The 71,312-nt window shown below is 38.6% G+C and overlaps 4 protein-coding genes across 14 annotated transcripts; 1 reads left to right on the plus strand and 3 right to left on the minus strand.

Annotated features, from left to right (window-relative positions):
- Window positions 1-12,955: 12,955 nt before the first annotated feature.
- On the plus strand, window positions 12,956-15,984 carry LOC134818578 (uncharacterized). Its single transcript, XM_063828206.1, has 3 exons — window positions 12,956-13,109; window positions 13,795-13,893; window positions 14,096-15,984. Exons 1-3 carry the CDS (start codon window positions 12,990-12,992, stop codon window positions 15,446-15,448), a joined length of 1,572 nt encoding a protein of 523 aa, XP_063684276.1. The 5' UTR covers window positions 12,956-12,989; the 3' UTR covers window positions 15,449-15,984.
- Window positions 15,985-15,987: 3 nt separating this feature from the next.
- On the minus strand, window positions 15,988-17,490 carry LOC134818725 (cytochrome P450 3A29-like). Its single transcript, XM_063828369.1, has one exon. It carries the CDS (start codon window positions 17,488-17,490, stop codon window positions 15,988-15,990), a length of 1,503 nt encoding a protein of 500 aa, XP_063684439.1.
- A 704-nt stretch (window positions 17,491-18,194) lies between these two features.
- Window positions 18,195-59,872, minus strand: LOC134818576 (protein kinase C-like 1B). 11 transcript variants are annotated; one of them, XM_063828200.1, is made up of 17 exons: window positions 59,703-59,855; window positions 59,087-59,216; window positions 58,908-58,991; window positions 58,114-58,171; window positions 52,917-53,011; window positions 40,967-41,040; window positions 40,294-40,414; window positions 31,978-32,110; window positions 23,395-23,546; window positions 21,968-22,099; window positions 21,603-21,776; window positions 21,324-21,478; window positions 20,775-20,920; window positions 20,148-20,221; window positions 19,852-19,957; window positions 19,466-19,611; window positions 18,195-19,222 (listed from the first exon to the last, which is right to left on the minus strand). In XM_063828200.1, exons 1-17 carry the CDS (start codon window positions 59,807-59,809, stop codon window positions 19,070-19,072), a joined length of 2,040 nt encoding a protein of 679 aa, XP_063684270.1. In that variant the 5' UTR covers window positions 59,810-59,855; the 3' UTR covers window positions 18,195-19,069. The 11 variants fall into 11 exon arrangements, with proteins under 11 accessions (XP_063684270.1, XP_063684273.1, XP_063684271.1 ...); XM_063828203.1 differs by having other exon boundaries at window positions 18,204-19,222; window positions 23,407-23,546; XM_063828201.1 differs by having other exon boundaries at window positions 18,206-19,222; window positions 31,978-32,107; window positions 59,703-59,872.
- On the minus strand, window positions 44,554-47,600 carry LOC134818577 (uncharacterized). The gene is made up of 2 exons (XM_063828205.1): window positions 47,067-47,600; window positions 44,554-46,893 (listed from the first exon to the last, which is right to left on the minus strand). The coding sequence occupies exons 1-2, from the start codon at window positions 47,560-47,562 to the stop codon at window positions 45,749-45,751; spliced, it is 1,641 nt and encodes a 546-aa protein (XP_063684275.1). The 5' UTR covers window positions 47,563-47,600; the 3' UTR covers window positions 44,554-45,748.
- Window positions 59,873-71,312: the final 11,440 nt, after the last annotated feature.

Genomic DNA, 71,312 nt, shown 5'->3' on the forward strand with positions numbered 1-71,312 from the left:
AAATTGAAGTTGTACGTGTCTAAATTAGTCAACTTTCATTGCTCTTCCTCACTTTAATTACGTTCATGGCAACCCACATTTTTTTCGGGTACTTGGATACTTAAATCCTTATTGAATTAATTATACTCTTATTTTTATCTTCATCTTAGACGTCGCCAGCAGTACTGCTATGAATAACTCTTGTTAAACTTGACTCGACTATGCATGAAAATATCGACCATTGCAACTGTACTGCTTATCTGTGTTAAAATCACCTGATAATCGTATATAATACGCATTATCATCTTGGACCCCTTTAATGATGCTTGTAATATAATATCGAATTATAGCTTGTAATCCAATACAATAATATTACTTTTTTTTTGTTTGACTTTACTTCGTTGCATTAGTTTGTTTAGTTTATAGTATTGTGTTACTCTTGAGTTTTTCCATCTACATAATAAATTTATAATAATAAATCAGACCGCACAGAAACCATTTCAGCAGACTTTAAAACTTTCCGCACATATTCCCGCATAGTATTAAAGTTATTTATAGTATATAATAGTATATATAGTCTCTTGTAAGTTAAGTTATTAAGTTGTACCACTTAATAAAGTGTCCACAATGAACACTGAACAGTGAACTACAACAAGCTAGCAAATAACATGTCCTTTAACGGATAATATCACAAATATTACTTCCAAGTTCCAGGAAACTTTAAATTGCTCTATAAGTTATTTATTCTTATTGCATTGCTAGTCGGTTAGGGGGAATATTTTTGTATTGGTTAGTTTTACTCATTAGTACCTATACCTGCTGTTGAAAGTACGTTCAGTTGATAAATATTATTCATATTTATCATATGATATCTCATATTTTATCCTGAATTCTTCTAGTATATAGCTTTACTAATACTGTCCAAAATATTCTATTTTAGGCACGTTGCTTAACTTTGCTTATTTGGTCGTTACGATTTTATTGCTCTGAGTCTGGGTGGGGCACTGCAGATTACTGGTTATAGTTCAAGTTGTATTATACCCTTTTAATAAACCATAGTCTTTAATAGTACATTTTAAAATATTGGTATTGTAACTGCAGTGACTAACAACAAAATCATTTATGAAAACGATAAAGTAATACAAAACGAAGCAATTTTTCTACTAAAAACATATATCTTATTTTATGGAGCTAGGTGAACCGAGCAGCACTGGAAATCAATTTGGTAAACAAGGTGCAAACAAATAAAAATAGCCGTTCCACAATCTTCATATTATGTTTCAGTTAGAATACCTCATTAGTGCTTCGGAAGTGTCAAACGTCTAGGGTTGCGTGGATCCTTATACTATACTATACTTATAGTACTCATTATAGTACTGTGCTGCAGAGAAATCTACACTGAAAGCACCGTGGAGGTACTGCAAAAGAGAAGGATATCGGCACTTCGTCTACGAGCTTGCTGGGGTCGCCTCATTCAATAGAACCTGTTTTTACTTAATCTTTTGTTCGCTACCGTTCAGGTGTCTTGAAGGCTAAATGTCGCTGAACTTCTAGCAATATAGTCCTAACTATTATCTTATATCTAGCAGGTGTTATGGGACTTCAGCAGGTGTTATGGAGACTATACAGTGTATAGTGTGTGTTCCTTTTTCAAGATAGATCTCTTGTATCCAGTATTTGCACTAAGCAGGATAGGAAAGGTTAATTCTTCTGCCGCAACGCTTGATTCACAAACTCCTAGAACACTAATATAACTACCGTATAAGTAGGGAGGAAAATAAGCACCTGCCAGGTCATCCTACAGTCTGCTATAACACCTACCAGATAATAGCTTGGGCTAGACTGCTAGTTATTGCTATCAGGACAAGGGTTTGGTAAGTCACGTGACCAGTAACAAAGTCACGTGACCAGTAACATAGTCACGTGACAAGTAACAAAGTCACGTGACCATTAACAAAGTCACGTGACCAGTAACAAAGTCAAGTGACCAGTAACAAAGTCACGTGACCAGTAACAAAGTCACGTGACCAGTAACAAAGTCACGTGACCAGTAACAACGTCACGTGACCAGTAACAAAGTCACGTGACCAGTAACAAAGTCACGTGACCAGTAACAAAGCACGTGACCAGTGATGTGAGTGTGTAAAGTATGAGCGGGGTTTAGGAGGAAGCTTTTTTACCCGGAAGAGGATTTAGTGTTGTTTATTCTCCTCCGCTCTGTAATCATCCCTTTTGTGGTATATAGTGGGGCGTTGTTTACATAGCTCATTTTTTGCTCTTTTCGTCCAAATATGTACATTTAACGTTTCTTCTTGTGTTAGACAATACACATTCCTTTAACTTGTTCCATAACATTCCACTTCCAGTTGATAAAGTTATACATCTGATCAGTTTGTTTAATCATCGTTCTTAATATAAAGGAGGGGACTCGTTGTCTCCCAACATAGATAAATATTCTTAATACCTAAATAACTATAGTACCACTACCCAGAATACACTCCTATTATTTTATATGGCCCCAGTTCCTCGTGCAATTGTGTCATCCACAGACAGAGAAACGATTCATCAGATTTCTACCATAATGACACTCGGTTTGCCACTTACCTAGAACTATATGATATGCTAATTAACAGTGTTAATTAGCTAATTAGCAATTGGTAACACTAGCTATAACGAGCAAACAGGATAGACCAACTCCTGCCTGTGATGCACAACCTTATGAATGATGGATGAGGAATGGTTGTTATAGAGCCCGGTACGCTGTCAGTATTAGCCAAGTAACTATAGGGTACCCCTCGTTATACAACCCAGGTTTAGCGTGCTGGCTGGACACCACTCTGTATTATAGGGTTCATTATTATCCACCTCTCATGCTCCCCCGTTGTACACGGTATAGTATTAGTGTATACTGTCCCCCTGTCTCCATGCAGGCCCAGATAGATGATAACGAGTAGTGGTGGAGAGAGAAATTAGAGCCCTCAAATATGCACGCCAACTCTCTCCCGACTCCCATTGTCCACCAATACATCACAACCAACCACACTTCTGGTGGGACCAGCTCTCTCGACCAGTCACCACATTGACAATACGTTGAAGTAATGTGCATGTCACAAATCCATAATCCCAGCTCTCCTACCAATATATTATCCTCCTCTCCTCTCCTCTCATCACCAGTACCTCTTCTCTGCGCTCTCTAAACTTAGTTCTTATATCAAAGTATCAACAGAATCTCTCCTGAAAATATTGCTTTCTATTCTCCGCGCTCAGTAAACAATTTAATTCGTCTAGTTTTAGTTCACTCTAGACGTGTTTAGCGTGATGTGTGTGAGTCAGCGGTCCGGTAGTAAGCAAACATCATATATGTGCCATGTGCCAGATATACATGACCTCTAATGCTTAGTGTGCTGTGCTCAGGAGGATATTATCGTCTTTTTGTTTGTTTGATCCTTGTTTCATGTTCCGCCGAGATTTTGTTATAGCGTCGTCGGATGGAGTAGGCCCCAGAAAATACTGCAAATTATTTTCAATATTTGTGGGTGTTTCTCACCACCATTGAAAAAGGGGGTGGTGTGAAGTGTGAACCAAAACACGGACAACTTTAATCATCATTCAACAAAACTACAAAGTTCCTGAACCAGGAACTATAATGAACTTTTGTCGGGATTGTGCTGCAAAATTATACATATCAGCATGACATGCTTTAATTCCAGTCACGTACTGAGTCGTGCTTTATCCACCACGTACTGAGTCGTGCTTTGCGGTCACGTACTCTGTCGACGTTTGACGCATGTTCGACATATTTCACGTTCCTGGGCATATTCCGGCAGATTTCCGTAATACCCTGCGTTCCTGGGAGAGAGAGTTAAACGCGCTCAAAACATTTCCGCCAGATATTATGTCATGTTTTGATCTCTTGTTTAGCTTGTCCTCAGTCTAAATTAGCGGAAGACAGATTTAATTTGACCCAGAGTTGTACTCAAGTCAGTGTTGTGTGGGTTGACTTATTGTATTACCAGTGCTAACAGTAGCACACAGCACAGTGCTAATAGTAGCACACAGCAATGGACGCAGACATTAACCATATTATGATAGGATTGTCAATTGTCAAATTTAGATTGTTCTATATCGTTCTATATGCGGGCTTAGTTTTGATTTGTCAGTATTGTGCGATTTTATTTCTGCAGTTAAATTAGCGAGCTGATGTTTTGGGCTTTCGGAGATGTTTCATTATTTCACCATGTTGTCGGTACTTTATAATATTTCACTCTTAAAGTTCATAGTACGTCCAACTGATGCTTCAAGTTCATACTTTTCTCCCGATTATTTCAGCTTGTATTGATACAAATGCTTGTTTGAATTATTTTTACTCTGTCGACTTTTGACTTTTCGGTCCCTAGAATTAAATATTTCCCACCGTTGACCGTTTAATCGCACTTACTGAAGAGAGATTTGTGGAAGGTCATGATGGATCCGAAGTTAGTAACCCTTGAACCATGACGGTTTCGGTAATCGTATCAACACTTATTAGCCCCCACTTATTAGCCCCTTCTCCTTCAGTTAAACCCTCATTAAAAAGACCAGGCGGCTGTTTAGTAACCTGATATAATTATTGACATCAGGTCTAAACTCTAAATCTAATTAAGCCGGTGTATGAAACACCAAAGTTAAAGTTTGATAACATCTCCATATCAGGATACCCCTCTACAAAACCACTGTCATAACCACCACACTTCATCCCTCACCATCATTCCAATTCTTAAATCCCAGCTCTGACCCCCTCATTCACAACCAGTCGAATAGAAGGATAAAACCTAAAATCCTTCCTCGTAAGAAACAGGTTAGAGAGGTACGTGTTAACGTGTATCTTGATAATATCAGGACCCCGTTTACAGTGATCTGATTAATTACACAGCTCCGCTAATTGGGCTGGAATGATTGCGGAGTGTTGCTGGAATGTTTAGCACAGATTTTGGAGAGAGAGAGAGAGACAATATGAGATACATATCCTGCTATAGCGAGGAGGGTGTGAGCACTGATTTAATGTTTATAACCGTTTCCTAGCTCCGTGTATCTGGGTCACTTTCAACAAATGGTTTCCATTTTCTTACACAGTTTTACTTGTCTTATTATATCTTATCGAGTTTAAATTCGTCTACAAATGCAATTAAATTTAAAGTTATCACAGATAAACTTTATGGCTCCATTTTCCCTTGAAAAGTGATATCTCTCAATCTGTTTAATAGTGTAGTTCTGCTTTCTGTTTGCGGCAATTTTTGAAATACCGGTATCATGATTGTTATTGTCTCCTGATCGGCAGTTTGGCTTCAAAGCAAGCTTTCAAATTTATCTAAAACATATTGTTACTCATCATTGGTGGCCCGTGGCATTGGCAACTATTCAGTAATTAATGGCGTTAGCCAATAAAAGCAAAGGTTAGTGCCAATTTGGATGGCTAATGGCACTGAATTGCCATGCCTCCTTCAATCGGATCTACGATAATTACATCTGATTATAAATAACCTTTTGTCGTAAATATAATTTCTTGTTTTAACAAAGAGGTTTAACATAATTTCCTAGTTTAAAACTTTGACGTTTCTAAAATTAAAGTGCAATTCAAGTCTTTATTGCCTCCAAACCGTCTTTACTGCATGCCATACAGTGTAATACTGCTTTATGTTCATCGCGCGGGACGGTTATATAAACCAAGTAAATCACAGTAGACGAAGGTTGAATACCAATACCATTAAACGACAATAAAACGGCATAAAGCAATGCTGTTTTGCTGTTGTAATTAGGATAGGCCGACTCTTAAACTTGTCGTCAGGACTATTGTGCGAAAATATGTGGACAGAACTAAGAGCGCACGGTACAACATGTTTTTCATTCGATGACATTTTAGATACCAATTCAGTGTGTCACCTACTGTAGTGGATACCAAGCCAGTGTTGTCACATACCCAGGTAAAGCAGCTTGGAAATTGCATATTTAAACTTTGCCACCTGTCACAGGGTGAGCCAGTTTGTTTTGTAACCGTAAGTGTTTTATCCCACCCTCGGAGATACATGACCCTTGAGCAGACATGCCTTGTAGCTTCTCACATATACAAAATGAAACATTCTTTCGAAAACGTGCAGGAATTTTCAACTTTTTTATGGGTTTAAGCGCAGCTTTGCTGTGTCTCTTTTTCGAACATTGTGGTAGTTTTAGTGATATTACTAATTGATTCATAGTTTCCAGGCTTCAGAACCAGCATGCTGATACTATGATGCTGATGAAATAAGTGTACATTGCATGGGATGCAGACCGCAACCCTCCAACTTACTAGTCACTATATATATATCAACTGTAAGCAAGCTCCTCAATTGCTCTCTCTAATTTAAGATGTGTGGTTATTTTTGGGATTCTTGAAAACCTGAAGCTTGTCCGCTTGTAGGATTTCTTTTAATATGACACTTGGCAGTCTTGACTTTTGACTAGCTTTGACATGCATGGAATTTGAGACACGAATTCAAGTATTGAGTAGAAGAGCTGTAAGATGACTCATGCTAAGGTCCTAGCTACTTTAAACGAGTGTAAGGCTTGCTGACTCTAATTATGAACTTCTGTTTTAATTTAGACAGCATTAACAGTTTTATACCAAGTATAGCTCAGGAGGGTGTCGCCTCCCCGGAATAGCTCCGGAACGGCTCCGTTTCCGTGGCTCTGGTGTTTGGACCAGTATTCAAGACCATGCTGTGTTGACAGCATTAAAATATACACTGGCTAGCAACTACACCTGTCCGGGTCCCCGCAAAGTTATCATCACACATATCGTGTTGTATCCACCTCTCCGCAAAGTTATTTCCAGTGTTAACATATGTGGAGCTGTGTAATGAAGTTATCTCCTATCTGGTGGGGTTTGTCACGAGGTGGTATACACAAGTATTCTCGAGTTGTCTGGACCATATCATCTTCCATTGTTGTGTTCCTGTATATAGGTGATGCCGCATAAATGCTGGCAGTATGTTCTGCTAGTGTGCCCGTTTTTACAACTCTGTTTCTCGAGTTGTCCACTCAAGTTGTTTAAGCGCCGTTTTAAGACACCTAGTGGAATATAACTCCCCTCAAGACGCCGTGTCCTATCTTTATCATTATAAGTCCTTGTTGAAGGTTGATACTTGATCATGGTTGAGAGACTGAAATACGCGTTATTATTATCCTTGCGGGGTTTAAGGTCTCCCCTGAAATTGGATTCCACATACTTTGCTTCCCCTAGCCGGCACGGTTGAAGGTATTCCATGTGTTACCCAACTATTCATTCCGACATGTTTACAGTTTAACATTTTTAACCGATAGTTGTTCTAATGTTCATCTTGTGTACCTTTCTCCGCAAAAGACCCGAATAGGGATGGGGTTATAAAGTCATAATGAGGTTGTTCTGGTATTTATAGTTATATGGTGTAGGTGTTGTTGTAGCGGGTTATGCGATTTTGATTGATGATTATTGATTACATCCTGTGCATACTGCAGGTTGTCACTTGTCAAAGCTAGCTTAACCGTCACTTCCTCTCGTGTAGCAAAGTCTAAAATATTGTAACAGTTATCTCCTCGAATATAATTCCGTCATAATCTGTAATTTTCGCTTGTTACTGTTAAACCTCTGGAGTTTTGTTGGAGGTGTCAGCTATGTAGGTGCTCTCCGCACAGCATGTCCTCTTTATTTTGTTACTCTTTCAGACTTTCAAGTCTTTTCTTCATCGCTCCCATGCTTTAGAATACTACGCTACGATAGTCTATATCTTGCGTCAAAGTAGTAGGTGTCTCCCCGGCTGCTGTCTGAGCGGTATTGTAATCAGACAGCCGGGTATAGGACGCAGCGGCGGAAGTCACTGCGGCGGTGTACAGTCCGGCGGAGGACGGTACAGCGGAGGACGGTACGGCGGTAGTTTTCAAAAAGGTTGGACGGTACGGCGGATCACATGACACCCACTTTACTTTGGACAGTACGGCGGTACTACTTCTACTAGAAACTGTACCTATAAGATAGACCTAGCACTGCTAATATAACAAAATCGATTAGCTTTAAAAAGTTCTATTTTCCTCTTTGTTACTTCGAAATTAATTTTGATTAAAATTAAATTGGATAAAGTTTAACATATACATTGTGATTACTAAAAGCAGTTCTTGTTCCACTTTCTGGTTCGTATCATATCGCGTCCGGTCTGCACAACGGTGGTTAAGCGATTGCATGATGAGCTTGTTACGGTGAGATCTCATATCACTGCGCCGAGATGCAATGGGTAATAACAAGGGCATGAGAACACGAAGTGTTATGTGAATTATTGATTGCTGTAACTTCTTGATAATGATTTGTGGGATTTAGATATTATTGCTATTGAGTGTGTCAAGTTATATTAACTTTTTGATTTTCAACAACTCAATATTCTCGATTTACATTGTCTGCAAAGCCCTGAATAAAAAAAATGAACAACTAAACTAACAAGAATTATACAAAATGATAAAGAGAAAAGAAAAAATAAAACTTATAATGCGAATCTAGAACAAAACTTAGAAACAAGTTGAATGTGTAAGTTCTGTCTTAGGTACAGTTTCTAGTAGTAGTAGTACCGCCGTACTGTCCAAAGTAAAGTGGGTGTCATGTGATCCGCCGTACCGTCCAACCTTTTTGAAAACTACCGCCGTACCGTCCTCCGCTGTACCGTCCTCCGCTGTACCGTCCACCGCTGCAGTGACTTCCGCCGCAGTGACCGGTTCCCCAGACAGCCACGACACTGGAGTTGCTGCAGGATCCTGATCTTAAGAGCCGTCAAAGCAGAGCTGAAATCTCCTCTTCTGCATCCCACACTTACAACCTAGTGTTGTCGTTACACGGGAGTTAGCGGAGAGAGAGGAGAGGACTGTAATTTGGCGCCGTCTTTAGTCACCCAGCTACTGATCCTTGGAGTTTATAAAGTTGTACATTGTTGTGTAATGTGTATATTGTTGTACAGTTTATGTTTCTACAGTTTATATGCTACTACAACAGTTTATGTTATACTGTACTTTTACTTTAAATACTTGTACTGCTACTAGGCACTTAGACGGTTGTGGCTGTACACTTGTACATTTGTACATGCACTAATTTTATTAGAAGTTCTACAAAATATGTCATGTACTTAGGACTTGGTAACCATGCGCTTAGTACTTGATCGCAGCCGTTAGTGCCCTTCTTTCTCTGCATGTATTTTATAATACTACACTATAAAGCACCTGGATCACAAGGTGCTGCATTGTTTGCCAACACTAAATTATCACAATTTAGATCACAAAGATACAGACTGAAGGTCACTTCAGATCGCTTCTAGATGCTTTGTATTACAAGTATGGTATAATCTTCGAGCTCAGCGTGCATCTAGTCTTGTATATTATAATACGTATTATAGATCTTATTTCCTTATTTCCTCGCTGCATTGCGTATAACATATACTCTATATAAGCTCATCATTCTTAACGTAAATCATCTCTTTTAATTGTTAATGTTTTGTTCCATGATCGGACAGTAGACGATGAATATTGTGGTAAGATCCAGAATTTGTGAATCCGTTGATTTTTCGCCAAAGTTTCCGCTCCGCTCAGTGTAAGATATCATATTTGTTGTTACTAATCTTAGTGACTGAGCGGAATCTAAGAATAGACTGCCCAATTTGCCAGTCCTAAGTTTTCTTTGTTCATTTTTGGAAAAACACATTTTCACGCTACGACTGCCGCTCGATCCACAGCTTCATGTTAAGTCCTCTGTTACTTACTTCGCAAGTATTATTATATACATGTACGGAACGAAAGTACAAACTTCTTTGACTTCTTCTGTAGTCGGAAGCGGGCCTACACTTACGGGTTAGGGTTCATTTCACACCACACTGCTGGTCCGAAACATTCTCCAACAGGCCAGATAGTATGTAGCAGTTAGGTTGGAATGTTGTAGTCACTATAACAGCTGTTATACAAATGTTGACGCTGTTTTCGTGAAAATTCCGCTAATTAGTAGCTCTAAAGACGGGATTGTGTTCTCTCGTTTGAGTGAAATCTCACGTTGTACTTGTTAGCCACACACTTTACCACGTACCACGCGAAAAGTGGCAAACGATTGAAGCTGCTGCGGTAAACGAACATTAAATTATTAAAGTTAAGTTACTAAAGTTAAGTTATTAAATATTGCTGCGATTGTATCACGGATGCAGACTGGATTTTGGAACACTGACCAGAGCTATTATAAGTGTGGTCCCGATCAGAGAGTGAGCAGTAGTATTCCGAGTGATCTGTCTATTGTGCTCCTTTGTAATATGCTTTGTAACGTGTTATGTCTCCTACACACCCGGCCGTGTATCATGTGTAACACCGACTAAACGATGCCCCAAGCTCGACCCCCCTGAAGGGGTGCCGCTAATAGTCAGGCGGCGTGTAAAAACAGATTTGTTCGTTCTGCTACTTACACTATGTTTAACCTTGAAGTTGCTGATGGTGGAGTTTGAGACAGTGTTTTAGAGTTTTAACGTTTTTCTAGTGTTCCGTCAGTTACCGTTATAATAAGCGCTGGAAAGTGTCAGAGTAGTACGTGTTTATTTTTAAAACGACGCCAAAGGAGCCAGGCACCATAATTGATATCCTCCTTTACACTATTGATTTTCTTCTTTGAGCCATACTTTTTACTTTGACGCACGTTTTTTTCCTGTACCTACAAGAAAGTTTTAGAGCAAACTCTTCCATCGACAAGACACTGACATCCCTCCAGAAAAAAAGCTCTATTTTGGGACGCTCATTGTACGTGATCATGTCTCCATCGTGTATCAATCATCAGTTTGTAGTGAAGTATTAGGTCGTGCCCGGTACGTCCCCAAGTTCCGCTTCATTTCTGGCGTCATTATCATCACGATATATACAACTCAACTGTGTATCTCATAACTGCAGACATACTAGAAAACTGGCATACCTTTACAGCGAGATGTTAAAATATCGCCTTTTAATCCAACATATGTATAATTTCAACTATCGGTAAAGGTATTATATCTACCTCCATCTTATTATGTTCACTACTTTTTCTTTAGAACTAATTATTCGGTGTTTTGTTTGTTTTTTGTTGGCTCCGTTCAGTCATTTAGAAAAATAGAGGGTAGTATTTTATTTCACATTTATCATTATCACAAGCTGTCACATTAGATAATAAATATTTGCTAAGCAGTTCCTCGATTAATATGAGTGTCATATAATCGCTCTTTTATCTGTCAAATGTCACTAATCCTTCCTTATTGAAATGACTGCAGTTCGGGCAAGAAGCCAGCCAGTTGTAACGTGAAGGGATCTCGTGAATATGGCTTTGCAGCTGATCTCAAGCAGCTCGTGTAGCACACTCGCCGTACCTAAAGCACGCTGATTTTATCGTGCATAACATCCCTCCATTGTCACATGGATTGCGTAATTCATGCTCAGCCGCTGGGACTCCCGTCAAAATTAATGTGGATCATTAAGATTAACTTAACTCTCTCGTATGCTGCTTGTGTAATCTGTACGCTCAACCACCCAGCTAAATATCATCCTGCCCCCAAATTAGCTCCCAGAGACTACCTCATTTCCCGTCTGACATGCACCAAACCTCTCTGCTAAATTAGATAATCTTACCCCTCTTTGTACACATCACTTCGTCTCCATTTTCCTGCAGCCTTGAGAAGCCTGATTTAGAGTTCAGCGGTACTTTTCTTCGCAAATAGACGAGCTCGAGGCATACAGCTCGCACGAAATCCGTCATAAATTAGCTCTCGACGAAGGCTATATTTGTGTTCTACTCGGTAGATGGTAATCATAATTCATCTTGCTGGAATATTGCTGGATATAGAAAATTTGATTACCATCTGTCATGGTTTTCCTTTTTATGATTGGAAAACTGCGTTGTATTTTTCGGTACGGTTTGTGCAACCACAGCCCATGTTGGATTAGCATATTTACAGTTCACTTATATGTTTAAATAATATTCGGTGGCTTATTCTTACCGCTCACGTATTGTGTGGTCACAATTACATTCACTTTTCTAATCAAATTTTGCCTGTGATCGTACAAATCAGTGAAAGAGGAGACCCCGAAGCCCCGGTGTTGATTTGATAAGGTTATAAATTAATAAATATTTCCACGTCTTTGATATTGATCCTCGGAATTAGGATCGATCTGTCCTTTCGATGATCGCTGTTCAACTCTGTTGAAGTGAAATTTCTAACGATCTGGCAGAATGGCAAATGTTGATTCTCATTAAATTAGCTGGCACAAAAAATCTTGGGTGTTATAATATGAGCAATTTTTAATGTAAATTACACTTTAACGAGATATTACACTTTAACGAGAAATTACACTTTAACGAGATAAGAGCTTTGTTTTGAATTCGACATATTTTCATCTTATTATAACTAGACCGCAGACAAGATCTTTAGTTACTCATTTGCATAATATGATCTGTATATTTACCATATTAATCCTGTACCTGACCATTTTAGTTTGGTCGATATAAGATAACTTTGCTTGCGTTTACTTTCATTATTTCTGCAGTCTATGATTCTCGTGACGCATTTGTAATTAAGTTTATTATATCGCTGAATATTTAAGCCAGTCATAATCATGCAATTAGAAATTATCCTCCATCAACATCTAGACTAGTATTCGTATGTTATATATTTATTATCTTTGATAGTATCTCAATGAAGAGTAATTCAATTAAATTCTGTTTAATAAAAGGATTGGTAGGGCGGTCTCGTGCGACTTGTAGTAAGGCGTAATTAAACACAATTTTTACTGACGTAAAGTTTCAAAGATATTACCAATCGTTGTAAACATGTAAAGATCGAATTTAATTATTTAGTGTCACAAGGAGTACATGGCAGTTCTATTAGTCATTTTAATCACCATATTCATAAATCATAATCATTAAACATTATGATTAAACATTCATAATCACTAAACATTTTACACTCCGATTATTGTAGTGGTAGTACATGCTGTCCGACGAAGAAGAGGCCAATGAGGTGATCAAAGTCTCTAACTTGGTTGCTAAGTTTGAGAGTGAGATTAGACGACAAAATGCTAATGAGCGTCTGATCAGCACTGTTCGCCAGGTTTGTTCAGAATTTTGGTTGTTTTTACAGGGAGCAAACTTGCCACATAGGTCCAGGATCAAGATAAAAATATACAGGGCTGCCCAGAGTAAATTACCGTACCCTGTTATATACCGAACTTACTCCAAAGTCTTAACTAACATAAATATAGATAAAATGAAGTAGAATGATCTTAAAACTGTCCACTGAAAAGTCGAAATTAATTGAATAAAAACATTGTGCTGTGGATGAGGAGGGACCTGTTAGAGACGTGTCACTTTGCAGTTACTGTGACTACTCATTGAGTACTCATTCGAGGATCCTTTCGCCAAAATTTATTAATTCGGTTGTTTTAGACCACACCCATTCAACATTAAATTGCTTATACTGAGTGATGATAGCAAGTCATTTCAGAAGGAATTATTTAAATCTGACAGGCAGTGACTGAGAAATAAGCCCACATGTTTGCGCTCTAACATTAGACCCCCCTGTAACACTATTATTTCTATCTTGTAATTGCTTCCTTCAAACAAAGTCTCAAAGTTACAAATTCTATTGTCAATATTCTTAGCTACCTTCGTTTTTTGACAACTAGGGGCATTCACCAGTTTAAACTTAAAAACTTTGCTGACAGATCAGTTAAACACCAAACAATTCTCCAATTTCTGGGTAAGGTGCGGCTCACTTTAAGGCTCGTACTGTTCAGGTGTTGAGAGAGTCGAGGAAGGTACACAAACACCCTCTCCAGCAGCAGGAGGGTGAGGAGCGTCCTGAGTATATCATATCCACTGCTGATGTTAAACCGGTTAGTATTTATAGGTGGAACTATATTTTAGATGAGGGTGATTTTGAATAATGTTCTGCAAACACTGTTGGCCGCTGTTAGTTTTACCTGGGGAGTGGGGACCCCAGGCTTAGTGTTTATAAAACGATCGAGGATGTGGCGGCTCGACAGGCTGAGCGCCGTCTAGTAACCGCTAGTTAGTTCTAAAACGCGTTTTCATCAGGGACCGGATCAAGATCTCTCTGCGTGTACTGACCAACCTCGTGTGAAGACCAGAGTGTTACAGCACAACCGATTCTCTCAACTCAAAGAAAAATGTAGTGAAATCATCACCAAAAATGTCCGTAACAAATCAAAACCAAATCCGACATTGTCAATGTCCCAGAGGCCTAATTCGTTTAGCCATAACACTGGTAAAACCAACAAAAACTGTAAAACTGGGTCTCTTCCTGATAGGCGAGCAACGTATAATTGCAATCGAACGCCCAAGACTTATGAACTTGAAGACGTTGGTGATATCGGGGAAGGTTTCGAAATCATAAACATCGGAGACTGTTTAAGTGGCGATGAAGAAGTTCACCGCCGTAGTCCAAAAGTGGAACTTCTTGATCTTTCTGAGAGGAATTCGAGAAACAGATCTGTTGAATCATTGGATAGTGGATGTGACATAGACACTCCCCGAGCCAACCACATTGACAAACAGGTTGGAGTGTTTCAGAAGTTGTGTCTCGATGACAGTGATGCGAAAAATTTAGAGGAGCAAAATCTAAGTAATGCGAAAAATTTAGAGGAGCAAAACCTCAGTGATGCGACAAATTTGGAGGAGAAAATGTTTAGCGAAAGTTCGGTTATAGAGACAAAAGTTATCTCCAGAGAAATCTCAAGACAGGATTCAGAATCTGGAATAGCAATCAGTGTGGTCTGTAATATTCAGGTCGTTTCAGGGCTGCCGATTGAAAATCAATCCAGTTTGAATCCTGAGCCTTCCCAGCAATGTTGCAAGGAACAAGAAAATTCGAACCCAGACTCGCCACAACACAATCCTCACGACAGTGAAACTTCTGAACTAAATGAAATGAGAACTTCAGAGGAGGACGAAGACGACGACTTGCCTCTTCGATTCAACGAAATATTCAAGCTATTCGAACCAAATACCAATTTAGACGGGGATGTTTCTCAATACGCCCAACATCTCCGTACAGAGTTAGCGTGGAAAATAGCCTCAGAAAGAGTGCTGAACAGTACCGCGGAGTCGGCAGAAAATTCCACAGAAATGTCTCCTGCCAAATGTTCAGATCCTAAAAAACAACCCAAAGTGAGGTCCGAGTGTCCCGTATATCATGACCCTGAGTTGGAAGATTTTATTGCTCGCTGTTTAAGGATAACGTGTTCCGTTCAAGAGAAACTGTCACAGCTTGAGGATAATCAGGAAGCAGAAGAATCGCTTTTGAACTGTTTTGTTCCCAAGGAATTACAGATTCCAGATATTTCAGAGAATGACTTGAATTCTATCGATTCCACTTCTATGGATTCATTATGTTGGAGTGATGGAGAGTACCTGGACATCAATGATTGAAAACGGTTCATTTTATTCCTGTTATTTCGTTTCTTGCTATGATTTTCTTTACCAGTTTTTATGTTTCATTGATAATGATATGGTTTATGCCTTGATTAAAATAGATCCAGGTCAGGAATTAGTTTCTGATAGATATACATGATGATTTGTCAACTATGAGTCTACAGTATTTGTCAAGCTTCAGTTATTATCGATTGAATTTTTGCAGTCTAGTTAATTGTAATTCAGTGGCTAATAAACTATAATTATGATTAATAACTGATGAGGTAAGTTGGATCTTCATTTTTCAATTTTCATTTGTCTCAGATTTGAATTGATTTAAACTGTGTAAATATTGATCAATTCATTATTTTGAAAATAAATTAGCTTATTCAGTTTACTCAGCACAGAGCGAAGCATAAGTCTGATTACGTTTAACCATGATAAAAGCAACAATTGATAAAATGGTGATGCTTCTGACATCTTAATCATGTTAATGTTAATATTAATAATTATGCATATTAATATTGATATGCATCTGACATATTAATAATATTTCTTTAACAGAATGGTACCAGCTCATAGTCGACATTATTCCTGATTCTCATAACAGCCATACCTTGATCAATAGTTGGCTTCTTTTCTTTACTAAGCCTAGGAGTGAAATCAAACTTCTGAAGTAGAGAAACAAGAGTGAGTTTCATGGTCATCATTGCAAAATGTTTACCAAGACACCCTCTTGGGCCTGCCAGGAAGGGCATGTAAGTGTAAGGTTCCGGATTGAAACCACCGGACCAGCGTTCCGGATCTAGAACATCCGGAGCTTTCCAGACGTCCTCATTGTGATGAATAAGATACTGACTGAAGTGTATCTGGGTGTTACTGGGGAGAATGTAGTGACCTATCTTGGTGGGTCCCCCACCTGCTGTTTTGAGCAGTCTTGTCCCTCTAAGAAGTGCAGGAGCCATCCTCAGTGACTCCAACAGGACCTTCTCTGTGTACCTCAGCTGGGACAAGGAGGTGCAGTCTGTCAGGGTGAACTGGCGTATCTCCTCCACCATTTTGTGGTACACCTGCTGATGTGATTCTAGGAAGATGAAGAGGGATGCGAGCTGTTTCACCATGTTGTCCATCACCAGGTAAACAGTCAGGATGTCATCCACCACGTATTCGTCCAGAAGGTCTCTCTGAAAATCGCAACGTTCGTTTGCTTGGATCAGAAGTCCAAAGATATCAGTTGGCTGTGTCTCGGAGTCAGAACTTTTCATCTCTTGAGATTTTTCCAAAGACATGGCTTTGAGTCGCGTCCTCATGGCAATGACCATATCAACAGTTTCGTTTTTTTCTTTGCCCATTGCAAAAAGAATTTTAGTCAAACTCATTTTCCCGAGTTGCTTGGGAATCATTTCCAAAATTTTGGTAATATTTTTACCAATGGTGCTAGGATCATCAAAGCCGTTTAATCCAACAGCAGCTGGATATGCAGAAAAGATTGTAGAAAACTCTTCGTGCAGCTCAAGAACTTGACCTTTTCCAACTTTTTGAGCAAGAGTTGACCTGACGTAGTTTTGCATCAAAGGTTTACAGAACTCAAAAGCTTCGCTCATATTTGCTTTGGCGAAGAACTTGCTCATGATCTTCCGCTTAATAGCCCAGTTATGGCCACCACCAGTCAACACACTGTTCCATCCGGCAATTCTCTGACCAAACAGCGACCGGTTTGGCAGATCATCCAACTTACTAAAACTGTTCAAATCACTGGTAACGACTTTGAACATATCAGGATCTACGGTAAAGAGGATGTTTCTGAAGCCAGCAAACACCATGATAGAACTCCCGTATTCCTTGCACCAGGCCCCAAACAAATCAAGGAAAGTATTGCTCTTTTTAGCAGCCACCATGGTTAGTTGGTGTCCGTTCAAGAAGTTGTCTAGGGGTGGGGAGGGGATGCCGTTGTAGAGGGAGCGAGTGTAAGCTATGGTTAACACGGTGTAGATCTGGTAAACTACGAAAATGATGAAGACTGAGATGAGCAGTGAGCATCCTCCCAGTATCTCAATCATACCCTGTAATTTTTATAATAACTTAATTCAAACACATGCACAGTTTTTCATCGACATCAGTAAATAGTAATACCTATGTGCAGACTGCGGCCACATATACCGTCATGGGTTTTAATAAGTTTTGAAAAAAAGTTTAATGTTCTAAGGCGCAGCTCCACCTAATAATTACAAATATAACTTGATTCAGTTAGGAATTTTACTAAATCGTCCTGCATAATACTGAAAGTATGAAAAAAGACAGGATGGAAACGCATTTATTTGACCGACATTTGCATTTCAGGCCGTGCATTTCGACCGCGGATGTGAACACATACGGGTCACACAAATTACGTTAACAAAAACAATTTTAAAATATGACCAATGCCAAACGTGGAGCTGGGAAGCTTGTGGAATGTTTACAGGAGTATCTTCTCGTGGGCAGTAGAGTTTGTAAATGTGGGCGAAAAAGCAGATTATTACATTTGTTTACGGATGTTGAGCAATTAAATAGCACGCAAATCTTAAGACTCACATGTTGTTGTTAGCCAACTATTTCAAACCAACATAATTAAAATGACCAATACACAGTATGAACGAGGCTATAGCTATAATAGTAATACTAATACATATAACTATTATAGGGGGTAAATAGTATGGTGAGTATAATGGCAGCGGTCGTGCTTGCCAGCACTGTGATTTAATTATTTATACTCTATACAATTGATACACTTTACTTCATGTTCAGATATATAAATGTAAATGAATAACCATATTAGTAAACCATTGAATTAGTATTGGAATCAAATATTTTGTAAATCCATATTATTTATATCGTCAGCATTGAATTTCTGATTCATAATTGCAACAAAAATGTATTCTTGCCAGCAGTTTAAGCGACAGTATCATCATGGTTTATGCTGCACAGCATAAGCAAAAGCATTTGCACAATCAAATTAAAAATTAAATTGCCAGCATTTTTTGAGATCTGAATGTGATAACTGATAACAAAAGCTTTTAAGTCAAGTATTCCAGTTTTATATTTTAAAATCTAATAGTAATAAATATTAACCGCGGACATATAAATGGTAAATGTCCACGAAAAAGAGAACAATATTCGTTTTCACCATAAATAGGTGGTACCAGCGCATTTCATACTTATTCTAACTCATTAACATTAGCTGATCATCATTAAATATCATGTATTCAAAATGAAGCATGTTCGTCTGACTTTAGATGTTGTACTAAAATCTCAATTCAAACTGACATTGACAGCTCAACAATTACATATCGAACATTAGATATAACACGAAATCACTTTAAATAATAACCTGATTAAATATCATTACATAACTTAAATTTAAATAAAAGGCAACATTAAATTAGCAACATCGAAAAAAAGAACAATAAATGAAATCTTAATTTATAATAACTGAAGAAAACATTGGTCATGCAAAAATTAAGCGCTTTTGGATGGTTTCAGCCATGAAACCCTCCAGAACCCCAGACAATTAATCAAAAAAGAGACGTATTCTATAATCTTCCAACCCACGATAAGACTAACATCCTGATATCTTATCTACTGTCATTAAACCGATTGTTTTTATCTTTCTGGTTTGTATCCAACATTAACGAAGGAGAAGCCGGCGAACTCTTCCTGGGGTATGGTGTCGAGAACGCTTTGGGGTGTGGGGCTCAGGGTAGGTTTCTCCGCTATGAACATGCTGTCGAAATTATCAAAATCTCGGGAACCTCGCTGAAAGTAAAAATGTCGTCGTTAATTTTTATTTAGTCAAAGGCATATCATAATTCATAATCATGATCATAAAACCTTTTTTAAAGCTTGTAAAACTCGTAAAACTTGTATTTGTAAAACTTGTAAATATATAAAATATTGTAAAACTTGTATAGCTAATATTGAAAATATTAATTTACTTACTTATCTTTATTTAATAGAAGTAATTTACGTATAGTTTTTGTTGTAATTCCCACCACTTACCACTCTGGGACGGAAAGGAGGAGGAATTTGTTTAGCCTCTAAAGCATTCCAGTCTATAGATTTGAAGAAGGCATGTGACTTGACCTGACTCTCTGCTTTGCTCGAATCTCTACAAAGTCGTTTCAGAGGATCTTTAATCAGTAAACCTACGGGATATTGCTGATCGTCAAATATATATTGATTGATTCTCGTGGAAATTATTGGAAATTTGCAGTACCTAATACATAGTGAACAGCAGCAAATAGGTCGTTATCCATTTAAAATTAAACAGGTGAGCAAGAACTAAATAGCCAACTAACACGGCTATAAATAAATGTCTATTAATAAATGTAATGATTTAAACCAGTATAATAACCATACTATTTACATATTAAAATTAAATATACCTTTACATATTGAAACACTGTCTTTGTTAAGCCAGGCTGGGTAAAACACTTCGTCGTTCATAATGCTATCAAATAGTTCTTCTTCGGTGTCGGCTTCGAATGGCGGCTGAAAAATTGATTTTGTAGATCATGAAGTGAATAGTCTAAGAGCAAACAGACGATATAAAATTTACTGTTTGGCAAATCTGTTATAGTCACACGTCAGAGGAGATTAACTCGTAAAGGACAGTAAGACTAAGATGTTGTGACTTGTGTTGCTAACACTTAAGCCAAAATGTCCAGAAATAACCAGTTACCTGTCCACTGAGCATTTCAAACACCAGAACACCTAGACTCCACCAGTCCACTGTGAACCCGTACGGTATCTCTCCTGAAGATAAAACAAGTCATAATCTTAGTTTTAAACTAATTACAACACTACAAATCTATTACATTTATTGAGAAAATTATGTAATGTAACGCGATGGAAGTTCTTTAAGCGGGCAATTCCAGTCCAAACCCTGGAAAAATGACATAAAAGATTCGTTTTCACTTGTTTGCATGAAAAGCATTAATAATAACACACATCATCTCACACACATCATCTCAGGTCGTTCACATATTACGTAATCACTTTTGAACAATTTTTACACCCCCCTCCGTATAAATCAGTTTTATACACAGCTATTGTGTCAAAATTACACTAGCGTAATCATTTGGAAACCCCCCACCTCTCGGCTGATTATGTTTGAACGACCCCCAACTTCAATTTAAATAATAATCAACTGTGAGTCAGACACCTTGACGGTGTCTAACTGGTTCAAATTACACCAAACTGAACGAGTTATTTTCTGCTAATGTTTGAAAAAACAACAAAGATTTGTCTGTCGAGATAGCAGTGGTTCTCCCAACCAAACACTGCAATATAAAGAACAACAACTAACTGAGAATCTCAGGGGCAATGTAGTCGGGGGTACCACAGAAGGTAGACGCCAGATGCTCGTCATCAATACCTTCCTTACACATCCCAAAATCTGTAATCCTCACGTGCCCCTCCGCGTCTAGCAACACGTTGTCCAGCTTCAGATCCCTGGTGGTTATTGTGGTGAAATAGCAACACATTGTCCAGCTTCAGATCCCTGGTGGTTATTGTGGTGAAATAGCAACACGTTGTCCAGCTTCAGATCCCTGGTGGTTATTGTGGTGAAATAGCAACACATTGTCCAGCTTCAGATCCCTGGTGGTTATTGTGGTGAAATCAAACGAGGTGTTTAAACCCAGATATCTCTTAGATTTCTTATACAGAGGGACCATATTGAGTATCTCATGCGGAGAGGGGAACCCTAAAAAGGGGAACAATTGATAAAGCCTACTCTAGAAGATATGCTTCCTGTATATTGTATAATCAAACTTATCTAAACAACGTAACCTTCAAACAACCACGGTTCCGTTGTTTTATCACGAGAATTACAAAGATGCACTGTAAAACTTACCTGTAAACGATGCGTCTATGGTGAAGGAAAAGAAGAGCACAGATAATCTCAGCCGCGTAGAAGCGCGATCTACTGAGCTCAAACTTTCTTGACCTCTGTATTTGAAACATCAGGTCCCCGCCGTTAATGTACTCCATCACAAAGAACAGTCTGTCCTGCAGAAATATTTCGGTGATATAAAGGGGTTTGAGAAAGTTTACGTGTGTTCAAAATTGAAAAAATTGAAAATGGTCACTGTTCAAAATGAGCGAATTCGAATTGAAACCCGGCCCCCAGTACCTCGGTTTGAAAAGAGCAATAAAGTTGGCTCATAAAAGGATGCAGACATCCCATAGCAAGGACTCTCTTCTCTGACATTACACACTCAACATCATCATCAGCAATCACTGTATCCTTTTTCAGGATTTTTACTGCGTACACGTTCTTTGATGCTTTCTCTTCGGCTAATAACACCTGAAGGCAGCGAGGTTTCACTAATTTTAGCAGAAATTTTATGTTTAGAAAAATTTTCTTCGAATCACTGCTTTGGACGCTAAAATTTATATTTCGATTCAATTTTAAAAGATGATTTAGATATGAACCATTTCGGCCGCATAGACCCTTTTCTTATTGCAAATTGATTAAAACAAATAAAAGTTACTCACACTGCCAAAACTACCCATACCAAGGACTTTCAGAAACGTAAAATCTTCGAGCTGTTTCTTCTTGCAAGTGTCACTTTTTAACGTCAATTGTTCTAATTCTTTGTCTAGGTTTCTTGGGACTTTCAGAACAGACTGAAATGTTAAAAGTATAAGAGATACTTAGTAAGAGCTAATTAGATACTTAGTAAGAGTGTCGAATTCTGTAAAATGTAGAAGATGTAGTAAATAAAGATATATGTGCAGCTGGTAATGAATCATAGCTCTTTTAGTTATTTATTGTAAAATAAAATGTATTAACTAACTATTTGATGGGGAGTGTTCAAAGTGCAAGATGAGAAAATTGACAAATAGCAAGTAGTTAATTGACAATCGACTAAGGGGCCATCTACTTAGGACGTCCGGCAAGTAGGGAGGGGGTGGTTTTGGAATTTTAGACAGGGGGAGGGGGGGATTTTCGAATTTTATTAACAATAAATTTGAGTTGGTTTTATTAGCTGGAAATCCGGACGTCCGGAGGCGAGGGTGGTTTTGAAAATTCGGACACACCCGGACAGGGGGAGGGGGTTGGTCTGAAAATCTGTGATTTTGGCGGACGTCCTAAGTAGATGGCCCCTAGCAGGTTTACTGAAAATGTTCACAAAACAGTAATTGCCAAATAAGTAAACAACTGAATCCTCCAGTTGTGGGTATGATAATCTTAAGATAAAGTAAATTTTTGAGCAACCAGCAGTAAAAAGCTATTTTATAAAAAAGTGAGGTATCAAATTTTGACAACAGCTGAGTCAACGTCCATAAAATGCAAAGCATGAAGTCAACGAACCAAACTCACATTCGCTTCCAACTGTATCACACCGCATCTATAGAACACCTTTCCTTCATATATTGCAACGAACATCACAAATAAAGTAAATATACAAATAATAAACACTTCCAGAACATTCCTCGTATACTGGGAATAGTAACTAACATATGACTGTAACAATTACAGTTAACAACTCGTCAAAATCAAAGATTGCGGTATATGACAGGTAATGCTCTCTATAACTCACTAACTCTTATCAGTGCGATAAAACAGACTATTTACTGTGCAAAGCTTTCCTGTTACTTTGTAGCACGTGAAACCATATTAATCACAGCAATAGTTGATCAGGGGAGTACAGAAGATCCGGTAAAGGATGTTAACAACTGTACAGAGTAGCAATATGTGTGAAACTTGCGGAGATAAGCTTTTCCCTCCCACTGTCCCGTCTTAGTGACCACGACTATTGTTATAGACGTGAGTAATGGTGGGGAGGCGGTTTATACTTTCGATAACATTTCTTATCATTAACGTACGTCAAAGCAACATAATCTTAAATTCAGAGACTTACACTAAAAATTACATTAAAACTTACACTAAAAAGAGAAAAGACATCAATAATACATACTGGAGTACACACCATCTTCTTATTGCTGTGGTTGGAGAGGTTGTGACTGCTGGTGCCCAGCTTACCCAGTAACTCCCCCAGCTCCCTGGCGTTTACTCCGCACAGCGGGGGCACGAACCTCTCACATCTCTTGTGAACGTTCATCTCACACGCTGCGAATACTGATCACGTGACTAAGGGTTTTAACGTGGGGTAAGTTTATACTTTTATAATCATAACTCAAATTTACTGATTGAGAGAATTGATATCTAAAAAAATACAAAATTGCTGTTATCTTTGAATTTTACTCTAGTATAAGTTCAAGAAGTGTATGTATTATGTTTCATTTCAGAGAGATATCTTGGAGTGCATAACCGGACCGGACGTAAAATACAATATAATATGGTTACCATGTACAGTAAAACCCCGATTTAGTTTGGGGGAAAGAAAACATCCGCGGTAAATCGGGGTTCGCGGTAAATCGGGGTTTTGTTTGTTTACATTATACATGTTAATTGTTAAGCCCTATTTGGGGGAAGAGATGGCCGCGGTGAATCGGGGTTTGCGGTGAATCGTGGCGCGGTAATTCGGGGTTTTACTGTAGTTGGATCGCCCTGAATTTGGGTGGAACTGATTCAGTGATAGTGCTACCTTTAAGAAGTAAGGATAACATTTAATACCGAACAGCGCTAGTCGGAGTCACCAAAGGTCTGTTCTCCAAATATGCAATTTTTACATCGCTACATTTCATGTCTAAAGGGTCATTTGTTGAACAAATTCGAAATTGTATAAAAATCTTGACAAACAGGTTTATAAAAAGCTATTGTTTATTTTCAGTCCGCTCTCTCCGTGAAAACGTGCGTGAACCACGTTAATTGACAGTCTAATCCACGATATACATGTGCGAACGTACGTGTTGCGCGGATTTGTCAATTAAATTTGTTTTCGCGCGTGCCAACGAGCGGATATGAAATATTCAGTAGATGAATCCATAAATTTGGAACATGGGTACATCGCAGTATTGGCCGTATTTTAGTGCTCGGAATGCGCAGTTCGGTTTTCTAAGATGGATATAGCCGTAAGCTATGCCTAGGAGCCATCAAAAGTCGCATAAAATTACCCATGGAATAACCAGAAATGAACGAAAATGAACATTCTTCTCAAAGTGCTCCGAATGGTTTAAAATGGGTCGGAAAGTGTTAACATTGGTCCTAGGACCACTCAAACCTAGTTTGGGAATCACTGCATGTCTAGAACCGATGTTACCTAAGTTCCAAAATGTTCCAATTTTGGGACAATAATCCTCCTGAGAATCCAGATTTTTGGATCATGGGCACATCGAAGTATTGGCTGTATTTAAGTGCTGGGAAGCCTCAATTCGGTTTTCTAAGATGGATATAGGTAAAAACTAGGCCTAAGAGCCATCAAAACTCAAATAACATTACCCAGGTTCATGTAATGAACGAAAATGAACAAAATTGAACATTGTCCTAAAAATGCTCAGAACGGTTTAAAATTGGTCGGAAAGTGTTTATATTGGTCCTGCGACCACTCAAACCAAGTTTGGGAATCACTGCATGTCTAGAACCGATGTTACCTATGTTCCAAAATGTTCCAATTTTGGGACAATAATCCTCCTGAGAATCCAGATTTTTGGAACATGGGCACATCGAAGTATTGGCTGTATTTAAGTGCTGGGAAGCCTCAATTCGGTTTTCTAAGATGGATATAGGTAAAAACTAGACCTAAGAGCCATCAAAACTCAAATAACATTACCCAGGTTCATGTAATGAACGAAAATGAACAAAATTGAACATTGTCCTAAAAATGCTCAGAACGGTTTAAAATTGGTCGGAAAGTGTTTATATTGGTCCTGCGACCACTCAAACCAAGTTTGGGAATCACTGCATGTCTAGAACCGATGTTACCTATGTTCCAAAATGTTCCAATTTTGGGACAATAATCCTCCTGAGAATCCAGATTTTTGGAACATGGGCACATCGAAGTATTGGCTGTATTTAAGTGCTGGGAAGCCTCAATTCGGTTTCTAAGATGGATATAGGTAAATACTAGGCCTAAGAGCCATCAAAACTCAGATAACATTACCCAGGTTCATGGAATGAACGAAAATGAACAAAAATGAATATTGTCCTAAAAATGCTCAGAACGGTTTAAAATTGGTCGGAAAGTGTTTATATTGGTCCTATGACCACTCAAACCAAGTTTGGGAATCACTGCATGTCTAGAACCGATGTGACCTATGTTCCAAAATGTTCCAATTTTGGGACAATAATCCTCCTGAGAATCCAGATTTTTGGAACATGGGCACATCGAAGTATTGGCTGTATTTAAGTGCTGGGAAGCCTCAATTCGGTTTTCTAAGATGGATATAGGTAAAAACTAGACCTAAGAGCCATCAAAACTCAAATAACATTACCCAGGTTCATGTAATGAACGAAAATGAACAAAATTGAACATTGTCCTAAAAATGCTCAGAACGGTTTAAAATTGGTCGGAAAGTGTTTATATTGGTCCTGCGACCACTCAAACCAAGTTTGGGAATCACTGCATGTCTAGAACCGATGTTACCTATGTTCCAAAATGTTCCAATTTTGGGACAATAATCCTCCTGAGAATCCAGATTTTTGGAACATGGGCACATCGAAGTATTGGCTGTATTTAAGTGCTGGGAAGCCTCAATTCGGTTTTCTAAGATGGATATAGGTAAAAACTAGGCCTAAGAGCCATCAAAACTCAAATAACATTACCCAGGTTCATGTAATGAACGAAAATGAACAAAAATGAACATTGTCCTAAAAATGCTCAGAACAGTTTAAAATTGGTCGGAAAGTGTTTATATTGGTCCTGCGACCACTCAAACCAAGTTTGGGAATCACTGCATGTTTAGAACCGATGTTACCTATGTTCCAAAATGTTCCAATTTTGGGACAATAATCCTCCTGAGAATCCAGATTTTTGGAACATGGGCACATCGAAGTATTGGCTGTATTTAAGTGCTGGGAAGCCTCAATTCGGTTTTCTAAGATGGATATAGGTAAAAACTAGACCTAAGAGCCATCAAAACTCAAATAACATTACCCAGGTTCATGTAATGAACGAAAATGAACAAAATTGAACATTGTCCTAAAAATGCTCAGAACGGTTTAAAATTGGTCGGAAAGTGTTTATATTGGTCCTGCGACCACTCAAACCAAGTTTGGGAATCACTGCATGTCTAGAACCGATGTTACCTATGTTCCAAAATGTTCCAATTTTGGGACAATAATCCTCCTGAGAATCCAGATTTTTGGAACATGGGCACATCGAAGTATTGGCTGTATTTAAGTGCTGGGAAGCATTTATATCAAAATATTGGAGGATTATTAAAACAAAAATATTTGCCCAATAAAATAATTTCTGTTTAATTGTACATAATTCTGAATGCAACTTTAAGACCCTGTTGGACGAAAATATTGACTCTTTGCCACCATTTTTTAACCATTCTGAGTGCTTTGAGGAAAATATTCATGTTCGTTGTTCATTCCATAAACTTGGGTAATATTATTCGACTTTTGATGGCTCCTCTATAAGGCCTAGTTTTTTATATCCATCTTAGAAAACCGAATTGAGGCTTCCCAGCACTTCGATGTCCCCATGTTCCAAAAATCTGGATGCTCAGGAGGATTATTGTGACAACATTGGTAACATCGGGTCTAGACATGATTCCCAAACTTTCCGACCAATTTTGAACCGTTCTGAGCATTTTTAGGACAATATTCATTTTTTGTTCATTTTCGTTCATTCCATGAACCTGGGTAATGTTATTTGAGTTTTGATGGCTCATAGGCTTAGTTTTTACCTATATCCATCTTAGAAAACCGAATTGAGGCTTCCCAGCACTTAAATACAGCCAATACTTCGATGTGCCCATGTTCCAAAAATCTGGATTCTCAGGAGGATTATTGTCCCAAAATTGGAACATTTTGGAACATAGGTCACATCGGTTCTAGACATGCAGTGATTCCCAAACTTGGTTTGAGTGGTCATAGGACCAATATAAACACTTTCCGACCAATTTTAAACCGTTCTGAGCATTTTTAGGACAATATTCATTTTTGTTCATTTTCGTTCATTCCATGAACCTGGGTAATGTTATTTGAGTTTTGATGGCTCTTAGGCCTAGTATTTACCTATATCCATCTTAGAAACCGAATTGAGGCTTCCCAGCACTTAAATACAGCCAATACTTCGATGTGCCCATGTTCCAAAAATCTGGATTCTCAGGAGGATTATTGTCCCAAAATTGGAACATTTTGGAACATAGGTCACATCGGTTCTAGACATGCAGTGATTCCCAAACTTGGTTTGAGTGGTCATAGGACCAATATAAACACTTTCCGACCAATTTTAAACCGTTCTGAGCATTTTTAGGACAATATTCATTTTTGTTCATTTTCGTTCATTCCATGAACCTGGGTAATGTTATCTGAGTTTTGATGGCTCTTAGGCCTAGTATTTACCTATATCCATCTTAGAAACCGAATTGAGGCTTCCCAGCACTTAAATACAGCCAATACTTCGATGTGCCCATGTTCCAAAAATCTGGATTCTCAGGAGGATTATTGTCCCAAAATTGGAACATTTTGGAACATAGGTAACATCGGTTCTAGACATGCAGTGATTCCCAAACTTGGTTTGAGTGGTCATAGGACCAATATAAACACTTTCCGACCAATTTTAATCCGTTCTAAGCATTTTTAGGACAATATTCATTTTTGTTCATTTTCGTTCATTACATGAACCTGGGTAATGTTATTTGAGTTTTGATGGCTCTTAGGCCTAGTCTTTACCTATATCCATCTTAGAAACCGAATTGAGGCTTCCCAGCACTTAAATACAGCCAATACTTCGATGTGCCCATGTTCCAAAAATCTGGATTCTCAGGAGGATTATTGTCCCAAAATTGGAACATTTTGGAACATAGGTAACATCGGTTCTAGACATGCAGTGATTCCCAAACTTGGTTTGAGTGGTCCAGGACCAATATAAACACTTTCCGACCAATTTTAAACCGTTCTGAGCATTTTTAGGACAATATTCATTTTTGTTCATTTTCGTTCATTCCATGAACCTGGGTAATGTTATTTGAGTTTTGATGGCTCTTAGGCCTAGTTTTTACCTATATCCATCTTAGAAAACCGAATTGAGGCTTCCCAGCACTTAAATACAGCCAATACTTCGATGTGCCCATGTTCCAAAAATCTGGATTCTCAGGAGGATTATTGTCCCAAAATTGGAACATTTTGGAACATAGGTAACATCGGTTCTAGACATGCAGTGATTCCCAAACTTGGTTTGAGTGGTCGCAGGACCAATATAAACACTTTCCGACCAATTTTAAACCGTTCTGAGCATTTTTAGGACAATGTTCATTTTTGTTCATTTTCGTTCATTCCATGAACCTGGGTAATGTTATTTGAGTTTTGATGGCTCTTAGGCCTAGTTTTTACCTATATCCATCTTAGAAAACCGAATTGAGGCTTCCCAGCACTTAAATACAGCCAATACTTCGATGTGCCCATGATCCAAAAATCTGGATTCTCAGGAGGATTATTGTCCCAAAATTGGAACATTTTGGAACATAGGTAACATCGGTTCTAGACATGCAGTGATTCCCAAACTTGGTTTGAGTGGTCCCAGGACCAATATAAACACTTTCCGACCAATTTTAAACCGTTCTGAGCATTTTTAGGACAATATTCATTTTTGTTCATTTTCGTTCATTCCATGAACCTCGGTAATGTTATTTGAGTTTTGATGGCTCTTAGGCCTAGTTTTTACCTATATCCATCATTTACAATTATGTTTGGCACTATTCAGAGCTTATTAGGGCAAATAAATGCATGGGACACTTTTGGGACAATTTTGGGACATGTTCCAAAAATGTTCCAAAAATGTTCCAAAAATCTGGATTCATCAACTCGAAATATTGGGACTTTGATTTAACCATAGGGTGTTTTCTCAGATTTTGTGGCGGATATGAATCTTGCCCCCATCATGTATTTTGCCACTCTAAGCCGGAAAAAATAGGATGGGGTCAAAACCCGCCACAAATGGGGGCAAGAATATGGGGGCCACCACAAATCCGCCGCAAATTTTGAGAAAACATCGCCTCGATTTAACTAACTTCATCAGTAATTTTCTATAGTATTTTCTTTTGTCCATAATATAATCTAATCTCACTAATTAATCTTACAATATATTGTAAATTTGAACCACATCAACTTTATGTGTAGATACTTTATTCAATTTTACAGTCACAATTGGAATATAACAACGACTTCAAATACTGCTACAGCCTGACCAAAGATATTTAAGATTTATCCACATTTATCGCTAGTTTATGAGTTTATAACCATTACGTTACAGTTACGATGATCAATAAATGGGTTTTCGTCTGAGAAATGAATTGGTTGCTAACTGTTAAGTGTAATCAGTAATGAACTGAAATCACGAAATTTGACTGCCTGATGACGTAATTAATGAAGTAGTTCCAACCGGCATCAGCATATACTCTCATTTTATTAATATTAGGCGACCCTGGTTCATAAAAGTGTACATATATTAACTTGTATAGAATTTAACATTCTGCAAGAGTAGCAGATAACCTTTAGCTCTCAGTAAATCTTACATAAAGTATCAAAACACTGTTAGACAGACAATAGTGATCATAGTACCAGCTACTGCAATTAATACACCATGCCTATCATCATCTATTGACACAATAACATAGCTTCCAGAGAAAGGACTATCTTGGGAATCCAAGAATTGCACTTTGTAAGTGTAAATTCAAGACTTTAAGTGCACCTGCGTTTCTGAACTGGTATGTGGTAATAGGTTTTAGAGCTAGGATGGTTTGAACAGGTCTGAAATTTGAGATTGGACGTACTGGCACTCCGGAAACATTTTAGTAATAGGCACTCTTCCTTCTCACCCAATCAGTGAACAGTGGAGTGTCACGAGACTTGGGGTCAGCCAATGAAATGCTAGGGATTTTCACATGACTCACAGAATCTTTCAACTGTCATTATAAGACATTGAACGAAAACATCTCGACCGGCGACAGTATTAGCAGGCCACTGTAACCATTGAGTCGTAAGAACCAGAGTGAAACTGAGCCTGACACCCCGTTCTGACATCTAACTGTGTACCTGCTACCTGCTACCTGCTACCTGGCAGGGCTGTTAATCCAATCACTTCTGAACAATTTCAGTACAGCCGTCAAGTTTACATATCATCTATCATTCTTGTTACTTAATGTATATACCTGTATACAATTTACCAAGTGGTAGCGATTAGGCCAAATAAGGCAGCTAGACAGCCTAGCTCATGAGAAAGAGAGAGAGAGAGAGAGAGAGAGAGAGAGAGAGAGAGAGAGAGAGAGAGAGAGAGAGAGAGAGAGAGAGAGAGAGAGAGAGAGAGAGAGAGAGAGAGAGAGAGAGAGAGAGAGAGATGGTGAGGGTGAGGGTGAGGGCGATTGTGAGGGTGAGGGTGAGGGTGATGGGGAGGGTGAGGGTGAGGGTGATGGTAAGGGTGAGAGTGAGGGTGAGGTTGAGGGTGAGGGTGAGGGTGAGGGTGAGGGTGAGGGTGAGGGTGAGGGTGATGGGAGGTGAGGGTGATGAGGGTGAGAGTGAGGGTGAGGGTGAGGGTGAGGGTGAGGTGAGGGTGAGGGTGAGGGTGAGGTTGAGGGTGAGGGTGAGGGTGAGGGTGAGGGTGAGGGTGAGGGTGAGGGTGAGGGTGAGGGGGAGGGTGAGGGTGAGGGTGAGGGTGAGGGTGAGGGTGAGGGTGAGGGTGAGGGTGAGGGTGAGGGTGAGGGTGAGGGTGAGGGTGAGGGTGAGGGTGAGGGTGAGGGTGAGGGTGAGGGTGAGGGTGAGGGTGAGGGTGAGGGTGAGGGTGAGGGTGAGGGTGATTTCATATCGGTCGCCTGTATAATTGATCGCAAAGAGACTATCAACTATTTACTTACTATCACACCAATAATTTCTCAGTGGAAAGAATGCGGGTAGGTGTGATGTACTGATGTACCAATGTCTGTTCCAAGATATTTTGTAACATAGCAAACATCCGACATATTGTCCACTAAGTCTCATTATACCTCCTCTTACAATATTGACACTTGGCAGTCTGCCACAAATTATCACTTTTATACTTAGATTCATATTTGAATTTAAAATATCATGAAATTGTCAACGAATCGTTGACAACGATATGAATAATATGTTACTGGCGGTGGCAAAATATTGACAAGTTAAAAAGGATGTTGACGTACAGATGTCGAACAGATGTTATTTCATTTTCAATGGTTATCATTTAAAAAGTGACAACCATACTACGCATAAGGCTTCTAAGTTCCTTTAAATATCGAATTAAATTGTTTCGCCCTCATTTTGATTTTAATAAATGGCATAAAATTTAAATTTTTGCTTGACTGAATTAATGTACGCGACTCGCGAGTCTAAATACTGTTTTAGTACTTTTTAGAGGCGAAATAAGATTAATTTAACAACAATATATCCAATAAAATAATTCTTAACTACAACATACCTTCGCACTTAACGCCCTGTCTAAACAGACCATACAGTAAGCTCCCGCAGTGGTCACAGAATGTGAAGATCTTGTAGTTGTAAACTGAGAAGCGGTGAGGAATGTTGATACTGAACCGCTGGCCAGGAACCTGCTGCGGGGTAAGGGGTTTTGTTAAATGCTAGGTGAGGAACCTGCTGCGGGGTAAGGGGTTTTGTTAAATGCTAGGTGAGGAACCTGCTGCGGGGTAAGGGGTTTTGTTAAATGCTAGGTGAGGAACCTGCTGCGGGGTAAGGGGTTTTGTTAAATGCTAGGTGAGGAACCTGCTGCGGGGTAAGGGGTTTCGTTAAATGCTAGGTGAGGAACCTGCTGCGGGGTAAGGGGATTTGTTAAATGCTAGGTGGGGAACCTGATGCAGGGTAAGGGGTTTTGTTAAATGGTAGGTGAGGAACCTGCTGCGGGGTAAGGGGTTTTTGTTAAATGCTAGGTGAGGAACCTGCTGCGGGGTAAGGGGTCTTGTTAAATGCTAAGTGAGGAACCTGCTACGGGGTAAGGGGTTTTGTTAAATGTTAGGTGAGGAACCTGCTGCGGGGTAAGAGGTTTTGTTAAATGCTAAGTGAGGAACCTGCTGCGGGGTAAGGGGTTTTGTTAAATGCTAAGTGAGGAGCCTGCTGCGGGGTAAGGGGTTTTGTTAAATGCTAGGTGGGGAACCTGATGCAGGGTAAGGGGTTTTGTTAAATGGTAGGTGAGGAACCTGCTGCGGGGTAAGGGTTTTTGTTAAATGCTAGGTGAGGAACCTGCTGCGGGGTAAGGGGTTTTGTTAAATGCTAGGTGAGGAACTTGCTGCGGGGTAAGGGGTTTTGTTAAATGCTAGGTGAGGAACCTGCTGTGGGGTAAGGGGTTTTATTAAATGCTAGGTGGAAATTCCGGTAAGATTGTGTTTATATTTTGAGTCTGTAACAGTAGTATGATACGGATCTTATTACGGACCTTCAAACACTTTCAACCCTGGTTCAGCAATAGTTGTTTTCTAATCTACAGAGGATTCACATAGCGTTTATTCTGGGCCATCATGTTATACATGGTGGTTCGTTCACTCCTTATACATATCTTTATTCTCTGTACCTAACCACATTAAAGGTGTTTCTAGCAGTGATATTGTTGGCACAATGCCCATCATTCCAATTTCACCCAATTCCCATGTTGGTCGCAGTGCATCTTGGCCCATGAAGCAAAAATCCGATTTCTTCGGAGTACAATATTTGAAATTAATACACTATAGAACCACCATGTATCAGGCACCATTTGGTTTTTGCAATGGTTCGTTTACAGGTTTTGTTAGTAAAAATGTAATAAAAGGAATGTTTCAATTTCTGAGGAAAGTATACAGTTCTGGTTACTCAATCAGTGATAGTAGTACTGACGAAAGAACACCACCTCGCAAAGGGAGATTCGACAGTATTAGTTTTGTGTTACAGAAAGTTCTTAAATAAAAAAGGCATTAAAGTTAAAGGCATAAGTTGTATTATCATAAAAAGTGAATTGAAAAGGAGTACAATTGAAAAGGAGTACTATGTCACCACATTACTCTTTCTTACTGAATACCAGCATGTCATGTTAAAGCTGATAATACATTCCAAGTATAGAGTTGTTATATCGGAGTTTTGAGTATTTTACGTCTCCCGATAGTAGCATACAACTAATGTAGGATTACTTTTAGTAGCAAGTGATGTAGGATGTGATTAAGTGCACCTAGGTGGCGGCATTTTCCCAAATTTTAGGCATTTTTCTGTTAACATTAACATGCTGGTGCCCATCTCCGGAAAGGTTGTAAGGTAAAGTTCCAGCACCCTCCTCAAGAGAGCAATGTCAACAGCATTAAGCTCACATCCAAGTAAACTGCCTCTTTTTTATCACACTACTACTAGAAGAGGCTTGATACTGCTTCTTGGGAACCGGACACGAGGGCGGAAGACGCAAGGGCGGTATACACAAGAGTGGAGGACACGAGGGCGTAAGACACAAGGGCGGTACTTTCCTAAAAGGGTGGACACGAGGGCGGATCACCTGATGTTCACTTTAACATTAAATATGGCTATATTAACAGCTAAATTCTAAAAGATATTAATTAATGTGTATAAAAGTAAGTTGACGCTTATAAACAAAGGTTAAAATGAAATTGTCTGATGTTACTAGTTTTTGTTCTACACTCTGTTTCTTGACTCACGTGAGAATAGAGAGAAACAAAACCACTAATCAATCTGCTAATAGTCTAAGAGATTTTGCTTTACATTTTACTGTATCGTAGTAAAATTTTCGGTAAAATTTATGTATCTAGTGAATTTTATACCGATACGGATAAAACAGACTTCATCTAAACGAAACGAAACACTGTATTTACTACCCCGGTACTATGCGATATTGTATAAAATATAACTAAATGATTTACACAATACGATGCCCATGTCTGAGCGGCTCTCCTCATAAAACTTTTTCTCCTCATCGGAACAGAAAGTTAAAAACAAAACACTGGTCTCATAAAATCAAAAAATACTAAATAATGTTAAAGAGATAATATCAGATTATCTGTCGCAAAAATGGTAATAGTATACTATAATACATAACACCTTGGCAATTTCGTGCCCGCGCGTTCCCTCCAGCAAGCTGTCGGGAATTATCGCGCTCAGCACTCATTAGCCAAGGTATTATTATATTATAACTATTGACGATTCCGCTTGGAAAAATCTGCAAATTATCAGCTCTCAGTGTCCACGAGTTTTAGTGCATATAATTCCCGGAAATAGTTATAAACAGTAACTTACTTACTTACTTACTTACTTCGTTACTTCGTTACTTTACTAAACGAATTATCGGTTACGATTATCGGAGCAGGTACAGGATAGCTAAGATTGAACGTTTAGTGTACTCATAATGTTGAGGAAACAAAATAAGGAACTGTCATCCGAGTGAGGTTTGAACTCAAAAACACAATATTATTTTTAATTTTCTCATGGTTCTCTGATTACCACGTGTGTTAGACAAGGAAAATACATTTTTGTGTTGTTTATTTCCACTGTGTACATACGACACTGATCATGATGTGTACTATTATAGGTACACTGTATACAAATTCCTAACAGCAGTCACTCTCGCTGCTTCATCTCTATTTAATAACTCTCATGTAATATACACTATAGCACGAGCAATAAAGAAATATTGATGAGAAGCCTACTAACGTGAAATCTTCACTCTAGATCTAGCAATTAGTTAATGAAATATTACGTGTAAGACAGCAGGATGGGACCTGATGTTACGATAAACTGTCAGTGACGTCACGACAAACTGTCAGTGACGTCACGACAAACTGTCAGTGACGTCACTACAACATCTTATGACGCAAGTTTGCATGACTCGATGAACTTTTGTAACTTTACAATGTGTGTACAATATTACTATTTATTATTTACTAGCGTTATTATTAGCGTTTATCCACTAATCTACACAGTGGAAAGTAAGTGACTGTACCATTATAGCTTACTAAGCTAGCAAACTAAGCTAGCAAACTAAGCTAATTAAGCTTATTAAACAAGAGCTTATTAAACAAGCTTGATACATTGTCACCTGGACACCTGCCAGCGACATCTTGTCACGTGACAGCTCTAGTTTGACCTGTTGTCTAGGTTTACAGGTGTTAAGTAAGTAGTTGGTCGGATTAAAGATGGTTGAGAGGACGTGGGGGTGGTGTAGTAAGTGTCAGGATGCTGTCAAACCAAGGAAACACGTAAAACCTTTAAAGGAACTAACTTGACTGCCACTGCCACAAATCAATTATCTAGACTGAGCTTACAGCGTTATGTTTTTAGTGGGTTGCAACTTGCAGGTAAGTCGCAAGGCGGTATGGGACCGTTGTGGTTCATTCCAACTTTTAAACTTAGAGTGACGTGGGCTTGTCTTAGTCTTAATAGACCTTTATTAATTAATGATATAATGTCTCAACATTTTAAAACCAGAGTGACTTATTAGGCTTATTTTATTCTTAAGACATTTATTAATTATATAATGTCTCAAAATTAAGCAAATGGGAGAGCTGTGCAGGCCGTGGTCTTATTAAGATAGAAATATAAAATCTTACTTCCAGACTCTACCCTAAAAGAAGCAAAATTCCAAGTTAATAGCCCAGCAAACCATTCTACCTTGATTAATAATTGACCATCTCTTTTTGAAAGTGAATCGAAGATTCTACCAATAATAAAATACAAGTCCTTATAACTCCATACCTTTAAATAATATACTAAACGTCCAACTCCACACAAAAGACGATTGTTCAATTGTACACCATCGATATCATTTTGTATATTGAATTTCCAAAACTCAAAATTTACGTCTCAAATTCGGGTCACACATCTGGATCCCGACGGCACTATGGCGGCACTCTCGTGGCACTATGGCGGCACTGTCGCAGAAAATTCGATATTAACGTAATGAATAATTTCTAGTGTTTAACCATCTATCTATACGAGCTAAATTTAGTGATCAATCTCATGATTAAATTTTAAACTTTTAAAAGTATAGAATTCATTTTGATTAAGATATACATCGTTGTTAAATACGTCAAAAAATCGGCTTAAAATACGGCGTATTCAATGTTCGAGAGAAATACGTAAGAATACGTGAAGTTTCCAATCAATAAGCCCGAAAAAAATTAAATTTAGACCCTGTTAAATTTTGTCCGGAATACGTCTAAAATTTGTTCGAAATACGCGCGCAGATCAAAATTTATTGTAAAAAATCGTTCTTACTCCACAGTGGAAATCGAAATACGCGAATTTTCGGCGACAAATACGTTTGCTTGAAACGCTACGTATTTAACAGCATTGAAAATATAGGTATTAAATACTTTAGTGCACTGATTTTGGCTTGAAATTGTCGATAGGTCATACCAATCAACAATCAACATGAAAATCAATCCAATCATGACCGGACCACTTTTAATCGATTCTACGGCAAACATACGTTTAGTAAAGTTGAAAGTTCCTAGCGTTGTGAGTAGAAATACCGTGAGGAGCTCTATTGTAATTATCACAGATCTTAACCACCAATTATAAATACTAAGTATTCATTGCTATTTTGCTAACCACCAATTATAAATACTAAGTATTCATTGCTATTTTGCTGATAACACTTCCGGAACATGATATTATATGAACTGCAATGTTGCAAAAAGATTATTCAATTATAACACTGATTGAACACGTATAATATCTTCATATTTATTTCGACAATTTATTGCAATATCATTAGTAGCTGTCGTCGTATTAAGATCAAAATATTAAATCTTGCTTTCCACTAGATTTGAAGAAGTGAGCCATTCTACCTCGATTAATAATTCCCCATCTCTTTTCACACCAGAGAACGCTGAGAGTGAACCGAAGAAAACAAAATACAGCTCTTTATCACTAGCCACCAATTTGACTGTTTATTATTTACTCCGTGCAGGATTGTGGTAATTTACTAAACGTCCAATTCCAAAACAATATTGTACAATTGTACATCACCAAGATGATATTTGTAGCTATTTTGTATATTGTATGCCTTACCCAAAACCCAAAATTTACGGGCAAAATTTACGGGTAAAATTCAATATTAACGTATTGGTAATTTCTAGTGTTTAACCATCATTCATCTATCTAGACAAGCTAAATTCTGAGAGCAATCTTATGATTAAACTTTAAAGGTGAAAATATTGGAAATCGATCATTCATTGGAAGTAGGTTGTGTCATCCCCAATTTATGTTTAATGCTACTTATTACGAATATTAATTAAAATATAGGTACTAAATAGTAAGTGTTTGTTCTAAATCGTTACACTGTAATACTAAGTATCCATTGCTATTTTGCTGATAACAGTCCCGGGACATAATATTATTTTAACTGCAATGTTGCCATTAAATAGATTATTCAATTATAACACTGATTGAGCATGCATAATATCTTCATATTTACTTCGAATATGTATCATAATATCATTAATTAACAAGACAATGAACTGAATATTAATATATTGTTCATGATAATTATGCTTTTTGATAATTTGTCGTGTTATCTACATAAATCAAGTCAATCACTTCTCAAGCCGTTTATTACAATAAATTGATTGGGTCCAATTAACCAATTAACACAGGAAAGACTGACCAAGTAGAAGAATTATCTCGTTTACAAGGGAAATAACACTGACATACTGCGCACGGAGCACAAAGTTTATTTGGGTTAGAAACGACATCTGGGTCCCTACCCTCGCACAAGATTATTCTCAATTTTCTTGTTGTGTCCACAACTAAACCGTTGATCAGAGTCACATCTGATGACTTCAGTGAAAGGGCTGATGACTTCAGTGAAAGAGCTGGTGACCTAGTGAAAGTGCTGGTGACGATGAGAAAGACCATAAACCAGGGATTCCTTCGGGAGCATGTAAGATTATATCCAAAGTTTGTTCGCCAATGGGGTGTGTCTGGGTGTCAAAGAACTTCAAGGTGGGTGCTACTTGTGATGAACTCTAGAAGGATGGGGTGGTAATACTCGGTCTGGCCGTCTGGAAGCCCATAGAATTCCAGTTCAGAAACCGAGTAAGGAGGTGCGGCTACTGATGAGAAGCCTCCTTAAAGTTTATTTGGGTTAGAAACGACATCTGGGTCCCTACCCTCGCACAAGATTATTCTCAATTTTCTTGTTGTGTCCACAACTATACCAAGTAGAAGAATTATCTCGTTTACAAGGGAAATAACACTGACATACTGCGCACGGAGCACAGAAAACTAAATACGTGATAAAGAGGCAGAGCAGACACGTCGAGAGTGAGACAATGAGTAGAGAAACCGCCGACTCTCTTAGTACGCTGATTTTCTTACTACGCTTAACGATAATTGTGGTTAAGTGATCGCCACCAAACCCCAAAGTTGACTAAGTTCAAGGGTAAAAGGAGATCCTAAAGGATAGTTCCTAGTCAAAGGTTCAAACAGGATTTAAACTTCTACAATTTTTATCTTAGTGCATATTTAACTTGCTATTTGAACTTTGTTTCATTTGTTCTATAATTTGCTCCTTCAAGTTGAGTGCAACTCATTGTAGTGCATATAAAGGAAATAGCACCATATTATAATACCCATATCTATAATTTCTCACGACACTTTTCACTCGTCAAATTCATAAGTATTTATGTTAGTTTGAATGTGATAGCTTAACTAAAGCTTTACTGCCCATAAAGACCTAATATAGGTGTAGGGCGTAGGCCGTTACACATCAGGTCATGTTATCCAGATCAGAGACATCTGTTGATAAATGAGTTCTGATCAGGAGGTGACCGGGACATGATTTCAGGCCTGACCGGGACCGGGACCGGGATACAAAATGTGACTTGACCGGGACCGGGACCGGGATAGCTCAAAATTGAGATTATCAATTTACCGGGACCGGGACCGGGATGAAAAATGTGACTTGACCGGGACCGGGACCGGGATAGCTCAAAATTGCCAATCCCGGTACCGGGATTCCCGGTACCGGAAATTCCGGTCGATTACTGGTTAATTCATGATCATAATTTATTACTCAAACTTGTTTAGCAATTTAAACATTGTTGTATTTGGCTCAAAGGATGTTTAAAGATGAAATTCAAAATGAATGAAAGGAAAAACTTAAAATCACAGTGAATGAAATTATGTAAAAGATCCCGGTCAAAATCCCGGCAAATTTGAGTGATTGACCGGGTCCGGGACCGGGACCGGGACGGGAACCAAGAATCCCGAATTAACCGGGACCGGGACCGGGACCGGGATCATAAATAAATAAATCAGCATTTGACCGGGATCGGGACCGGGATAGCTCAAAATTGCCAATCCGGGTCACCTCCTGGTTCTGATGTGCACAAAGATAATGTGGTACTTGTGATTGGTGAGCACCAGACAAGCTCAGTATACAATTTATATCGTATTTCTGTCCAAGTTTTTGAAATAAATCAAATATTGATATATTTCAGGTATTTAAAATATATATTGTTTATAAATAAAATGAAATCACAAAAACTTGATGATTTCTAATGCTACAAATTTTCATATTTTAGATTACAACAACATTATTCCACACTTACCTCAGGTAGGGCAGTTGCCTCAGATTTTCATATTTTAGATTGAAATGAAATGAGGTATTTATATCCCGCTCATATGATTTACCAACAACACAAGGAAGGTGGTTAACCATGTCAGAGCGGCTGACTGTGAGTGATGTGAGAAAATGTGTGAAAATGAACAAGAGTATAACTCAACAACCGCATTATTCCACACTTACCTCAGGTAGGGCAGTTGCCTCGGATATTCCCGTGCATGTGCTCACAATGTGTGAGTGACAGCGCTTGTGCACCACACACGTGCACACTTGGCACTGGTAGCCCTGCTTCCCTACTACACCCCTGGAAATATAAAACGTGAGGATGATCCCTCACTCCTGCGTCATAATACATTTGATCAGGTAAATAATTGTGGTTTATAATATCAAAGTGTTGATCAAAGAAATCAGTTTAGACATTTCCCATATAATAAACCTATGCGATGTGGACTGTGTGGAGTCTACATTCTCTTAACAGTATGGTTCCCACAATGCTGTATTTTATTTAAAATATAAGATGATATTTAACACGCCCCAATCAAAGTCTTTGAAGTGTTCTCAGGGTGTACTGAGTACTGACGTAAATATTTACTGTCGCTGTCGCTAGACTCATATTTCAGTATATTATTGATAATAGTGATAATAATGAGGAGATATTATCCAACATGGATCCCAGACATTACGTATTTACTTTAACTGAAACATATAAATGATACGAAGGGTTTTATTTGCAGGAGCTTTCAAAATACATGTGTATATCGTCTACATTACGTTACCACCGACACGGTGAAGTTACCACCTATTACCACCTATTACCACTAACCACATTAGGTTACCACATTAGGTTACCACCTACCATATAAACTCCCTGCAGTGAGAGCAGTATGTTGGTTGTGGAAAGTAGCGAGCCATGAACTTGTGCCCGTTAACCTGAAATATATTGGATGTAATATTATGTAACATATTATGTAACGTTTCCGACCCTGTTATTTAACTATCGTCAACCTTAATGACAATTAAATAATTAAATGTCAACTTAAATGATTATTAAATTGTTTAATGTCATATAATCTCGACCGGGATCCACCACAGCAGACATTTTCAGGACTAAAGACCATTATGTCTACTACGCTAGGCTAGCCGTGCATTCAATATTTAATTCTTTCCGGGAATTATATCCCAGAAAAGTCGTGAACACTGGTAACCGATAATTTCCCGCAAGGGTTGCCAGCGTATTATCAGGACAGACTGCGAGTCACCTCAGACTGGCTGGCGGGAAGTTTCAAAACAAATACCAGTTGCGCACTATATTAGCGACAAGAGAAACGCCATTTTCGGACGTGAGGAGAGTGAGGACTCCTCAAACTACATTATATTACTATATTACACACTATATTTAAAGTCACTATTGTGACGGTACATTATACATTGTATCTATACTAATAATCCCAAAATGTCTGTCTGTGCGTGCGCGTGTAATTTCTGAGCGGCTTAATCAAGAAAATGGTTAAAGTTATGGGACTGAGGTTTCGGTATAGTTTAGACACAACTCTGACGAAGCCAATAAGCAAAGCTTTTCTAAATCGGCCGGTGGTAAGTGGTTTAATTGATGGTTTTGTACTCCAAATGTGGTACTAAAGTGTCTCACTCTCTCTCTCTCTCTCTCTCTCTCTCTCTCTCTCTCTCTCTCTCTCTCTCTCTCTCTCTCTCTCTCTCTCTCTCTCTCTCTCTCTCTCTCTCTCTCTCTCTCTCTCTCTCTCTCTCTCTCTCTCTCTCTCTCTCTCACACTATCTCTCCCCATTTACAGCTCCCCTAATCACAGCTCTGGTATATAATTCAGGGACGTAGCCAGGAGCGAAGCGAGCCGCGCGTCCAATCAAGCTGTGGCAGGGGTCTGGGGGCGCAGCCCCCAACGGGGTCCAGGGGCGGAGCCCCTTGGCGGGGGCTAGGGGGGCGCAGCCCCCCGGAAATTTTTTGCGAAACAGGGTGTTTTAGACGACATTTGGCATTAAAGAAATTTGTAGGACAGCAATAAACTGGGATTGAAAAGAATCAAGTACTCACGTAAATTTGGTACCTCATCGTCTTAAGATTTTTACATTTCCTACGGTCTAGGGGACACTATTGACTATAATTATAGAAGTCTTTTAGAATGTTTGCTTGGATTTAATGACATATATTTACTAATCCACAGTTCAAATCTTTGACTGACTGCAGTCATAAACACAGCCCAGTTACCAGGCGACCATGAGGACTAGGGGCTTATCTTTTTTCTGGGGTTCGATTTTTTCCCTGGCTACGTTCCTGATATAATTAGGTAATTTGGCAGTAGAGCCAGGAGCCGCAAGATTGCCTATTAAGTATTACTATTGGATACGTGTTGGGTGCTCAGAATTAAATTGACCATAATGCGGCCGGTTTCCACTGGGCGACTTCATATTTTTGCACTGTTTATACTTTTGCAATTCAACTACGATAGTGAATTCCAGGCCGAAGGCACGGGTTACACTAGTTGTATTATAACGCACTGTAGCGTATCTCTGCCCAATGTTGCATGGACTACACCTCAACTCCGCCTCAACTACACCTCAACTACACCTCAACTACACCTCAACTCCGCCCACCAGACTTCATTAGTCACGTATAAATGAATAATGTTGGATAATCACCATCTCCACTTTAATATCCACCCACTTTCTGTAGTTTCTGTGACGAATGACGGTGACCACCTCCCTTTCCCTCCACATTAATGGAGCAAGAAAGTACAGTAATGTTTTGCTAAAGAGCCTAGCGGAGAGTCAATAGGACTCTGGACAAGCTGACATTACACCTGATAAACATTAGTACAATGTTTATGTACCGCACCATTAATAGGGTCAGGGTGCCCCCAAATATAGATTACATAATACTAATACCATAATAAGGACTATAATGTCATAATCTCTTCAACTCACAAAGGACCCCCGTTAGCAATGTTAGTGGTATAATGAGATGTTGTTTACTGAGTTGTAGTACAAACAGGCCCTTATTATCCACATTTCTTGGCCAGGCTCCACATTCTTGGTCAGTGAGGTGGTACTTTGTGTCACGTGGGCGGTTTTTATGTCACATGGGCGGTTTTTATGTCACATGGGCGGTTGACATTGTTGTTAGGGCTCACGTTATATAACATTCAGTGCAATAAACTCAGACCCTTGGTGAGCGGAATTGCGGGCCCATGCTAACTATAGCAGGCTCTTATTATAATGGTCGGGACTCTGTGCGAATTAAAGTCTTCATCTCCGAGAGATGTGGGTGTTTAGCCCCATCTACACACGTGTGTAATAGTATTACACGTACAGGTATTACTAATACAGGTGTTAGTACGTCTGGTGGTAGAGATATTAGCTCCCCACAGGGGTCAGTGATACAGTGGTGCAAAACTGTGATACAATCTGCAAACTTAGTGGGACAAACTATATTAATGATACAACTGTGACTATAATGGACATATTTTATAGTCACAACTATTATAGTTAGTTAAGTAGTATCGAGGTTACATTCTGAAGGTCGAGACTTCCCATTTAAATGGTTTTTGTTGTTGGTTAAACTTATAGTTTTTGTTGTTAGTTATACTTATAGTACACGTAACAATGAGAACAGTATTAATTTCAGATATCTTAACTGATTGTCACAAAACATGGCTTCTATAATATAACTCTGTGACGAAGCTGTATTACCTTGTACTGCAGCAGGAGCCACCCTTACTTTCCCTTTACTTTCAGGCGGCCAGTGACCACCCACGGCGAATTTAAAGGTGCCATTATATGACCAACCTTTGCCACTATTTGCAGAAGTTTTCTGTATTGTATAACTATACGTCTAAGTTGCAATTACGATTACACAAGGTACAACTATTAGACAGTTGAAATTTAATAGATAATTTTGGAACCCCTCCCCTTCCCTTCCGGTATAATGTTGTAATGACTGCTTGACTGCATTTACAAATTGAAAATCCGGACAGTATACGATGTAAAGGTGTCTGTTTAAGTGTTTAAGTAACTACGTGGCTAAACAGGTAAGTTTACTGTAATCAATTTGGAGAGGCTTTAAAACCAATAGTTGGAATTTAACCGCTAATTTTCGAGCCCCACCCCCGCCACCCTCGCCAGCCCCTAACTTATTCCATCATTCAACCTTGTGCAGTGTGCACGTATATTAAATTTTCACAATGAAGTTTGGTTTTAACATTGGTAATTACAGGGCTAATTGTGCTGAAATATGAAAAGAAAAGATTTGGAAGAAAGTGGTGTTGCGGAATGTGGCGTCATGGAATGTGGTGTACATAATTGTACACATTCCCATGAGGATATAGTGTGTCCTAGTGATATCAATCACTACAATGGAGGTGACATTAATATGGGGTGTTTTATACGGCAGGGACCAAACGAGCAACCAATCTTTGTAACTTATTTACTTGTACTTACTTATATTCACACATTTAAATAGGGTATATTCACAAAAATAACCATAAAAACTAATAGACCAAGGTTTGTATTCTGATTAATGAGTACAGAAATGATATATTGTCGGTCAGCCGTATCTCGACACGCACGTTATATCGCCATTTGATCCACAAAATAGTACACTGTATCTCGACATAAGTCGCCATAAGTCGCCAATGCACAATCTAAAGTTTGTGGACCTCAGTTAAGCCTTTCACTTGTTAATATACTGTTAGTGTAATATGGTCTCGACAATATACAACTGAGGTAATCTGTCACTGCTGAGTAATCATGGAAGCTGGTATTGATCCTCTGGAGTCTTTCATCTTATCTCCTCCATTAAGCAAGTCTTGGCTCAGCTTCTTCTCATCATCTTCGTCATCTTCACTTCAATCAGACCCTGCCCTTTCCTCAGAAACCCCAGGAACTTCCAGATAGATGGGTTAGAACAGGACAGCATACTTTTGAAACCGTGGTGCCATCCCTCTGTTATGTTGCTGGATCGTGGAAGGAGAAGGGCTGTAGCATCGTGTTGATTCCATCTGATGTGTGCGAAAGTAAGATTTCGGTAGGAGGACCCAACCCAGGTGTACTCGTAATACTCGACAAAGGAGGACATGTCACTAGGGATGAGAGGCTTGAGTTGTCTCCAAGGTAGAAGGGCTGTAACAAGCTGTCTCCACTAGGGTTACTGTAATAAAGAAACGATAAAACTATTATGTCATATACCCTGTCAGAACTCCAAAAATTGACTCGGCAGGTTTTATTATGGCGGGTAAAAATAATGACGGGTAAAATTATGGCGGAATTTCTGAAACACCGCCAAATTTAACCCGCCATAAGTAAATGAACTAAGGTATACGATAAGTCTACTCTAAAGAAAAAGGTCGTCTACTGAATACGAGTAAGTTTCCGACTATTCCGCTCTCAAAAAATGTTATAGATCACTGTCAGCACCACCATAAAGACGAACTGGTGACAATAACCGGAGCTAGGGTTGTATCCATTTTCATTGGGTGTGCAAGATGCACCCTCCTTTGCTGACCCAGATAATTCACAACCCATCAGCTGGGACATCTTCTCTGCTGTGATGTGTTTCTTCTCCACCAAACACATGGCTAGTTTCATCAGAGGGTTAGAGACAGGGGTGATGGTTATTGTGGTCGGGTAGGGGTATTTCTGTCTTGAATGGGGTATTCATCAGTCAGATGTATGTCATCTTCAGGTCGAGAGTTGGTTGGTACAGGCTTGTAGGATAGCAAAGAGGAAGCACAACCGCTAAACTGTTGGATTGTACTTTCTTGTGGGATACAGTCTACAACTGCTTTAATTTCTTTATCATCAAGATCAGCTCTTATCAGCTCGTCCAAAGGGGCTAGGATTTGTTTCATTTCTGAAACTGTGGGTCTGATTGTGTCCAGTGTTGTCCCACGATAAGGAAACTGCCAGCCCCCTGCACTGTGCTTTTTTTCAGACCACCCTCCGTTAAAGTAAGCATGCTCTCCGATGAAAAAGCTAGTGGAAACTGTGTTTTTCTGCCAGTACGGCTTTGCTTGCAGCGAAAGGATAGTCCCCCATAGATTAGAGCATGCTCTTGAAGTATCCACCGAATTTTCACAGAATTTGGTGAATTCATCTTCTGTTATTTCAAGGTCCACATTCTTGTCAGCTGATAGAATCGTAGTATCTGATGATAAAATTGATGATAATATTGATAAAATATTATCATTATTTTTATAGTCATTTCTCAGTTCGGTGCACTGGGCCATCTTCTGTGTTTGCTCTGGGCTCAGCACCGCAAACAAGTCAATCTTCTTTGTTCCAACTTCCATCTCATTTGGAAATTCTTTGTTGCTTAGAACCACATTCAAGGGCTCGTTCAGATCGTATGTATTGTCTGTTGGTTTCGACCAAGCACAGTCACCTTCGTCAAATGAGTGTCCGAAAGCATTTTCCATTGTACCTCCATGACTATAAGAAAACCTTACCCCTCCTTCAGTCACCTGTTCCCAATTTTGTTGTAGCCAATTCCTCATACGAACTCGCATGATTTTCTTGATATCTGAACCCCGATCAGAATCAGTCTTTGGTTCATATCCAGCTTTCTGCTCGTAATCCTTGGCGCCGTGTATACCGTTGTCCAAAGGAAGTGGATCCTCTTTAACCTCAGTGATCCCATACCAGTATCCTACTTGCTTAGCAGAATTCTTAGCACGCTCGTAAGAGGAGGATACCAGGCTGTCTATTTGTACTCCAGCTTTTAGAAGAGATTGTCCTTGAACGCTAGATCGGCGTAGGCCTGGTGGAGGTTGATTTCAGATAGTATAGTAAACTTTGATGATGCAAGTGATAGGATAAACAACAATAGATTGTATGGTGTCAAAACATTTCATCCTGAACCCCGTGAACAATGTTGGGATAAGATGGAAAGTTTCGTCCGCAACTTGAAGACTTAAAAACCGATCTACTAACCTGCTGGAGAAAGTCTCCTCTGAAGAAAGATGCTGTAATCAGGATCAGTACATACTCCATCAGCACCACAACCTTGTTTTTCTGGAGGGTTCACATTCCAGTTGGTAAGATCGTGACGGCATGTGGCCGTGTATCCACCGCTGGTTATTTCATCTCTGATCCTCAGCAGTTCGGTGCAGGTTGCTGCTTGAAGACTGCTCCCAAGTTTAGAGAGCTTACATTCGCTCGGAAAGGCGCAATGTTTTCCAGCTGCTTTGGTTACGTCACTAGAGAGGACAGCTCCAGAGGAGTAGGAACGGAAAATTCTCTCTGTGGGTGTGCAAGAAGTGCTCTTTTGTTCAAACACCTTTTCCATGTTTTCTTCTAGTTCTTCTATCGTGTATGCAGGCTCACTAACAGAGCCATAGTTGTCATCCAGGGGTTCAAAGGGGCATTCGATTGCGGCCGTCATCATAAAAGATACAAGTAGGAGAAAGGGTTTTAGGGAACCAGCCATTATCAAGATAGAGTAGATTTAAATCTTCGGGAAATACTAAGAATAAGAATATTGTGTTATAATCTCTAAAAAAGACAGTTTCTGTATAATGAAATGTATTTATTTAATTGGTTGTCTCTCTATCTAGTAAAGATGGTAGCACAAGCAAATAAATTATGGTCTGACAGTCTATCATCGTTACAAGCGATCTCTGCGCTTTCAACGCGGAGTAGAACTACAAGAGACTGTTACGACACGCTTAATGCACTCGGATCCAACAACACGCTAGAGATACGATGGATTGCAGCACACATCGGATTGTGGGGGAACAAAAAGCAGATGAGCTGGCCAAGCTTGGTACTATCAGTGAATCCACTTTGAAGTGTCCAATTCCACAATCCTACATCAAACGACAAATCGACAACAAAGTCAACAGACTAAATCAGGAAACTTGGTTAACTGATGGTCCTAGACACACCAAACTGACACTCGCCCACAAGCACGCCAACATCATAAAAAACCACAACACTACACTCAGCAACAACAGACAAGACAACAGAACTGCAGTTCAACTCATCACGGGCCACTGCGGCTTAAACAAACACCTTCAAACCATTAGCAAATCAAACACCAGCGCTTGTCCTATGTGCGGTGACGGAGAGGAAACTGTCTCTCACTACCTTGGACAGTGTCCGCCGTCCAAGCAAATAAATTATCAAAAATAGGCTGTATTTATTTATTATTGTTTGTTATTGTTTGTTATTGTTTGTTATTGTTTGTTATTGTTTGTTATTTTTGTTACTTTGTTAATGTTATATTATTTCCTTTAGTCGCAGTGTCAATTGTCATTGGTGTACAGAAAATTCGAGACAATATGAAAACAACAACGTCAAAACGTTCATCGAGAGTGTGCCTCCACACCATATTCAATACTATTAAAACGAAAGACTGGGAAAGAGAGGAACCTCTGGATCACAATAACAATTCGGAGATTTAATTACTTGCCTGTAATCATAACCTGATGGAATGTTTACCCAATAAATAGTCCACCGTCCCGTATCATATTATTTACCGTAGTACTTATTTGTCTTCTACTGTAGGTCGTAGCTCCCATATACACAATACACCCGGCCCAACTCATTAAGTTACATACTGTTTAACTCACAACTGTCTCCATAATATCACATCTTGGCAGGAACCAGGACTGGCATCCATTTTTATAAAAATCAACTCAAATAAAATCAAGAATCATGACATGAAGGGGGGGGGGGGGGGGGGTGACTTCTCCGTCTATGTCCGCTTGTCTCATAGAATCAAAAAAGGACAGGACAGGATATAAGCGGACATTAGGGATGAGAGGCTTGAGTTGTCTCCAAGGTAGAAGGGCTGTAACAAGCTGTCTTTCCACTAGGGTTATTTGTGCTCTGCAACCTTGATTGTAAAGGAAACATTCTCTTTTCCGGATCTTCTTCCAGGAACGAAGTCAAGGTGAGTTGAGAAGTAGCAGCCATGGTATCGAATGCAACATTCTGGTACGGACCATCACGTGAACCCTTGTTTTCACACGCTTGTTATTGATGATATGATCCTCTTTGCCGATCAGGCGATCCTCTTTGCCGAAGATCCACCGTATTAGCACGCTTGTTATAGTCAATGTGATCCCCTCTTGATAGCAGGTGAAGAGCAAAAGCAGTACAATGACAAGAGCGCATGTGGTGCATAATATTGATAATAACAAAGATCACATGTCGATATACAGTATATATCGTCAGACACTGTATATTGAATTGCGATACTGTGTTTGTCGAGATATGGTGTTTGTCGAGATATGGTGTTTGTCGAATGTCGAGATACGTTGTTTGTTGAATGTCGAGATACGGTGTTTGTCGAGATACAGTGATGGAATCAAAAATGTGTTCTAAACTCGTTACTATCGTTATAAATGCGACTAATCGGATAAACATAAATTCTGTTTAAGAGTTATCGAATATCAGACATTACGTAAGTGAAGCGGTAATAAGCTTTTTTGGGGGAATGGATGTAGAACTATGTCTATTTCCCTGAAATTTATTTAGTTGTTCTTACCAGGGGAGGATTAGGGCTACAAGGAGAATATCGAATTCTGAACCATTTCGACCGGTTTAGTGGTTTTAACAGTTTTAATGGTTTTAATGGTTTTAATGGTTTTAATGGTTTTAATGGTTTTAATGGTTTTAATGGGTTTAATGGTTCAAACTATTTATGTCGTTTTTTCCGGTCCTTTCTTAGGACCTCCCAGGTATTCAATAGAATATTTACATGGTTATTGGTTAAATGGATCAGTGGACATGCCGCACTACTCAACATTCCAACCATGAAATTTACAAAATATGTTAAATTTAATCAAGTTTTTTTGTTATAATTTGTCGAATAAAAGTTGTAAAGCTTGATTTCAAATGTTTTATTTGCAACTTGGTTGGCTCATGAATTAACGGTAGCTCCTTAGTCGTTTTAACTTTACCTAGTTTTATTTAACTAGCTACATAATTTACATAGCCTTTAAGGGTTTAAATAACCGGTTGACCGGTTAAACATAATTATTTTTGTCTAAAGAATATAATTTAAGTTCACGGCTAACCAAACATTAGCAGTAGCTTTATGCACCAGCCAGCATATTTATAGAATTCATGTAGGATTTATAACTCCGAGTCACTATTTCAATTATCTAAAGAAGGGAAATAAATTATTACTTTTAATCAGAATTTGAATAATCAAATTGATTAGCAAATCTGTAATCTTTATTGGCTATCATCGTGTGTAATATTTTATGAATTCCCAATTCTTGTTCGCAGAAATCATATAAATTGTAAAGCTTAAATTGCATGGCCTTTTAAAGGGCGTTACTATTAGGTTCACCTGAGTTAATTAATTTAATTAACCAATTAATTTAAATACAATAACCGGGACCGAGATGAATGCTAAATCTCAGCACTTATCGATTCCGGGACCCCAATCGAGCGCTGATTTAAACTCCAAACGGTCGTCCTCCATAGACTTCATAATTACCCATGAACCAGCTAATCCAGAAATATGCCAGCTTAATTTGGACATTTAATGTCTGGCGACAATACAATGATATTACGGGGCTAACTTTCGATAAACTTCTTCTTCGTAGGGGGCTACTATCTACATGGTGACCATGGTCCATGCCCACGCAAAATATGGAACGCTACACGAATTTATATTTCATCAAGATTCCAGGCACATGGGTCATGCTAATCTTCTCTGTAATATCCTAATTCTATTATACACTTCGTATAATCACTTCGACGAACTTGTAAAATTAACATTCGAACTCGTACCAATCATGAGTCAATCTGTACAAGTAACTTTTCAATTTGTACCAACCGTGGAGCTATTGAACTTGTTTGGGATTACGAGTTTCACAGTATCGACTAATCATTTGGCTCAAACTTTCGCTAAAACCGATCTCATAACAGTGATCACGTGGTTAGAGCTTTAGAGGTATTACCTAATCCCTTTCCTGCCAGAATATGAAACATCTCACAGTTAATATATTATTATAAAACTGACAAGTTAACCAGAGAATATACGGGTAATTGTTCGCTGCTCTGATTTTGTGTGTATCACGGATACAGGACCGATTATAGGCAATCCTACTTCATTGGTTTACCATTATTGGGGGTTGCGTCATCTCCACTTGATATCTTAGTTAGGTAACTATTTAGTAAATATTTACATTAGTAAATATTTACATTAGTAAATATTTACTACGGTATAAAATTACTAATTTTCAGTTACAACTAGACTATAGATAGAATTACTAATTTTCAGTTACAACTAGACTCTAGATAGTAAAACCATACCTGACGGTAATAACTAATAGGCTAAACGTACAGACCTGGGCATGATAGTTCTCAATTCTTGAAAGGAGTATAAGTAGATTGCATCAGCTCGTTAATATTAAGAGAACAAACTCTCTCAGCAAAGTTATTTGTTCTCCCCGCAAAGTAACCTACAGTCTACAAAGATTACCTGCAGTCTACAATTATAGAAACTTGCACTTTTGGAGGCTCGAAATTATAATTATATACACGGTCATTGCCTGAAAAGAGCTACAACCCCACATTGAAACTCTCTAGCTTAACCAAGCCCCCCATTTGTCGGGGGCAGGAACCCTTCATATCAAAGTTATCATTATCTCCAGGAACCATTGCAATCATGAGTATTGGAGAGCTAATATTCGGCGTTTAGCATGGTCAATACCAATAACGATAACGTATGCAGCTTGCGAACATCTAATACCAGGATTGGATACATGAAATCTAATTCGGCCCGGGACAAATGAGTCACGTGGAGACATATTGTAGCTTAATGAACCGGGGGTCACGTGACAGGTGTCACGTGTGACCCTCATATTCAGATATGATATCCACATTATTGTTCAATCTACACTGTATGTTTTCAGTCAGAGTTGAGCTGGTTAATAACAATGACATTTAGCAATTAGCAAGTTAGTGTCATGTATCCCGATTAATATTAACTAAACATAAACAGTAAACATAAAGTAAGTAATAAGTTTATTAATTAATTAGGAAGTGACGAGCACGAGCAGTTGTTTTCAACATTGATAATGATAGACTGTCTTATTTAAATTTAAGTTTTAAGTTTAGCTTGCGGCTTGTACGTAAATAAATAGATAAATCAAAGCTATTTAATTCTGATAACCCTAATACTCTAATAGTACTGATTGACTATTATATTGAGTCAGGAGCCAAGCCTCAACCAACCAAATTACCAGTAAAATGGCTGCTGTGAAGGGACACACAATTCTAATTTTATAGTGTCCTTACTTTATTAGTACCCCATAAACTTCAATTGACCACCACATCACAACCATGGAAGCATGGATGAGTTCAATGATAGTGAGAGATGATCCAATTCTTGCACAGTTCAATCTCAAACATCAATATTACTTAAGTCTAGTTATACATTACTTTATCATATTTTATCGAACTAAGGTGTAGTATTGCCAGATCCCAGTTCATTTTGTAACGGAGTTTTATATTAACAGGAAACGATGTAACAGAGTCGATATATTTTAATGTTGCCATGGGGTGGAAAGTCCCCATACATCGTGGTCCGGTAGTTTCATTGCGTCCTAATATACAGTACGAGCACCTTGAAAAAGTATACTTCGGACTATGGAGTCTACAGCTTGTGCGTTGTGTTGACGCTGCTATCATCTACATGGCAAGTCATTTCATATTTTTATCAAAAACAGACTACACTCTGTAATCTTGATACTTGAAATTTGTTAGTATAATGTTTTGATTGATTACAGATCTAGTCTTCTAGCCTCATATAGAAGTTACCTGATGTATCCGTCTCCTGACGGCCCCTCGTCTCTGGTGTTGGTTGAACCCTCCAGACTGTCGAATCTTGAAGGATTTAGCTGGATAGTTTTTCTCTGAGGATAGCAAGGAGTCAAACTCAACGTTAGGAAGAAACACGTACTCTAGTTCGGCAATTTAAGTTCGCCTGAACTACAGTACGTGTCGAACTAGAGTACGTGTACCCGTTAGGAAATATTGTTAAGTTTTATATAATTTAAGTTTAACATGATGTTCAACTTCAATTTATTAATTTTTTATTGCATTTACAGAGTTGAAAATCCGTACAAGAAACTATACAATTGTCTGTTTAACTGTTAAAGCAACTTAGTGAATAAATAAGTAAGTAAGTCATAGAAATGTTTATTTTAATCAATTTGGAGAGTGCAAAACTGATAACGTCTCGAATAAAACAAGTATTCAAGTCACGTGAATTTAAACTCCTAAATGGATATAATTGCCGTCACTAATTATTGAATCTTGTTTTTATACATAGCTGATAAGATTCTCAATGCACGTAAAACTGTGCACTTACTGCAGTACAATATTGTTTCGACTCCAAAGTAGTGTGCTGCTCTTTGCACATGGGGGTCAATTGAAACAAAAATACGATTTAGAACTGGCAGATGCTGCTGCCACTGGCGGAACCGCTGCCCAAATTTCTGATTGTTATTTGAAATAAGTTTGTTTTGGATTTTTATTTGAAATTTCAACATTTGGAAATGCTGTCTTTAAATTTGACCCAACAAAATTACAAAATGAAAACGTGGTATCAGTAAAATTATGTAAAAGTAAAGAATTTTTGTCGCCAGAGGAAGGGTACCCTGCTAGTATAGGTAATTCATCTAAATTAAATCAATAATATTGAACTCCTGCACGTTTGATATCCACTGATGGCGATGTAGGATTATGTAGGATTATGTAGGATTATGTAGGATTATGTAGGATTATGTAGGATTATGTAGGATTATGTAGGATAGTGTAGGATTGTGTAAGATAGTGTAGGATTGAACCTCTAGACACGTCTAACAACGCCTGGCCTGATAAGCACCAACCAGAGAAGGTCACCCTGATAATGAGTCTGAATGATTGCTACATCTAGCACACAGCTTAGAGAGAGGTGGGACCTGCGTCACTGGTGTCCTCCCAATGATTATCAGGATAAATCCTGTACCAATCACAGCTTGGTACACTCCCCACTTCCCCAGCTTGCAAACAAATATCTCTCCCAGGGCTCTGACTTTAATTTATTGCAGGGTCCTTCTGGTTTAGAGCTGATTTAGAAAGTTTCATTTCCGATCAACAAAGATAACCTGAATTAAATACCCCACCCACGACGAATTAAATTTGTTTCCTTTTTTAAATTAAACTCTTTAACTTAACTTTCACTTCCCACAAATCTCCAGGAGTCAGGTTCACTTATAATAAAGTAAATATATAATAAAGTAAAACCTGAAATTTACAATTTAGCGCTGTGTTTTGACACACCAGAACACACCACAATTCACGGCTTTACTCGCTGTAACACAAACGACACATTAAATACAATTTGTCGAATGTGCCCGCACATTTTTCTCGGTATACGGTATAATTCTTCTCAAGAGCAGCCATTTAGAGATTAATGAGATTGCGCTGTTTCGGGGGAGGCAGCTGACTTAAAAACAGTTCCTCTGATCATCACAATCTGATCAATGTTTGGCTGATCAGCACAATTTCATTCTTTACAGCTTACTTTCCTAATCCCTACCCCATGAGTGGCACTAAGCAATAGCTAGTGTTACATTAATTCACAAAATGCTCCACGAATGGTCATATAAACGAGATTGACCTGAATTTATAAGTCTCCACTCTCCAGATAATCTATAAATTGACAAAGCGGGTTTAAGTGCTCGATATCGATCAACTTATTGGCTTTTTGTGGACCAGAATTCGGACCATCAGTATTCGGAACGCCTATAATTTTACTAAAGATTCTGTCGTGGTTAACTACATAAGATTTATCAAGAAGTAAAGTTACCATTTTACTGATTATGCAACATGCAGGATGGAATTGTAAAGTGTAAATTATTGTCAATAATTGATAATATGAAAGTCAGTTCTATTGTGGAATTTGTGATCATATTTAGGTTTCTCTAGCACGGAATTTAAATAAAAACTGATATGTCTATAAAGTTGCTGTAAAATACATGAACTGCCAGAAGTTATAACTCTAAAACTAGTATTGTGTGTTGCTTGGGTTTTATATTAATATAATGTATGTTACTTTATAAGTTGCATGGCGACAAAGGCAGTTGCGAACATTTCGCACGCGCCCAAAAGTAAGGCGGATCCTTCTAACGGATTCTTCTATAACCCAATACCCAATACACCACATGAATTACTGCTCCATTCGCAAGTCTATTTGTTGTTAATTTGGCTGTTAAAGAAATTGAAAAGAAGAGAATTCGAAATCAAGGACCGAAAGTAGAAAGTAAAAATTAGAATGTGCATCGCTCCCCAAATGCAGAAGCCTGGACCTTGACACACCTGCTAAGCACTACTACATACCTGGTAACCTGGTACATACGCGGGCTCGTATAACATGACACTCACAGTCACTCCGTAGTCCGTCCTCTCTTATTTACTATATATAATAGTATAGTATATATACTTATATATACGTACAGAGAATCGTCAGGTGGGAGTGATTGCTTGCCGACCTAGACTAGCGACTGTCATCGGCTATGTGGTTTAGTCTTCAAGGGCAGGGTCTCAATATTTTACAATGTAATGAAATTTGTTGACTTTGTAATAACCAAACAGTTAGTGGTTGTTTCGCAATAATAGTCTCACATATTATTGTAATGATCAACGACACAGGCGAAATCTATTATACATATTACTCATTTGTGATGGATTTTATCCACAGTCAATATAATTGTATCTACCACTATTACTAATTACATTAGTATACAGTTCACACAGTGCATAGAGAACAATGCAACTATTAAGCTATTGTCAGATGTTTTATAACTCTACAGGAAATTGTACTTTATGAACACTAGATATGTGTTGTAGGCCCACGGAGAATTAGTATTCGTTATAATTACCATAATTATTAACTATAACTGAGCGCCAATGAACACTGCACCGATAACACTGAAAACTTGTCGTTATACGGATAAAATGTAGTCTGCAGAAAAATGAGGAAGTAATGAACTTTTACAGCCTGTAGTTCTATATTGTTATGTAGTCTGCAGAAAGTTATGAACTTTTACTGTCCTGTAGTTCCATACCTTTCTGCATAAAAACGTGTTATCACTTTTCAGCACATCAAATAGTCAAACAGTCCTATAGTATTTGATGCTGTACTGATGTACTGCTGTACTGCACATTATATTATAGCACGGCCGCGAAAAGATGGCCGCTAAAAGATCAAAATTGCAAGATCAAAATTGACATTTAGAGGCCAGAAATTGGCAACTGTTGAGAAATGAACCACCAAAACACCAGTGAGAGCTGGAAGATCTGAATTTATCTTAGCAAGCTAGTCCTGAACTCAAAACTGAGTTATTATCATTTATCTCAATAAACGATGAACTTGCTCGTAACTACATCGTTTAGTTGGTCTTATTTCAAATAAGCTTCCATGTAAAACTAAGCATCTTGCCTACAGTAACCAGTAAGTGTGTATCTATAAGTTAAGGTAAAATGAACAGCCAGCCTGATGAACTGTCAGGCTGCTGAAGATGAACCCCTAGTAAAATGAACTGTCAGGCTGCTGAAGATGAACCCCTCGTAAAATGAACTGTCAGGCTGCTGAAGATGAACCCCTCGTAAAATGAACTGTCGGGCTGCTGAAGATGAACCCCTCGTAAAATGAACTGTCAGGCTGCTGAAGATGAACCCCTCGTAAAATGAACTGTCAGGCTGCTGAAGATGAACCCCTCGTAAAATGAACTGTCAGGCTGCTGAAGATGAACCCCTCGTAAAATGAACTGTCAGGCTGCTGAAGATGAACCCCTCGTAAAATGAACTGTCAGGCTGCTGAAGATGCACCCCTCCTCATACATTATAATTTGGCAGCGGATGGTATGCAAAGTATCTCTAGCGATTACCGCTTAACGTTTAACGTTTTAATTACAACCCTTTGAAGGATTTTCATGGCCTGTCAAAGCTGGGTCAGGAATCTGTTCATATGAAGTGAAGCCAGAATTTGAGCTAACGTACTACAGTTATCAGTATTCTAAATTTTTTCAAGTGAGTGATAGAGTCGAGTGTCGATATGGGCATTTTTCATCGCACATTATTCGAACAGAAGCATGACCACTACTTGCAAGTACATATATTTAATCTATTACACAACAGGCAACATTTCCAACATTTGATGTAATTTTGTAAAAATTTCGAGATTTTAGCAGCCAGATTTTCGCGGCCAGGCTGCACTGCGGTTCCCCCTTTTTACCGGTTTTACCACAGAGTAAATTAGGCTGTGAGATTCAGCCAATTAATGGGGCTCAGATTAAGATCCACATTCCACATGTTCACGCATGTTCAAATAATATGTTCAGTTTCAAAGTTCAGTTATTGTTCACTGTTCTGGGCAAGGTAGGTGTTAAAAGCAATCAGCTGCTCAACAAGCGAGGACTTAGTATTGAATACTAATTTATTCAGAACACACATACTTGAGCTATGGTGTGAACTGCGAAAACCTACTTAAAGTGATAATACAATACAGGTATAATAGTAACACACTGCAAGTAAATAACGCAGAAGTTGGTTATACTAAATTTAAATTTACACGCGAGCCTCTGAAGTTTACACACGTAAAAGTATTAATGTCAGGTGCTTCACACACGTTGTTCCTAAGTGCACTTAAATACTCCAAAATTGGAAACTGTAAACTTTGAGCGGCATTGAATAATTGAATTGAAAGTAAAACGCGTCGCAATTGTGACAGTCAAAGAATTCATATCCAGTGCCAGGTACAGTGGAAACCACTTGCTGCTATATTATATGCTGCTATATTGCTGCTATATTACTATATCTTTGATGTCAATAGCAATAAGCTGAAAGATCTGTTGTGAAGTTGGCAGCAACTGTGACTAAATATTGAAATGTACTGATACTATCAGTGTTTACAGAGCAATAAACAACAATACTATACTAAACAGAATAAGAAATAAGTTAAATAACTGACCCTCTCCGAGGACAAGGTCCAGGAACATGTGGAGTTTTCCGCCAGGTTCCAACGGCAACTGAAATTAAATGATTTATTAATTAATTAATTAATATGTTCATTAAATATAAACCAAAATTAAACACTCACTTGTTCCTTCTCCCACCATTATACACATTTTCTCAGCTACTAAAGAGTACGACTCAACAACTGAGCCTGATGATGATTCCATGACACTCATTTAATAGGGGTTACTTTTTTCCGAGTGTATAAAGCAAATGACAAGTTGATATATTAGCTAGCACTTAGGGACATGTGCCCTTGCTCCAGTGTCCCAGCGTGACACCTATTAATGGGTTTTCAATAAACGGCCAATAGGGTATTAGTACAGGGCCCGAAATAAGCTAGCTCTGTACATTGTCTCTACTCTCCCTCTCTCTCTCTCTAGCCAGCATTTAATATAATATGTACGGTGACATTATTAATATTAAAACAAATGCCTAGAGCCTGTGCTCTCTGTGTATTACATGCGTCCAACTTGCTCGGGTTAAACGAATTTAAAACTATCCTTAAATGAGTTCCTTTCTGATTGGATAGGATCAGCATGTTTTAGTCAATGTTTGATACCGAACCACTTACGATACATAAGTGGTGTAACATTAGCGATATACAATATTTAATATAGATTACTGTACTAGTATCCACCCAACTAAGCATGTATTTACTCAGCATAATATTCGAGACTTTTTTGCAACCATGATGGTCGCTACTTTATTTAAGACGTCACATTAATAGCTTTGAATAGTGTCACTTACCCATATTTCGTTAGGGGGCATTCCACTCAGCTCGTCCAAGTCTATGTCAATGTGTGCAATAAAAGGGTCCGGAGGAACGAGGGCCTGAGCAAGGGAGGGAGTCTGGGGTTAAGGAGAGAATTTACCACTTTTTTTAACGATCATAATTTGTTTCTCTTATCAAAAATAATTGTACTAACCTTATGGAAGATCGTCATGCCTAACTTTGTTCCGGCTAAGATGTATAAGGTGAATATTTCGTTCCATACGGGGTTCGTAGTTTTAGGCTTTGCAGCTGTCTTACCAAGTACTTCCCCATCGACACTTACCCTGATAAGAATGATAAGAATGATAAGAATGATAAGAATGATAAGAATGATAAGAATGATAAGAATGATAAGAATGATAAGAATGATAAGAATGATAAGAATGATAAGAATGATAAGAATGATAAGAATGATAAGAATGATAAGAATGATAAGAATGATAAGAATGATAAGAATGATAAGAATGATAAGAATGAGAAGAATGAGAAGAATGATAAGAATGATAAGAATGATAAGAATGATAAGAATGATAAGAATGATAAGAATCAATTAAAAATTTGATATTGCATCAATCTATAGATCTCATACTGTTCAGATTATCATAATGTAAAACATACTGTTCTTGCTGAAACTTTCTGGGTGAAACCAAAAATAAACCAGAGAGTAAAAAAGGACAGACTTCAAATGCACAAGCTAATAAAAACAAAGCTAAAGTAGTTCATTTATTGACTTGAACAGTTAAAATGACATTCAAAAAACGCTAACTCACCTCAAATACGGCTCTAGTGTTGTCAGCGATTTACCACCAGGGAGTGTAGGAAATAATAAGGAAGTTGCAGATAATATCTTTATCTTAATTCTACCCGTAAAAGGCATTTCCTGCTTCTCGTCATCTCACAAACACTGATCTTTCTAGCATCCTTATGGTTATTGGTAACTACAGTCGAAAATATGATCAGAGAAATAGATACATATTACATATATGGCATAACAAGTTACTACGTGCAGGGTACATCAGCTTCCATAACCTTAACCTTGAACGATTCTGATATGAATGGTAAAATCCCTTCTACCGTGACAAAATAAGTTTATTAAAAACCAAACTTATGTCATAATAAACTGTTTGTTTTATCCTGTTATAGTCGAGGACAATGTAGATACATTCTGAATACATCAGTGACATCTGTGACTGCTGGTGAATCTGCAACTTAAAACAGCTCTAGCTTGTTGATCTTTCAGTTCCTTGGTTAGGGAGCCAGCAACTCCCTGATTTTAAGGTTTGGTGCGGTGGGTCCTTGGACAATTGTCTAGAAATCTGATGTGTTGTCTGTGAGATCACTGTGCCGGGCCTCGGGATCACGGAGTAGCTGGTTTTCTCAACAGTGGAACCCTCTGGTAAAACAGTAAACCAAGACGGACAATTGGGGTAGGCAGGTAGCCCGGGCTAGCCCCACTCAGTAAACCTTATAACTGAATCTCTAAAACTTAAGCATCATGTCTTAGGCATATTCATAGACCTTAGCAAAGCTTTTGATACAATAGATCATGGTACATTACTTGTCAAATAACAGGGCTATGGGATACGTGGGGTGGCAAATGATCTTATAAAAAGTTACTTAACAAATAGATCACAATATACTGAAGTTGTTGGTGAGAAATCTGACGCCTTGAAAATACAGTTTGGAGTCCCTCAGGGTTCGATTCTTGGACCTCTCTTATTTCTCCTATATATTAATGATATCGCCAACAGCTCCAGTTTGGGATCATTTGTCACCTTCGCTGATGACACCAATATATTTGTGACTGGGAAATCTAAAAAAGTAAAAAGGAGGCATACATATATGTATATGCGTGGTAATTCTCTTTTAGCTAGTTTATATTCCTACATGCGAGCAAACAAACTTCATGTCAACTTGACTAAATGCTGTTTCATTCACTTTAAACCAGCATCGTCCTCCCAGACTGACAATAATTCTGAATATACTCTAACCATTGATAACTTTCCAATAAAACAAGTTGCATCTGCTAAGTTTCTGGGAGTCGTCATCGATGAAAAGCTAACCTGGGAAGAACATATAAAATCACTTAGGCGTTCTCTCAGCCATGCAACATCAACTCTCTGCCGCCTACGCTGCTCCCTCCCAGATTTCTTACACCGCCAGTTGTATTACTTTCTATTTGAATCACACCTCTCCTATTGTATCACGGTTTGGGGTGGGGCAGCCAAAACTCGTATAAGTTCTGTATTCAAAGCACAAAAATATTGTCTCAGGGTACTGTTTGGCGACAGGGAGGCATACCTAGATAAATTTAAGACCTGTGCTCGTGCTCGACCGTTTGGCAACCAAAATCTGAACAAAAAATTTTTCTTGAAAGAGCACACGAAACCTTTGTTCAAGGAACACGGAATACTTGCCGTCCAAAACCTGTACACTTACCATTGTTTCCTTGAGCTCTATAAAATCATGAAATTCCGTGCTCCGATTTCCCTCCATGAAAATTTCACCTGCTCAAGTAGGAAACCCACCCTTATACTAAGCCAAGCAGACCCCCCTGACAACTTCAATAGCAGAACGACTCGTATTTGGAACGTAATTGTGCCTAAGCTTGGTATACGTGACCACTGTCTAAGTGTGGCCTGCCTGAAGTCTAGGATGAAGCAATCACTGCTCGTCAACCAGCATAACCATGCTGATCTTGATTGGACAAACAAAGATTTCGAATGCTCTAATCTAAATTTTGACATTAAGTCTACCCTAGGGTCCACACATCCAAAATGATTATCTTGAAATTGAAAATTAGCTGGGTGTGCATTTTCCTTTGTCTTACTAACGTGTGTGAGCGCAGTGTAGTGAGAAAGTGTTTTTAACGGATTTATTATTAGACTTAGGATTATGATTTTTAATATATTACATTGATATAAGATTTATTTTTGATAGGTACTTAATAAAGTTGATGAATTTCCCTCCCTATTAAAATTTTAAACCCATTTAGTGAAAATTGATAAACGAAGATCTAGATATTGATACATATTATAACCAACATTGCTTATATTCTGCCTTGTAAACAAAGAGCAAATCTTCTTAATGCCTTCTTCCTGTCCTAAAACTAAAACTTCATCCTATTAAAGTAAAGGCCAGTTGTTACCACAAGCTATTATACCGTCCCTCTCAAAAACATGCCTCAGCCTCCATCAAAAACAATTTTAGTTTTCAGTCCTTCTAGTTTCCAAAAATCTACCGAGCTAGTGTTCTGGTGTGCACAAAAGCCCCTAAGCCCGTGCATTCCTTGCCCCGCTAGCTGCCAGTCCTTGACAAACTTCCAATAGCAAAGATCAACTAGTCATTTACAAATTGAGCACTATACAATTTTAATTGTTTTAAATATTTGACTTTGTAAAATGAGCTAAAACATTGATTTATTAGTTTCATATTAGTTTCATTGAGTTGGTGCATGATTCAGTCTGCTCTCTCCAATATCAGCCTGCTTATCCATTGTACCCTGTAGCTTAATTTATAGTTTCTATAGATACAGACTGGGTGTTCCAGTCTAATAATGAGTTACTGCATGCTGTCATGTAACCCGGAGTGTAGCAGGCAGCAGAGTGTAGCAGCCAGCAGGGACTTTGTCAACATACACTCTAGCTGCTTAAAATGCGTTAAGATCCGTTACAGTGTTTAAGGTCTTGGGCAGAAGCTTGTACAAAGAAGGAGTTCTCATAGGGGTCTAGACGGCTGATGGACAGATTTTTGAAAGCGGGGGACCTTTTTTCTCATCCCAAGGTGGTCAACCTATAAACCCCATTGATGCCTATGCCCATTTGACCCAAATTTGAGGAACAAGTAGGCAAAATGGGTACCATTTTCATAATTTGTTGAAATAGAAAAATTAATATTTCTGATACCATACTCTATTGAGCTGAAACACAGCTGTACTCGCCAAGGATTACATTTTTTCGAAGATTTCTTTCAAATATCTTAATGATACAGGAATTCAGTGAGATCCGTCAATAATTCACTGTTTTTTTGTCCCCTCTCTTGAACACTGAGATTGTACACTGTATCTTCACTTCAATGGGAATAGTGCCCTTACCAAAAGAACTTTTCCAGATCACCCAGATTGGTTATGCCAGAATCTAATAGGTATTCAAGAACATAATTACCAATGACCTCTATAATGTGTCGTCGATACCTTGTATCCTTGCTACAATGTGATTGGAACTGTTGGAGTTTGGACTGCTTCAAATAAAATGAAGTTGGTTGTGTTGGTCTCATGCCATGAACTTATTTTAAAATGAAGGCCCTCTTACTCTGAGTCACTTCGTGGCATGTGTGTCAGGCCAGGACACATCTTGCAAGGTAAATTCATTTAATCTGATGCTACTGGAAAAATTCAAAAGCAGGCATGGTTTGTACATCTAAACAGGCTGCCCTAGTGGTGCTGTGATGTGCCGCCTCTTGACTTGGATAGAGCTGTGGTGCGAAAGTTTAGCAACCTGTCAGGTTGCTGCAATGGTTTTGTCCGCAAGAGACGAAACCATTGTAGCTGGATTAAATATATTAAGAGTATCCTTTTTTAAGTGTAATTCAATCAATAAATGGCAATGAGTTTCTATCTCGGCCACGAATGTAAACGAAATGACATTGTCAGCCAAGGCTAACTTCAAACTGCATAAATGGATTTTACAATTGTATACTATATTTAGGCTGGGGATTTTTTATCATTTCTCCATAAAAAGCACAATAGCATGAGTAGTTTTTGTCCAGGTGTCTCGAAAGCGATCTTAAACGATTCCATGTTCAATTTGTCAATACACGTCAACTTAGTGCAAAATAAAGAAAGTTATAGAACTATTGCGGGAGATATATGATGACGAAAATCTAAAATAACTGGCTACAATGAGCATTTCATTAACAACTAGAAAGCCTGCGGTCACAGGGAGGAAGCTAATAGTTTTCTTTGGTAGTCAGCTTTTATCGCATCAAAATATATCCGTCACAACCGAAGATACAGCTGATTAAAATGCAGCTCGCACTGAACACAATGAAATTGCCACAAAACCGATCAAAATTTCATTCGCAAATCGTTGCACGTGCATGTGCGCTTTTGACAGAGGCGGCTCGTGGGAGCTGGCTGGCGGTTTTGTTGGGGGTCCAATCGATGGACTGGGGGGGAGGGGGGCTTGGGAGCCGGCTCAAGCTGATCCCTCCAAACTACCGATTACATTACATACAGGGCCTTGTAAATGTAATGTGTAACACTTTACAGGCGACAGCAAACAAAAACAAAAACTTATAACATGGGTGAAACAGGACACCACACGTGTACGATCTCAGCCGCGCAGTATCATATAGCAGTCAAATTGAAAAGGGTCCTGAACCCCCAAATCGAGGCAAATCATAATAGATTACCTGTAGTGGGATGCGCACGATGTGCTTTGTAACGTTTACAATTAACTATGTGTTAAAACTGCGCGGCTGAGTAGTCCAGAGGTAGGATTAGACTCCCTACAACACAAAATTTCACGAAGATCATGCGTGCGCTTACATTAAACCGTATGATAGTAAATGAAGACCTTTACATTGCGATTTGTTATTTCCTAACACTATTACTAATTACTATTTGATATTTCTATTTTAAGCACCAGCCACCAGATAATAATTTTAAGGCGTCCACGGACGCCTGGACGCCCTCAATAGCCGCCTCTGGCTTTTGAACACCGTTACCATGGTAACTATGCAACTTCTTATTTTTCATCTAATTTGCACATGGGCGGTCGTACAGACATACATACATACATACAGACAGAATAATTCTTTGATTAATAATAATGATAAATAGTAGAGATCAAAAACTTCAAATTCCAACAGACTAATTTAAAATACCCACATAGCAAATTATACCCGCTAAAACGTTTAAAAAACTCAATACGACCGCCCACGTGCAAATTAGGTAAAAAGCAAAAGGTTGCAAAGTAACAAGGGTCGACCGAGTCCTCGGCCTCGGCCTCGGTTTTACCGAGGAATGGCGATTTTTCCTCGGCCTCGGTCAGGAGGACAATTCCTCGGTTCGCCTCGGCCTCGGTCAAAAATAGATTCGAAATTCCTCGGCCTCGGCGAAATTTGACGATTTTACCGAGGATTTGACCGAGGATTTTTGTAAGGTTTGTGAGGTTAATGTAAACGAATTTGTAAAATTGAAAATAAAACGACCAATTGACCAGGACACAAAACTAAAAATATCATAGTCTAAGATTCATCGTCTGATGAAATGACAATATCTGAGCACTCTGAATCAGAATAATCTTCTGTGCACAGCTCAGAAGAAGGGGGACAGTCCTCTTTATTTGGGGCTTCAAATTCATTTGGACAGGGGCCGAAGTTGTCCCCAAATGTTCCGATGTTCTTTTTGAGAAACAAGCACCCCTCAAAGTTTGTTGGCTTAAGGCTGAGGCGATTTAACTTCAGGATGTGCCCTGCTGTAGAAAACAATCTCTCTGGTGCTGCTGAGCTCGCCGGCGCAGATAGATATTTCCTTGAACGCTCAGCAAGGTTCGGATAGGGGTGGGCGACAATTGACCCCCCGACAATTGACCCCCCGACAATTGACCCCCGACAATTTACCCCCCGACAATTGACCCACGGCTGACCTTGACCCTGACCCAGGACCCAGGACCCAAGACCCAGGACCCAGGACCCAGGACCCTGACCCTGACCCTGACCCTGACCCTGACCCTGACCCTGACCCTGACCCTGACCCTGACCCTGACCCTGACCCTGACCCTGACCCTGACCCTGACCCTAACCCTGACCCTGACCCAGGACCCTAACCGTAACCCTAACCCTAACCCTAACCCTGACCCAGGACCCTAACCCTAACCCTAACCCTAACCCTAACCCTAACCCTGACCCAGGACCCGATCAATTGACCCCAGTGTAATTACATGGGGGTCAATTGTCGGGGGGTCAATTGTCGTACTAAACCCTAGATTTCGCGACAATTGACCCCAGTGTAATTACATAGGGGTCAATTGTCGGGGGGTCAATTGTCGGGGGGTCAATTGTCGGGGGTCAATTGTCGGGGGGTCAATTGTCGCGGTACCTCGGATAGCTCTGCTTATTAGCATGCCCACTCCTGACTCTTGGCGAACTTGCCCCTTCATAATGATTGTAACGTGTGTACACAGTATAGTACACAGTACAATCTGATTAGGTACAGTGCGCTTTTCCTAATAAACAATGCCCTTTTTCCCAACAATTTTTCTGCCAAAATTCCTCGGCCTCGGCCTCGGTCAAAATTTGCACTCCTCGGCCTCGGCCTCGGCCTCGGTCAAAAAAAGAAACCTCGGTTGTCCTCGGCCTCGGTCTTAACTAACTGTATTTTCCTCGGCCTCGGCCCTCGGTCGACCCCTGCAAAGTAACCATGGCAACGAGGGTTGTTACACACACGTGCACGTACAAAGATTGTTAAAACGGCGTTTTTTATCGGTTTTGTTTATATTACGCTGTGTTTAGTGCGAGCAACATTTTCGTCGGATGTAACTTCGGTGGGGATGAATACTTTTCGACCGATTAAAACTGACTGCCAAAGAATACTATTAGGTTCCTCCCTGTGACCACGGGTTTTCTAGTTAAGTATAAAATTAAAGATCTTAACAATTACTACACTTCAAAATATAGAATAAATGTTCATAGAACAAAATATTTGACTTTACCAGTCACTTAAAGTTTCAAAATGAAACTGAGGTTGAAGATGCAGTTACCAAAGAGCACTGGTTCTCAATGTTTACTGAAACAAACTGTTTCCAAAATATCAATTTAAAGCAACCCATTTTATCTGCTTTTCTGTGAACTAAACAGCTCAAATAGAAAAGCTATTGCCATGATATTACGACAATATCAAAATTAAACATGTTTGTTGTCAAATAAACATAGTCCAATATCGCTTTACCACACCTCAATATACTTGGTAGTTCATCCTATATTCTAATAGTAGCAAAATAGTAGCAAAAAATACATGCTATAATAACTCTCATTTCCTAAGAATAAAAATCAGTAAAACCTTATCTTTTTGACAGATTTATCTTTCATTTAAGATTGAGTCCCTGGCTTTCTACAATTTCAATACACACACTTATAAACATATAGTCTCTAGAGCAACTCAGTATGGTGGACTCAGGAGCCTTGTTCATCTGCTAGGTCGACCATGGACCAACCGCTGTTGCACAGGGTGATGATGCGTTTAGCTTGACATTTTAGATCCATGTCAACAAGTGCACAGCTTGAAAAGAAGTTCTGTGAATTGCTGTATCCTTTCTTTGGTGTACTTATAAGTCTTTTGGGGTAGTACAAAAATGTGTTCTAGGTTTCTCTGGGCAATATCACTTAAGTCACAGCTCTGAACTTCAGTGCTGAAATGTTCTGCTTTCCATAGTAAGAATTTCTGCACGTCTCAAAGATGAGAGAGTACTGTTGGGTTCCTTTCATCGAGTTGAGATTTCACTAAATCAAAATGAATGTCATCTGAGTCATGGAAAACTTTAAGGTAGTGTTTGATCAAAATTACTCTCTCCGTAGTTTGGTGTTTGGAGTGTATTATCGCTCCTACTAAATCGCTCGCCCAAATTTTAAGAAAATTCTTGTGAAAAGGCCCTTTAGGCATCGGTGTATTTTTGGACGCTGATTCCGAATCACCCCCCATGACGTAGGGTTAAAATGCTTCTCTGGAGAGTTATGGGCAAAAAACCGTTTTGGTCACGTGACAGGCTGGTAAAACGTGAATTCGATTATTTAGGGCTCGGGTTGTAGCGCGATGTACTACTGGGTCGCGCCGCGCATCAAATAATTCTTCTCGCAACCACTTCGGTAGATCGGCGAGATGCACCACTGTGCATCACCGAGCTGCGAAGGATTGACATCGTGAATCAAGGGCTCGGGTTACGGTTAGGGTTGTGGTTAAGATTATGGATAGCTTCGAGGTTATGGTTAGGGTTGGGATTAAAGTTTATGTAAAACCGTTTTGTACGGCTGCAAAACAAAAAAAACCAAAGTCACGTGAAATTTTTGGCCGAGCGATTTATAGTAGAGGCTCTTACGGGCATTGTCTGCTCGATACACTAGGGACCCCAGATATACCTTACTACACGTATTTTTGACCGTAGAATCAATTAAAAGTGGTTTCGAGATGATTGGACTGAGTTTACGCGGGTAAAATCGCAAAAAACCGATTTTCGGGCCAAAAATAGGCCAAAAAACCATGTTTTTTGATATTTTGAGCAAGTTAATTTTGTTGGCATGTCGGCAAAATTTGCATGGCAATAGCTAAAACATAGCCGCACAAGATGATTAGATATATAAAAATAAAACAAATCGCTCTGTTTTTACGCAGGTAAAAATCCAAAAAAGTGGTAAAAATGTGCCCTTTTTTTATTAAAGTTTGAATGATTTTTTGCAGTTGTATTAAATCAACCCACCAATAGTCACATCGTGTTTGACTGAAATTTTCCTTTCCGAGAAGTACCCACTTCATATACTTTATAGAAGTTTGAATATTGTCACTCCGCAAGCGTTTTTGCATAATTTTCGACGCGCACAACGCGCAAAAGCATTTAGTTGTTATCAATGGGCACCCGCGCGTTCATCATAAATTTCAAACAGCCATAACTCAGCGAGATTATGTCCGTTCTAGCTCATATTTTCACACCAAATAGAAAACAATGTGATCGTATTGCTGACATAACATGAATATAATTACTTTATAGGCCTAAGAGTTATAGACTGTCAAAGTTTAAAACGCGCATTGGAATAGCACGTGACTTATAAGGCTATATTTATATTTCTTAACATATTCTCGATCCTTACACATCATACTATTGTGTCCAATTAATAGTTAGGTCTCTAAACTCATAGCAGAAAACACGTCCTTTTGCCCGTAAGAGCCTCTACTATTAGTAAGAGCCGTGTATTATACATTTGCATTGAAAACAGCCCCAACTGCAGCCTTATATTTATATTACATTTATATTGTATTAGACACTCTGTACCACAGTTTGTTTTGTATCACGTGGTGACCCCCACTGTCGCTTCACTATAGTGACGACGATACAGGGGGAGCCGCGCACTCGTGCGCGGCGGGTCATACAACGTATGACAAAGGTTGTTCATATATCATGTCTGTCATATTTAAATTGTTTATCCATATATAAATAGAACAGTGTGGAGAAAATAATGTTTTTGCCATTCTAACTATTGCTGGACATATAGCGCGCGCCTATTTATTTTATTTTAAACAAATTTTTAATGCAATCAGCAATGTAAAATAGGTTTAACGCCAATTCCAATACGCTTCGCTCTATATGTAAAAGGAGCAAGCAATATATTTAACTTATAATTTTTAAACTTATATGTTATTATTATTATTATTATTATAAAACAGGATATTACCGACAAAAATGATTTTTTTAAATACCTTAATGCGGTAAACTGCAACTGTTCCCTTGAATAAGATTTTCCCAACATCTGTAATTGCATGCACCTATATTTCTAATTATAATTTTATTCAATTCGTGCGAGTTGTCCATTTGCAAATTTCTACTATTTAAATCACTTTTTAAAACTTAACCGATAACAAGTTCATATTCTTGTCATACGTTGTACATTGTATGGCCCGCCTGTATCGTATAGAAACTCTATATAGTGAAACGACCGTGGGGGTCACGACGTGATACAAGTTCATTCTAGGTCTCCCCAATCTTCCAATGAATAAATTATCTGATTCAATAGCAAAAGAGAGAGCCGTTTGGGCTGGGGTGTTCTCCATACTCCTGAGAATGTGTCCAAACATCTTCTACCGCTGGCCTGTTCGATACGCTTGGATAACTTTTCAACTTTGCACCTTTCATACAATACTTCGTTGCTTATTATACCTTTGTTATAACTGTTTAATTTATTTAATGCTTTATGTCATAGGTTTTTGTATCACGTTGTGACCCCATTGTCGTTTCACTAAGTGTGTAGCGTTTCTACGATACAGGGGGAGCTGGAGCCGTGCACTCGTGCGCGGCGGGTCATACAACGTATGACAAATAGGTTTCAGACCAAATTTCAAATCATTTTACATAATAATCGGTTGCACTGCACAATGTGTCATGAATTTCCTTGACGATGTTTCTAGCAGTTTCGCAGTAAATTTTTAGCAGCTTTAGAGCACTTTTTAGCTCATCTGCATAATCAATATTACAAATTTCAAATTTACACTATAAAAAAAGCAGGAGCGAAGTTTATGAAAAATAAAAAGTTCTATTGGAGTTTTTATAAACTTCGTTTTCATAAATGGATAACGAAACCAATTTGGGTCAATTTAAAACAAGTCTCTTTAGACAAAATTTAGGACCTAAACCCTTAAATGAAGAGCACATTTAATTTATTTACTTATTATACTTAGTATTTATTTTTGGTGACTGTATCACCCAGTTTTAACATTTGATAATTGTACAGTTTATTGACGACACATTGACTGAATGTTATTTTATATTCTAATTTATATTCTAGATATTTTATTTATTTTTCAACAGACGACAACTTCCTGTTTTTTCTTCTATATTAGTTACTCATATCTCTTTTACAGACTTTTTTACAAGGACATTGACAGATGATACTCGCATTAGGCATTCATTATTGCATCTAAATTATTTCACTTGCATTAGGTTTAGAAATTTATTCTCTGGTTAACAGATTTCAAATGTTTAATTAATTTGTAGTATGACAGTAAGGTATATAAGAAGTTATTTAATTTTGCTTGGGCTATTATATTGACTATTGAGGTTTAATGATGATATGGAATTTGAATTCTATATAAATTTACACTATGTGGTTGGGGCATTTTGCATAGTAAATATGGTTACTACTCCTATATATCATATTATTTGATTGGTATTCGATTTCCGATTATTTCTCTAGGAATATGATTATTATATCTCAATTTGGCTTTAGGTAGGGTGCCCCGCTAAAAGAACTGGATTCTTCCAGGAAGCATCCCGTGCACAGACCTTGGTCTACATATATATTAAATTATTAACCATTCATTCTGTATGTGCACGAAAATTTATTTCAATCAAAAGAGCACACAAGTCATTCATCAAAAAGTTGATCTTTACAGTCCAAAAAGAAGAAGTCATACGGAATCCAGCCGAGAATTAAAATTAAAATAAACCTGGTATACAGATGTATTTACAACATTCTAGAAACTCAAATTTTAATGTATTTAACGGTGACGTAGGCAAGGCATACATTGCAGGTCCGCCCTCTTCAACTAATCATTAACCTAAACTTGCATTTCTGAGCCATAAGTCTTCTGCAAAATTCTTGGTTAGAGTCAATCC

This window comes from Bolinopsis microptera, chromosome 7 (genome assembly GCF_026151205.1).
Source record: "Bolinopsis microptera isolate Bmic1 chromosome 7, MBARI_Bmic_1.0, whole genome shotgun sequence".
Taxonomy (NCBI): domain Eukaryota; kingdom Metazoa; phylum Ctenophora; class Tentaculata; order Lobata; family Bolinopsidae; genus Bolinopsis; species Bolinopsis microptera.

Excerpts from the sequence above, each read along its gene's own strand:
- LOC134818578 (XM_063828206.1), top strand. The coding sequence starts at position 12,990 with ATGCTGTCCGACGAAGAAGAGGCCAATGAGGTGATCAAAGTCTCTAAC. Across the intron at positions 13,110-13,794 it reads TGATCAGCACTGTTCGCCAG|GTGTTGAGAGAGTCGAGGAA; the intron begins GTTTGTTCAGAA and ends CGTACTGTTCAG. Across the intron at positions 13,894-14,095 it reads CCACTGCTGATGTTAAACCG|GGACCGGATCAAGATCTCTC; the intron begins GTTAGTATTTAT and ends CGTTTTCATCAG.
- LOC134818725 (XM_063828369.1), bottom strand. The coding sequence starts at position 17,490 with ATGATTGAGATACTGGGAGGATGCTCACTGCTCATCTCAGTCTTCATC.
- LOC134818577 (XM_063828205.1), bottom strand. The coding sequence starts at position 47,562 with ATGGCTGGTTCCCTAAAACCCTTTCTCCTACTTGTATCTTTTATGATG. Across the intron at positions 46,894-47,066 it reads GAGGAGACTTTCTCCAGCAG|GCCTACGCCGATCTAGCGTT; the intron begins GTTAGTAGATCG and ends AACCTCCACCAG.
- LOC134818576 (XM_063828193.1), bottom strand. The coding sequence starts at position 59,809 with ATGCCTTTTACGGGTAGAATTAAGATAAAGATATTATCTGCAACTTCC. Across the intron at positions 53,012-58,113 it reads GGACCTTGTCCTCGGAGAGG|AGAAAAACTATCCAGCTAAA; the intron begins GTCAGTTATTTA and ends TGCTATCCTCAG. Across the intron at positions 19,223-19,465 it reads CTCCTTTCCGTCCCAGAGTG|CGAGGTTCCCGAGATTTTGA; the intron begins GTAAGTGGTGGG and ends TTTTACTTTCAG.